Source organism: Dipodomys merriami, unplaced genomic scaffold (genome assembly GCF_024711535.1).
Source record: "Dipodomys merriami isolate MVZ:Mamm:240054 unplaced genomic scaffold, mDipMer1.0.p SCAF_286, whole genome shotgun sequence".
Lineage (NCBI taxonomy): Eukaryota > Metazoa > Chordata > Mammalia > Rodentia > Heteromyidae > Dipodomys > Dipodomys merriami.
This window is the reverse complement of record NW_027204337.1, coordinates 494292-555239: the sequence shown is the minus strand read 5'-3', so window position 1 is coordinate 555239 and position 60948 is coordinate 494292. Positions and strand designations below refer to the sequence as shown.

At 39.0% G+C, this 60948-nt stretch overlaps 1 protein-coding gene across 1 annotated transcript; it reads left to right on the top strand.

The window, feature by feature from the left end:
* The first annotated feature begins 1300 nt into the window (after nucleotides 1–1300).
* LOC138838630 (zinc finger protein 420-like) lies at nucleotides 1301–55898 on the top strand. Its single transcript, XM_070038032.1, is given in 13 exon segments — nucleotides 1301–1495; nucleotides 6522–6648; nucleotides 7847–7936; nucleotides 10135–10653; nucleotides 29807–29896; nucleotides 30534–30764; nucleotides 46427–46555; nucleotides 48497–48555; nucleotides 51632–51758; nucleotides 52956–53045; nucleotides 53682–55067; nucleotides 55149–55698; nucleotides 55700–55898. Coding segments are annotated over 13 exon segments (3792 nt in total).
* Nucleotides 55899–60948: the final 5050 nt, after the last annotated feature.

Below are 60948 nucleotides of genomic sequence, written 5' to 3'. Positions count from 1 at the left end.
GACAGGAGGCTTGGGTGGAAAAGATGTATTGAAATAGAATGAGGAAAGATGTGTGCTGTTTGCACTTTTGGGCACAGTGGGTCTAGACCAATATTACACAAGCATTTGAGAAATATAGCAGAATTGTGCCATCAGCCATCTCTCTGTCTCCTTAATTATCATCCCATTGCCTCTCAGAGCCTTGCTTGTGCTCTGATGGGATTATGGCAGGAGACAAAGATTTACTGCATATTTAATGGTTAAGGTCTGAGAAGACAAGTCTGAGGTCCCCTAGATATGTAGCCTAAAGCTACTGAGAGGAACTGTTAGGATCAGAGAAGAGGTAAGAATTCTAAAGAGATTTTCACATGCAAAATGGAAAGACAAAAGCAGACTGATTTGCAAATGATTAAGCTTCACATCAACATAGCCTAGCCTAAACTTCACTCTTCTATCTCTCCTGCATTCATCCCTGACTCCCCTAACCACTATCTTTTTGAAGGGAAATGGAGGTGATGTGCCTGGTTCATAAGAATCCCTGTTTGGGAAATTTTCACTAGTTACATGAAGAAATTATTAAAGGAAATGCAAATAGAGCATAGCAAATGCTCACAGACAGTACCCAAGCTCTGAGTTCAAGCCACAGGACCAACAACAAAACAAAACATAAACTCCTTAAATGAAATACAAAATTCAGAAAAAAACAAAAACTCATTAGATTTAATAGATAGAATTGGGGAGTTTCTGGAAAATTAATTGTTAGATTTTGTGACATCCAAATCACCGGAAGTATTATGCTGCATATTTACATAACAATCTCACTATTTTATGCCAGTGTATACATTACTGCAATGGGAAGTGACCCAGGTATAAGTTTAGTGTTTGTGAATACCTTTGTAAAGTAAGAGGGGATGTATTAAAAAAATTTAAGACAAAACAGAGATATAATTTTCATTCAGAAGAAGGCAGGCATTGAATAAACAGAAAGGTATAAGCAACACATTTACATAACCTCAATTTCATTATTAGAACTAAGAATCGAAAATCCAATGTATCCAATTCTCCCCATATATATCCATTTTCTGCGTGGCTTTAGGTATTTCAAGAGGAAACAGTGGTTTTCAAGAAGAAACTGAGCTTAACTTCCACAGTAGGCAGAGAAAAGTCCCTATGCACACAAGCACACTTGTTCCCAGGTATGTAGCAGGGTGGCACTGAGCATTGTGGGAATTGTAGTCTCCTTGGAGGATATTTTCTTTGAAAGTCCTGGGTTGTTTTTGTTTTTTGGAGGGTGGAGGTGGGGCAGAAGATGCTTTTGCGCATGCGTCTCCCCGCCCACCATGGGTGTTTTAAATCTGCATCTTCTGGATTCTTTTCCTTTGCCTTGCTGCTGGAAGTGCGCAGAAATACAGTTTTGCCTTCCATAGGTGTTAGCCAGGAGCCCTGGGCCCAGCTCTGTGCAGTGGAGCTTGGGATCTGTAACTTGAAGGAATCTCAGGCTTTGGAACTGAGGCAGGTAGGAATTGTGTCATTGCTGCAGGAGTCTCCCCTCCATGGGTTTCTGTTTGTTTTTCTGTTTCTGTTTATTTGGTGGGCGGTGAACTCTGGGCCTGAAAGCAGCATTCCTGAGCTCCTCAGCTCAGAGGGAGAGCTTGATACTTGAACCAAAGCGCCTACTTCCCTCTCCATGCTTTTCTCCAGTATGGAGTTGATAATTTGCTTGAGGTTCAAATGTCTGAGAGCAAGCTGGGTGATTGTCCAGACCAGGAGAGCCCAAAAATTGTGCACTTGTACTCCAAGACCAAGGGATTCTTCTATTAACCCATATGACTTTATTTGCTTTGCCTAGGTGTAAGAGGAGTACAGGAAGAATTCTAGTGAAATTGTGAGGTGTGTGCCTGCCTTGAGTCCTCTTACATTGAAGTTGTATTTGGGGCTTCTGTGATTTTTCTCCTAGAGATATTTTAATCTATTTGGCTTGAGTTTTTAATCTCCTGGCTTGAGTTCACACGTGTTTGTATTCGACACTGTTTCTAGAGACAGTTGTACACTGGATATTGGAGTAGTGAGTGCTGGTCCTGTACTTTTAGGAATGAAGCCTAGCAATGTTTGAAGCAGAGCACCCTATGAATAGGAATCTCCATCATAAATGGACAGACCCTGTCAATTCTGAGAATCCCTAAAGGGAAAAACAGAAAACCACAAGAAGGGGAAGATGTTGCTAGCTTCCTTTGCCTTATGCAAAAATTGTTGCTACTTCCCTGAGCACCAGATTCACGTGGTACTCTTTCCTACACCACTCTCAATCACTTTGTGTTCTTGCAAGATTAAACTAATTTCTAGGAGGCATGATGAGCTGGATTGAGGAATAAGCCAGAGCATGGTTATGAGAGGGTGCCTGAGGCTGTGGTTTGGAATGGTGGGGTAATTGTTATGACTGAAAGTATCTATTCATGTAGTAATCCCTAATCCTCTTCTTGCTAATTTATTCAGCCTGTTAACGCTGTGATTTTTAGTATGTAATCATGCAAACTTATATTAAATGTGCCATCTATGGATTTGCTAATGCTAGCTCTAATTGATTGGTTGTGCTTGGTTGTACAGAAAGTGTTGGTCTGGGACATGTGGCCTAAAAAGAAAATTCACAGAAGAAAACTTGAGGTAATATGTCTTACTCAAGGTTGTATGCTTTGTAGGTGTTACTTATTTTCAGGTGTGTCATGCCTATATCGATTATTTTATGTTGTATCTTTAGGATGGCCAAGGTTCTTCGCATGACTGTTTAGGGAAATGAACCTTAGGGACTTCTCAAACCTGGGTTACCTGATCTTTTCTAATGTCCCTTTGGCCAAAGCATTTTAAATGGCAAATTGCTAATCATTGCATATGTGTGCAATGGGTAGAGTGAAATGTGCGATTTGACACCCACTATTGAAATAGTATAACATAAGAAATATACTCTATAAACATTTTTATCTCTAACTTTGGGTGAAAATTACTGTTACATCCTACATGTTATCCACGGTGTTTAAATACGTAAATGAATGAGGTAGAACACAAAATACAATGGATGCCTAGGATACTTTTTTATTAAAAAGACAGTTCATGGGCTTGAAAGGTGGCTCAGTGGTAGAGTGCTTGCCTTGCCTGTATGATGTCCTGGGTTCGATTCCTCAGCACCACATAAGCAGAAACTGCTGGAAGTGGTGCTGTGGCTCAAGTGGTAGAGCACTAGCCTTGAGCTGAAGAGCTGAGGGACAGCGCCCAGGCCCAGAGTTGCGGCACCTTGTCTGGCAAAAAAAAAAAAAAAAGGAAAAAAAAACCAGTTCATACATCCTGAAGTATATTCAGTAATAATAACGTTTAGTAGAAATATATGTTTTTGCTTTCAATTATTCAATAATTTCAGTGGGAACATTCATTTTTTGAATTTAGTGTGTACTTAAACAAAGAAATTAGTTGCTTTAATAATATCTAACAGGAAATTGACTGGATTTGTGTTTATTGGACACTTTAATGCTCTGCCTGAGAAATTAAAGTTTCTTTGCTTATAAGAAGGCTTTATGTTTTCAGGAAAAAATAAATAAAAATTTTTTAAAAAGTTTATGGTTTTGCATCCCATGTATCATGTTTGCAAGAGGAAATTCTGGGCCCAAAATCTCACAGATTCATATCTGAATGCATCATTTCCCTTATATCCCAGCCATGTTTCCAGAATCTTCTGCTCATTGTCAGCAGCAAGACAGAATGAATGGATCTCTGGTGAGTTGTTTTATTATTTTCATTTGTTTTCCATTCCATTATATGAACCTAAAGATGTCCAAAAATTAAAAACAATACCAACCACACAGATTCAGCCTCAGGAGCATATTCATAAATCAGATAAAAAAGACTTGTAAATTAGCAGATAAAGATTGCTTGTAGGTTTCATAGATTAAATGGTTATATTCTAAGTTGAATTCAGATTGGCTTCAGAATGTCTAGGTTTCATCTTGTCAAAAAATGTAGTCATACCTGTTATGTGATGTAATGACACCAAGCAGGTTACTTCTCATGGAAGGTGAAGGATAGATTGCCACCAGATCACTTCCTCATGAGTAACATTAAACTCTCTCAAAGAAATTTTCTTGGAATTGCTGAAATAGTGTGGTCATACATACCTTCATGTGTTCTTAAGGAATGATTAACCTATATGTACTTAAATTACTCTCCATATATAGTTCTTGGACTGCTTCATGGTCTTGGTCTTACTTGAAACTTCGCCTGTATTTGTTGCTAAGCTTTATGGTCTTTCTACAAATTCCTGTTTGTTTTCTAAAGTATTTTCACGAGATTTCTTTCCTCTATTTTCTCTCTCTATTTTTGATTTTCTACTCGTAAGTGTTGGTTATTTTTCTCTTTCTCTCTCTTTGTATCTATCTTTCTATCATTTTTTTTTCTTTTTTCATTCCCTCTTTCCTCCATATGTGTCTCAGATTTTCTTAGTGATCAGCTTTAAGTTGCTGACATGGCTCTTAGGATTGACATTTTTTTTTTCCTGTAGTATAGGAATATTATTGCCTAGAGAGTTCTACAGGATTCAAGAAACAAAGAAAATTAGAGAAACACAAAAACACAAACAGATAGACTTAGGGGAAACCAGGGTTCCAAAGGCTCTCTGGCACTTTATCCCTGTGCTCCAGAAAGCTAGCATAGTTCCTTGAGTGCACACTGGGAAGATTACCATTGACAACATGCAAAAATGAATTATCTATACTAATAGTATAATCAGAGCCACAACAGGTTGTGAGGAAAACACGTTTTCTTATTCTCCTGAAACAGTAGACTGTTGCCCAGAGAAAATGCAGACATGGAGTTCACATTACCTAGCCTTCAAGGTGAACAGCAGCTCAGTTTCAGATGCTATCTTTCGAACAGTAAGGAAAAGGCCTGCACTCCAGTCTCTTGACCCTCTCCAGATTTCTCTTTTAAGGCTTCTGCAGCCAGCTCTCAGTGCTCTCAATTCTGTCAGGCTGGAATTCCAACCTCTAAAACCTTTTCCCCTTCAGCTCAACTTCAGAGTTCCGTTCAGAAAAGTACATCTTTCCCCCAATTGATAAACTACAAGGAAATTTGATTTCACCTGATTCTGTTATTTTGGTCTAACTTCATTTGTCGTGGTATTCAGTTTTGTTTTTCCATACCACTACTTTTAAATATTTCACTCACTGTCAGTATAAGATAGGTAATTTTGATAAAAAAAAATACAGTGACGAAGTTTTCTCAGTTAGAAATATCATTGGTTGCAAAATCCCACATATGTTTGCTCAGGAATTGATTTTGATCTCTGAGGAATTTCGCTATTAACTAACACAAGGGAAAATGTATCCTTAGGGCTCTACTGGAGAAATGACTGAGGAATATGTAACACATTTGAGCATTTGGTCATATTTATCATTTTTGTCATCTTGAGTGTTCCTTGAGCCTATATTAATTTGCCTCCACCTTCCATGAAGACCTATTAAAATGAAAATCTTCTGAAGGAACATTTTATTCTCCTCCCACTTATATTTTGTATTGTAGAATGTAGAGAAAGTTTACAAAACGTCATGATAGCAGTTCTTTTTTACATAGGAAGGAAATATCAGGGAATCTATGACCACACTTCAATATTTAGTATTTAAACCAATCATGGTGAACCTAGGATATTTTTATGTGGGAACTAAATCAAGTCTTATAAGGGCTCAATAAATCATTAGCTACTTTCTGGAGTACTGTTACTGTTTTTTAATATTCATGTGGACACTGCTTTTCCTTGATCTAGTAATGTTGTAGGTTCTGTATCCCATGTGATATCCTGAATGTGTTCTGCTTGCTTATGAGAGTACTTGTTAATAGAAGGTCTAAAAAGGATTTATGGTGAAGCAGTATATGTAAAGGCAGAAAAAATATTTGTTTAATTCATTTTTATGCTGATATGTACTAAAATTTTATAAAAAATAACAATATAATTTTTTAGACACCACCTTAGACTTAATGTCACTATGCCAGATTATTGTCTCCTTAGAGTTTTTATCTTGTCTCTATTGCTAGCAGCAGAAATGTGTTTGCATGCATTAGGGAATCTGTAACTTTTTATTGGTCTTGGGGTTTGAATTCTAGACCTGGTTGTTGTCCCTCAGTTCTTCAGGTCAAGTTGAGTGCTCTACCACTTGAGTCACAGTGCTACTTTCAGTTTTCTGGTGGTTTATTGGAGATAAGTGTCTCATGGACTTTCCTGCCTGGGCTGGCCATGAGCCTTGATCCTCAGACCTCAGCCTCCTCAATAGCTAGGATTACAGGCATCAGCCACCAGGTGCCCTGCAAATCTGTGTATTTTAATGGCCAGGTTTATGTATTGTCAAATATGTCTAATTTGCTATTTAATTTTCCCAGTTAAAAGATAACACAGCCAGCTGCAAACATTTTATGTAAGATAAAAGCATACCTGCAGCATAATGGAATTCCAGATTGGAATTCTCATGACTCTGGTCTAATTTCTTGATGGAAATGTGCCATTACAGAAGCTGATGTCATTTGACGATGTGGCTGTGTACTTCACCTGGAAGGAGTGGCAGAATCTGGATCCTGGACAGAGGAACCTTTATAGAGAAGTAATGCTGGAGACCTATAGCAACTTAATGTCCTTGGGTGAGCAAAGGTCACTTTTATTTGGAAGATCAAGTGCTTTCATTTTAGTAGACATTTGACTGTTTATGTTGTTTAGGTATAATATTCCAGTCCATTCCCAGGTAAAAAACTGCTAGTATAAAAGCCAACCAAAGTCAGGTCTGGGAGCTTTATATTGTTTGCCTTTCACACTACTGCTTCAGCCACAACACCATTTTGGCTTTTGTTTTGGGGTATAGTCTGAATTTCCATCCCAGGTTGGTTTCAATCCTGCCTCTTCTGATCTTACCTCCTAAATGTAGGGTTAGAAGTATAAGCCTTTGGACCATTACATTTTGTTGAAAAAAAAAAAGATTCCAGTCCATAGGAAGTGTCATTTCTTTCTAAGGGAAACTTCAACTTCATTATATGTAACTCAAGAGCTAATTTTATTCTCATTCTTTAACAAGGCAAATTAGTAGTTGGACAAAAGTTCTAAACGATGATCCACTAACAGGAAACTGACTTCCCAGACTTGGGGTGATTATTATAGGTGGATCTGCAGTCTAGAAAGAATATATATTACTAGTGTCAGTACGATTTGGAAATAAGTAGTTGAAAGTGTGAAAGTGTGTATTTGTAAGCCAAACCTGACATAGGTTGCATTGTTTCAAGCTTGGAATCCTAGATACTCTGGAGGTGGAAATCTGAAGATTTTGGTTTGAAGCCAGCAAGTGTAGAAAAATGAACATGAGACTCTTATCTCCAATTAACCATTCCAAAACTAGAAAGGTAGCCAAGACTCAAAGTAGTAGAATGCTAGATCTGAGCAAAATAGCTGAGTTCAAGCCACACAATTGGCAAAATAAATGAGTAGCTGGGGAAAAGTCCACCATGGAGCTGTTAGAATTGAGACACCATGGGTTGGGAAGGTGGCTCAGTGGTAGAGCGCTTGTCTTGCATGCTTGAGTCACTGAGTTCGATTGCTCAGCACCACATAAGCATAAAAAAATCCAGAATTGGTGTTGTGGCTCAAGTGATAGAGTGCTAGCCTTGAGCTTAAGAGCTGAGAGACAGCTCCCAGGTCCAGAGTTCAGGCCCCACAACAGAACCCACCCACCAAAAAATAAAAAAATTGAGAAACCAGATTTAGGAGCAACCTTGTGAGCAGGATGTCTGCAACCTTCTATTAATGATGACCCAGCAAGAACAATAGTTCTCCACTATTTCTTAATCACAGGCCTCTGTGTTCCTAAACCTAAATTGATTGTCAAGCTGGAGCAAGGTACAGATCCATGGATAAGAGAAGACTCAGAAGAGAATTTCACAGGTGAGTTAATTAGCATCTTGAAGGTGATGATTGGTCCAGAGCCTATTGGTCTGTTTATCTTGAGCTGTTTAGAGGGAAATATGCCTTGTACACCTGAGTCATGTGTAGCAGAAAAGTAGGTGATCTTTTGTCTCAAGGAATTGTAAATCCAGAATTCACGTGGAGACAAACTGAATTTGGTGTGCCAGTGTAGTTAATGTTAGCAATTCTCTTTTTCTGTAGAGAAGTCATTCATAAAGAGAAAAAGACAATAAAAATTGTAGAAAGGAGATCTCATTTTCTTTTAAACTAGTATTATGAAGTTAGGAGGCAAATAGGAGTATGCTAGGGCTGCTATCCTCTGCTGTGACAATTTCTCATCAGTTATGCTGTGCATAGAGTGAGATTCAGAATGGAAGCATTAAAAGTACATAGATGAATAATTTGAGTAAATATTTCCTTGACAAAAAAAGAAAAATCTGAAATACAGAAAAACATTATTTTCCATTGTAAAATGTCAGTACTACTTTCTCAATTAGTACATTGCATAGAAAATATATATTCTCAAAATTGGTTAACTACATGTAGAAAAATAAAGCTAGATCCTTATATATCACCCTGTACCAGAATCAACTCCAAATGGATCAAAGACCTTGAACTCAAAGCAGACACTCTGAAAACATTACAGGATGGAATAGGAGAAACCCTAGGTCTCCTTGGCTCAGGCCGAAATTTTCTGAATAGAGACCCGGAAACACAACAAATAAAAGAAAGGTTGGACAAATGGGATTGCATAAGGTTGCAGAGGTTCTGCAGGGCAAATGACATAGCTAGCAAGATCAATAGAAAGCCCACGGATTGGGAGAAGATCTTTACTAGCCATACAACGGACAAGGGTCTCATATCTAAAATATACTTGGAACTCAAAAAATTAAACCACCCAACAACAAATCCTCAAAGAAACAACTGCCCAATAAATAAGTGGGCGAAAGACTTAAAGAGAAGCTTCTCTGAAGAAGAAAGAAGGATGGCCAATAGACACATGAAGAAATGTTCAACATCCCTAGCCTTAAAAGAAATGCAAATCAAAACAACATTGAGATATCACCTCACTCTAGTTAGAACAGCAAAAATCAAGAACTCTAACAACAACAGATGCTGGAGGGGATGTGGACAGAAAGGAACCTTACTTCATTGTTGGTGGGAATGTAAACTTGTTCAACCACTTTGGAAAGCAGTATGGAGGTTCCTCAAAAGACTTCACATAGAACTCCCCTATGATCCAGCAATCCCACTTTTGGGCATTTACCCAAATGTTTACAAACAAGACCACACTAAAGCTACCAGCACAACTATGTTTATCGCAGCATTATTTACCATAGCTAAGATATGGAACCAACCCAGATGCCCCTCAGTAGATGAATGGATCAAGAAAATGTGGTATATATACACAATGGAATTCTATGCCTCCATCAGAAAGAATGACATTGCCCCATTAATTAGGAAATGGAAAGGCTTGGAAAAAATTATATTAAGTGAAGTATGCCAGGCCCAAAGAAACATAGGTCCCATGGTTTCCCTTATTTGCAATATCTAGTATAGGTATGAGTCAAGCGGAAAAGGTCAGATAAGGTGATGTTAGGAAGAAGAACCCTTAAATATGTATTTTAATGTTTTCGTTTCTTTCATGCATGTGTTTCTAATGCATTTATAAGATTGTCTCTTTGTTGCTTTGTATGTCCCTCCCCCACAGTGTAACCCCCGCTTTCACTATATTTGATGTCAGTATAACATGTGGAGGAGATGGGGACAAACAAGTCGTTTAAGGATTCAGGTGGACCTGTTGCAACAATGAGAAGTACAAAATGTCATGTCAAAACCAGCTTTACAATGTCGGTGTGTGGGGGGGAGGGGGGTATGATTGGGTGGGGGGGAAGGGGGAGGCTGGGAAGGGAGGTGAAGGGTAAACAAAGGAGGAGGTTGCAATGCTTGGTAAGAAATGTATGCATTATCCTGCCCATGTAATTGTAACCCCTCTGTACAGTATGTTCTCAAATAAAATAAAATAAAATAAAATAAAAAAAGAAAATATATATTCTGAATAAAGGAATGCTTTGATATTTGAAAATCTTGTAACAGAGTGTGAGAAAATACCTTTACATTAAGGAATTTATGGATCTCATTTATGTTTTTGTCTATTTTCCTGTTATTTATTTTAGATGTCCCAGAAATGGAGGATGAAATTAGTACCTGTCAGGAAAGTCACAATAAATATCTCTCTGAAGTAGCAGTCATGAATAATAACCCACGGGAGGAAAAAGTGAGACTTATAATAAGTTTTAATTTGAGCTCAAAACAGAAGTCAGAACTGATTAAGAATAATGGGAACTCCTTAGGAATGAGGACAGAAAAGGTCACTGGGTGTCAGAACATGGGTGTTTTCAGTGAACCTGGTAAAATGTGTGCTGCATATCGTCCCCATGTGCCTTCTGTAGTTGAAGAATATAAACAATGTGAAAGGTCTTTCACTGAGAAGACATACCCTATCATCCCTCAGAGAAAACAGACAGGAGAGAAACCTTATGAATGTAACATGTGTGGAAAGATTTTCACCTGTAAGGCATACCTTACTGTGCACCTGAGAATTCACACAGGAAACAAACCATATGAATGTAATGTGTGTGGAAAGTCTTTCACCCAGAAGTCACACCTTACTGTCTACCAGAAAAGATACACAGGTGAGAAACCTTTTCAATGGAACATGTGTGAAATGTCTTTCACCTGGAAGTCAAACCTTACTACCCACCGGAGAACACACACAGGAAAGCAACCTTATGAATGTAACATTTGTGGAAAGTCTTTCAACTGGAAGTCAAACCTCACTGTCCACCAGAGAACACACACAGGGGAGAAACCTTATGAATGCAATGTGTGTGGAAAGTCTTCTGTCAAGAAGGCATGCCTTACTCTCCACCAGAGAACACATACTAGAGAGAAACCTTATGAATGTAACATGTGTGGAAAGTCTTTCACCCAGAAATCAAGGCTTACTAGACATCAGAGAACACACTGGAGAGAAACCTCATGAATGTAACAGGTGTGGAAAGTCTTTCACCAAGAAGTCATACATTACTGGCCACAAGACAAAACACACAAGAGAGAAACCTTATGAATGTAACATGCATGTCATCTATCACCTGGAAGTCAAACCTCACTGTCCATCAGAAAAGACACACAGGAAAGAAACCTTATGAATGTCATATGTGTGAAAAGTCTTAGCCAGAAGCTACACCTTACTGTCCACCAGAGAGCACAAAAACAGGAGAAAAATTTTATGAATGTAAGCTATATGGAAAGTCTTTCACCCAGAACATACAACTTTCTGTCCATCAGAAAAAAACCCACCAGAGAGAAATGTTATGTATGTAGCAGGCATGGAAATTCTTTCACCTGTAAAGCACACCTTAACATCCATCACAGAACACAAGGAGAGAAACCTTATGAATGCAACCAGTGTGGAAAGACCTGGAGGTCACAGCTTAATACACATAAGTTGATTCACACAAATGAAATAACTTAGGATTGTACCAAATGGACAAAGTTTTCGATCTGTAAGAAAATTGAAATTGCAATACAGAACTAATACAGGATAGAGACCTTATGATATAGCAGATGTGGAGTCCTCCAACTAGAAAACACAGCTCAGGGTTGATCACAGAACACACAAAACACACAGACAGAGACACACCCTCTCACACAAAGAGGAGAGAAATCCTACATAGGAAAAATAAATGGAAAGGTTTTCAAGAAAAAGTCCTAACTCAGTTTGCATCAGAGAACAGACACAGATGAGAAAATACAAAGGTAACAAATGTGGAAAGTCTTTTACCAAGTATTCATGGATCCAAGTTCATAGAACACACACACTAAAGAAATCTTACAAATATTACAAATGTGGAAATCCTTTGATCAGAAAGGAATACCTCATGTTCATCAGAGAACTGACTCATGTAGGAGAAAAGAAAGTAGTGCATAGAACCTATGTGAAATGACTTTCAATCAGAACTGAATCCTGAGCATATGTGAGAGCATAGACAGGAAAGAAATTATGAGTATAGAAAACATTTTCCCAGAAGTCATATCTGTATAGGTTCCAGAGACCGGGACACATAGCAGAATTTCTGTAAATATAAACATGAGAGGAAGTGTTTCAACCAGAAGCTGTCCTTTAGCAATTAGTAAAACATTCACCCAGGAAAATAGCCCAATGTAGGAAAACATTTGTCAGAAAACCTCTATAAATTATATAGAGAAATGCTTCCTGACAGAGGTAAGCTAGGTATGATGGAAAACCATTCTTCACTCTTCAGCTTTCTTTGAGCCAACATTTCTCATCCTCTCATCGTGTTGAGTGGATATGGTGTCCTTCAATATTATTCAAAGCATGTGGAAACAACCAATCACAACAAGTAATTCAGAGATTCAAGTTATTAACTTGTGTCTTTTATACTAAGGAATGGTGTGTCAGGGTAATTTGATAAACTCTTCTTAGAAACATGAGCTCTGGCCCTTTGGGACTGGATTCAGGTCATCTCCAAAATGGTTAGGGGAACAATAGATAGGTAAAGAATGTGATGATTGGAGGCAAGAACATGAGAACAACCATTTTTCTACTGCTCCCTTAAGTCTCCCTCCGTATGTGTGATACATGTCTTATAGTACAAAGGCCTAACTTATTCCAGTTCAGTTTCTGAATGGAAGATCTAATGGAAGATATTAGTCCTTATTGCAGTACATACATAGTAGTAAAGTCTTTCTCAGAGGGGTAACAATGCTCAATAGGAAATGTATTCATGACGTAACTCATATAATGGTATAACGAATCTATATAGTATATCTACAATATATATTTTAAAAAATATGGTGGGGGGCTTGGAAGGTGGCTTAGTGGTAGAGTGCTTGCCTTGCATGCATGAGGCCCTGGGTTCAATTCCTCAGCACCACATAAGCAAAAAGAAAAAAGCTGGAAGTGGTGCTGTGGCTCAAGCTGTAGAGCACTAGGCTTGAGCTGAAGAGCTGAGGGAGAGTGCACAGGCCCAGAGTTTAGGCCCCAGGACTGGATGAAAAAAAAAAAAAAGAACAAATGAAAAAATATGGTTGATAAATAAACAAGAGTCTCTGCATTTTGCCTTGGCGCAGAACCCCAAAGTGTCTTCAGTGCTTGATGTTTTCTTTATTTAATCACTGGTGATGAGCAACTTGTGATTGATTCACTCTTAGCCCATTTAGTTGTTCTGCTGAGTAAGCTATAATGAAACACCAGTGTGGACGATGTGTCATGCCTGTGTTATCTCATAGAGGGCCAATGTAGATATGACATTAGGGAAAATAATCAGGCACAAAAAGATATTGATCAATCTCACAAAAATTGAAGTTAACAAAAAAATAAAACCATCTGCCACTTGAGTTACAGCATCACTTCTAGGCCCTGAGACAAGCGAAGGAAGGAGGGAAGTGAGAGAGGGAAAGAGGAAGGGAAGGAGTGAGGAAGAAGGAAGAAATAAACTATTCAAAAGAAGAATGTTTAATTTTTGGTGAATGTGAGAATTATTCTTTCAGAGGTGGGACTCAAGAAAAATGGCTTTTACAAAAAGCAAATTCTTTAACTGTTTACAAAACGATAAAGAGGATGTAACATTTTGTAAATTAATTTAATAATTCAGTAATATTAAGTAAGGAGGTCAGGTGTGGTAGTGCGCTATTTGCCACAGGGTGGTTGGTGGGGTCTGCCGTCTGGTATTTATGCTCGGGGAAGGAAATGACAACATACATCACTTGCCACCCAACAGATGGGTGTGTCTGGTTTCCTGGAAGCAGGGGTGAGCATTTGGCTGATATGTTACTCAATCTGTTAGTCTAGTGCCTGGGACTGGAATTTCCTGTAGACCTGCCTCCTGCTTAGGTCCTATTTAGGCTTGACCAGCAGTGGCACCAGATACAATGCCACATGTCTCTGTGATCATGTCCTGTGTCCTTTCCCCTGGCTTGTCTCTGGTCATCCTAGTGTCCCAATTCAACACTTTCTTGGTGCTGATTGGTTTCTTGGTGTTGGTTTTATTCTTTTTTTTTTCCTTTCTGTCCTATTTCCAAGCTGTCTAAGTGTATTTGTGGACTTCAAGTCTTTGTTACTACAGGCTCTGCTTGCAGACTGCTAGCTGTGTAATAAACACTGTAGTATTCCATTTTCCAAAATGTGGCTTCCAACAAATATACTGTCTTCTTTTACAGAAACACAAAGGTGGACCTAACATTAGAATTTCTAGAGCCAAGATAGATGCCACAGTATAGTGATGTAATTAAAGATATCCTGGAGGCATTTACAAAATATGTCTGTTACATCAGAAAGTGCTTAATTAGTAAACCAAGACCAAGACTCCAGATCCTATATAAGCCAGTCATTCTAGATATGTCCAGAGCTGTTTGGTTACATGAAGAGCTCTACTTTCACACTTTCTTTTTTTTAAATTTTAATTTATAATTTTATATTGTGAAAATACTCTAGAGAGGAGTTACAATTCCATGGGCGATATAATGAGTACATTTCTTATCAAGCATTGTAGCCTCTTCCTTTGTTTCCCCTTCCCATACCTTCCCTTCATCCCCCCCAGCTCCCCACCTAATCATCCCCACTTACCCACCCTGTCCCCCCCCCCACCAAAGTTGTAAATTTCATTTTTCGACATAACGACTTGTACATCTCATTGTTGCAATTGGTCCACCTGTATCCCTATTTACTTTCACACTTTCATGAAGGAATGCTTTTGTGCCAATATGAGGTGTTGAACTCAGGAACTGAGTTGAAGCCAAGCTGGCTTCAAAGGAGATTCTTTCATCTTGGCCTCCATAAAAGCTAGGAATCAAAGCATGAGCTCTGTGGGCCGTTCTGAAGAAATCTCTCTCTGGTAACAGGAGGTTTCCTTCAGTGCTTTACCTCATGCTTCCTGTGCCTTCAACAATTTCAGTATTTATTTTAATTGTTCAAAGAGAATCCTTAAATCCAGCTTATGATTCCATGTACAAGAAAAGGACAGTGGACTTCACATTGCAAGATTTAGCTAGTTGCTAGCTTAACCTCTTCCGTCACACTGTTCACCCTTTTGCTTTTTTGCGGGGGGGAAGATACGGTTGTGTGGCCTGAACTCTGGGCCTGGGTGCTGTCCCTCAGCTCTTCAGCTCAAGGTTAGCACTCTACCATTTGAGCCACAGCACCACTTCCAGCTTTTTTTTTCTTTTTGCTTATGTGGTGCTGGGGATTCGACAGGACCTCATGCATGCAAGGCAAGCACTGTACCACTGAGCCACCTTCCCAGCCCAACACTTCTGCTTATCTACAGAGGAATAGTGAAAAAAATTGGGGGATTGGGAGGCACCTGTGCCCTTGCTCATCCTACTTGTACCACCCCCCCCGCACACCATCCATTTGGAAATAGCTCATTCTCCCATGTTTATAAACTGGATGCTTTCTGAGAAGGGATGGTTCACAGACTGGAGTCCTACCTTGGCCTGTTTTATAGCTCAATTTATGAACCAACATACCACATTCATTTAAAGTATGCCTGATGATAACATTTTATTAATGTTTTCTATTATTTTGTTATTATCATGTGGCCAACTCTTTGCTTGAACTCACAATTTAAGGGACTTAATGCTCATTGAATTGGTAATGTACCCTATCCTTCTTTTAATTTAAGACCAGCAATTAAAAATGAGCAATTACACTCCCTCATGTGTGGAATCTTAGCAACTCAGGAATCCGAAATTAGATACAATTTGTAGGGTATCCCATGGAAAAGCTTAATGAAAATGGTATCTTAGCCAATAAAAGTGTGGCTCTGGTTATATGTGACTATCTTGTTTGCTACTTGTGATATGTAATTATAAAATTAGTGTGTCGAAAGGCCAAGGCAGAGAAGCAAGACCCTAATGTGAAAAATCAGTGATACAAAAGGGCATCTGGTATAGAAGGTAAAGGAAGCCTCACAAATTTTTGCCCCTGAATTCACTTTGAGGACCAATAATAGGATCTGTGCAAACAATACATTCTTCCAAATATTTAGTGGAACCATTTGAATGTAGTTTACAGAATGATAGGTAAACAGTCCTTTACCAAGTAATTGCAAAAGGAACTTTGCATATGTCTATATGATGTTATGAATTTTATATCCTGTTATGTGGACACCATGAGTCCTGCTTGGATCAAGAAATTAAGATCTCCTGATCTAACAGGGCACTGATGCTTCACATGTGAATAATTAGTTGCTCAATAGGATGAGCTTTAAGGATCACAATTGAAAGGCAAACTAGGTAGGAATTGCTGTAAGAGTGTTCTGGCCAATTATCACCATATTTCCCACAAGTAGTGCTGTGAATAAAATTGATAGATTGTCAACAGGGACAGTACCCGGGTCCTAGGTAGAAGGCACTCCAAGGCTAGGGAAGATATTTTGTAAAATGGGTTCTTTGGCCCTCATGCAGAAAAGTTACCATTCCTGAGAAAGCCTAAAGTCCTCCATATTGTATAGTCATTGACCTCAATTGAAGTTGATATTGAAATGTCTGATAGATTGTCATGAATAGTTTGGTATCTTTTTTCATGTGAACCCACATGCGCATACCTTTATGTTTCTGACTAGTTCATAGGTCCTTGCAGAGGTTCAAGTTACTATGTAGGACAATGTGGTCCACGTGTGTAAAGTGCAGAATGAGACCTTCAAAGAGAGATCTCAACAGAAAATATGGCCAAATATTTCAGTATCCTTGAAACAGTATCATAAAAAAGCCATTTGAAGAAAAGTAAAATTAAGAGAAAAATGGAGGAAAGAGAAGCAGAGAGAATGAAAGAGAAAAAGAGACAGAGAGAGAAATAGACAATGAGAGAAGAAAGAGAGAAATAAAACTAGTGAAGCCACATGGTGGTGGCTCATGCCTGCAATCCTAGCTAGTCAGGAGGCTGAGATCTGAGCATAGAAGTTCAAAGCCAGCCCAGGCAGGACCATCTGTGAGACTCTTATCTCCAATTAACCACTAGAAAATTGGATGTGGTGATGTGGCACCAGTGGTAGAGTACTAGCCTTGAGCTGCAGAGTTTAAGTATAGCGCCTAGGCCCAGAGTTCCAGAACTATGACTGAAAAGAAAAAAAAAAAAAAAGAAAGAAGGGATGGTAAATGGAAACAAAGGAGGAGGCAACAATGTGTGATAAGAAATGTACTCACTATCTAGACCATGTAATCGTAACCTCCCTTTATGGTATTTTCACAATAAATAAATGTAATGCAAAAGAAAGAAAGCTAATAAAGAGGAAAAATAGAATGAATTGGGAAAATAGGTAAGAGAACTCCTATGAGAGCACCATAGAGAAAAACAGAGATTTCTATAAATACCATCAAGCTCAGCCTAAGTTTCAAATAAAACAAAGACCACAAAGCAGTCCAAGAGTATTTACAGAGATTAATTGAAGTACTTTTAGCTCACTCAGTCCTGTAGAATATTTGAAGTTATGTTTTACCACACTATTTTAGCAAATCCAGTAAAATTTCATTAGGATAGTTTAATATTACATATGAGGATGTGATGTCTGAGCAGTTGCTAGCCATCCTTCACCTTCAATGAGAAGTCATCTCCTGGGTGTCACTGAATCACATAACTAGTGGGACAACTTTCTCTCACACTAGAAAATGTAGAAACAAACAAGCATATCTTCACTTAACTTGGAATGTCAGATTTTATAATCTTCTAAATCTCCAAGCCATCTTTAGTTTTTTGTTTTATTTTTGTCCATCGTGGGGCTTGAACTCTGGGCTTGGGTGCTGTCCCTGTACTCTTCAGCTCAAGGTGAGTGCTCTACAGCTTGACCCACAGCGCCACTTCCCTTTTTCTAGTGGTTTATTGGATAAAAGAATCTCACAGACTTTCCTGCTCGGGTTGGCTCTGAACCCTGATCCTCAGCTCTCACCTCCTGAGTAGCTTGGATTACAGGTGTGAGCCACCCGCGCCTGGCTACATCTTTAGCATTTTTAGAAACATGTTCCTGAAGCTGAATCTTTTTTTCTCTCTTCATCCATCTTGGACATCCTTAGGTTCATAATGGAATGTCAAACAAAGTGAAAAATAAAAGAATCTCACTAGAGATCCTTTCATGCTTTCTTGCTGGTGACAATGAATAACGATTCTGGAACCATGGCTAGGAGTGAAGGCAAATAAGGGAGTCAGAAAAGAACCTGTGTGATTTTACCCTAGATGTTCCTGTTCAAAACATGATATGTGGCCTGGAAGAGCCTTCCTATGGGAGAAGAATCATTCCTGTCTTAAGAAGAGCATTAAATTGTCCACTAAAAACATATGCATGGGGGCTGGGAAGATGGCTCAGTGGTAGAGCACTTGCCTTGCATGCCTGAAGCCCTGGGTTCGATTCCTCAGCACCACATAAGCAAAAAGAAAAAAGCTGCAAGTGGCACTGTGGCTCAAGTAGTAGAGTGCTAGGCTTCAGCTGAAGAGCTAAGGTACAGGGCCCAGGCCCAGAGTTCAGGCCCCAAGACCAGACCCTCCCCCCAAAAAAAGAACAGAAAAAAAAACTAAAGCTCCTACAAAAGATTGTTGAAAAATTGAACCCAAAAAAGGAAAACATGCCACCTGTTCACTAAAAGTAATTATCACTGAAATACACCTAGGGATATATAAACTATTTTTCTATTAATGTAAAGATATCTTAGGACTCCATTGATTATTTGTACTCTACCTCATTTATTTACATATTCAAACACATGTAGGTTATGAACAGTATTTTCACACAAAGTTATAGAGATAAAATATATACAACACATATTTTTGTTTTAGAATATTTCAGTAATGGTTGTCATATGGCACATTACCCTTTATGCAAATAATTAGCATACCTTGGTACAATGACTTGCAATTTGAGTTTGAACCTGCTTTGGCCCAAGGTACATCAGTACTGATGATATAAACACAGATTGAGAAGTCCCTCACTTTCCTAAGTAGTCATATTAAGAATCATGTCCATTCTGCTGGAGTTACAGGGCTTAATAAAGATGCAACATAAAATGTTGGTCAGAGGAGTGACAAAATCCCAGTCAACCATCCCCAGCCAAGGCACCAGTAGATTGAAGTCTTATGTGTTACTAAACAATCTTAACAGAAAATACACCCCAAAATGTACATCCATCAAAATTAAAACCAACAAATTATATCACAATGTGCTTTTGCTTGTACTTATTGGTTGATTACACAGGATATTCTGTTATCGAGTAGTGATGTAGTTTCTACAATTACATAGAATGGTAATTGTTAATATAAAATACATGACCTTTACAGTGACATATACAGAAAGTGAAAATCTATTCTGTATACATCATTGAGGTTGTTTTTGCTGAGAAAGACACTATGAATCCTTTAAAAGCAATACTTGCACATTACTACTGGGTTTTTCAGTCACAAGAATGTTTTCTCACTTTGAAAGACTTAAGAATTTATTATAGACTAAGTGTTCACATTCACAATACTTGAGATCAGGAGTGTTACAGATTTCAAGGTGGGGGCATTTTCTGTGTGTTTTGGGATTTGGAATGTCCTCATACACATTAGTGACTGAACATTGTGCCTTAAAACTTTCAAGTTTTCTATTTCATATTATTTCATTAGAATATAATCTGAATTTTAAAAAGAGCATTGTAACTGGGCTATCATGTGTAATAGCTGTAATCTTAGTTACTCAGAAGGCTGAGATCTGAGGAAAGTTAGTATTATCCTCACCTTTACTTCTCAGCTCCACCAAGACCTGAGCTCTTCCCAGACCTAGAGTTCCCTCAGTACAGCTGGCCACTCCCTCTCTCATCTCAGACTCACCTGAGCATGTATTTAATTCACATCCTGCCCCCCAGATCCTGTTGCAACCAGAAGAGGGACAAATGCTTGTGCTCCCTGTCCTGGGAAATATGGTCCTTCTAATAAACCTTATAATAATTTTTCTCCTGTGCCTGCTTGTGGTTCCCTGGGATGGACATGAAGGAACGATAAAAGGATCACAGATTGAAGCCAGGGCATATGAAAGTCTGAGAGACTTATCTCCAATACACTACCAAAGTAGTGGGAAGTGCGAATGTGGCTTAAGTGGTGAACATTAGCATGGAACCAAATAATTTCAAGGTCATTTTCAGACCCTGAGTTCAAGAATCAGGACAGGCACACACATATCAAGTGCATTATATTGTATTCAAATTATGTTTTAACAATTGTTTTTGGTGTACATATATAGGAAATCTCTCTGATATTTTTTTTGTCGGTGTGGGGCCTGAACTCTGAGCCTGGGCACTGTCCCTCTGACCTTCAGCTCAAATCTAGCACTCTACTACTTGAGCCACAGTACACTGCTGGCTTTTTCTGCTTATGTGGTTCTGAGGAATAAAACCCAGGACTTCATTCACGCAAGGCAAGCAGTCTACGACTGAACCACCTGCCCAGCTACTCTCTCTCATTTTAAGTGATGTAATATAGGCTAATTAAATTAGTGGAGAAATTGTAATTTGTCAAGAACAGACACATTAATTGGAGTATATTGGTGCCAGCAGCATTTTGAAAGTTTCAAAAGCCCTAGAAAGTGCAGAGGATGAAAAGAGGATCAATATGTTTATATAAGACATTTTCAAGGAATGTTTACCATTCATTGACTTCAATTCAAAAAACCAAGTTCATAAAGTCATATGTGTGCATACCAGAATCTCTAGGTTCAGGAGTATAAACGCACACACAACTCCTGACTCTCCTTGTCTCAAAAATCAGAGTTTTGTGAGCCACTTTCTGGCACCTGGAGGAACAAGTGCTAATGGCAGCACAAACCTATGAGCTCATAAAATATCATCCACCCCAGACTGGGGAAAGATGGGAAGGGCAGACTCTGGCTAGGAGCCTCAGATCGCTTCCAGTTAAAGCTCCAAAGATCCCCTGAAAAAGAGAAGCTGGGCTTCTACCTCTTGGCTCTGACTATGGAGTGCAAAGCTCTACTTCAGAGCACTTCCAGCAGCAAGGGAAAAGCAAAGTAACCCGGATTTGCAAACTAAAAACACCAACAGTGGGCAAGGAGGGACTGGTGCCTCTTCCCCCCACCCCTGCCTCCCTGATTTCCCCCCACCCCCGACCGCTCCCGCCCCCTCCCCCCCCAACACTTTCAAAGGATCTATACCCCCATAGAAACTACAATTCCCAGAATGCATGCACAATTCACCTAGAGGAAGTGGTCTTGTTACAGGGTTTTGATTGGCACAAGGCACTTGGTCCTAAGTGTGCAAGGATGCCTGGAGACCTTTCTCTTCCAGCTGCGGAATCTTAGGTGAGTTTCTTCTTGAAAATTCAGTTTACCAACATAAATATTGTGAGACCAATTAAAAACACAAATGTATTAGGAGCACTGCATAATTTGGCTTTTTAATTCTTAGTTCTTTTAATATAATTGAGGTTATGAAACTACGTAGTTTTTGTTTTTGTTTTTGTTCAAAAAGTACGTTCTGCAGAACGTAAATTATGTCTCTGTTTTTCCTTAAAGTTTTGAATATCTCCCCTCTCATTTTACAACAGTATTTGCAGTTGGGTGCCAATGGCTCATGCCTGTAATCTTAGGTCTCAGGAACCTGAGATATGAGGATCCCAGTTCAAAGCCAGCCTGGAAAGTTCATAAGTCCTATCTCCAGCTAACTACCAAAAAAAAAAAAAAAAATGGAAGTGGCCTTGTGGCTCAAGTGGTAGAGAGCTCACTTTGAGCTAAAAATGCAGGGACAGCACTCAGGCTGGGTTCAAGCCACAAGATCGACCAAAAAAAAAAAAAAAAAAAAAAAAGGGTACTTGCGGACAGTAAACTGATTGATTCTGGTACCATCATCCCCTGCTCTAATATATATACTGGAATAAAATAACAGAATTTAAAGACAGATATACTTTATTATCTTCGAATTAAATTGATTTCTCAAATTCTACTCATTACTTTCCAAGAAACTCCCAAATTCCATCTATGAAATTTTAAGGAGTTTTTGGTTATTTGTGTCTGAAATTTGTCTTTCCTTATAAAGTTTTTCCCCCCTTTTGTTGTTGGTCCTGTGGCTTGACCTCAGAGCTTGGGCACTGTCTGTGAGCATTTGCTGTGCTGTACTTGCTTTTCTTTTATTAATTGCTTCAGGGGACTAGTGAAAAGTTTCCTCCCAAGGCTTTCTTAAAAAATGGTACTCCTCCTCCAAGACTCTTCAAAAAAAATGGTTGTCTACGTAGATCAGGATGAATGTGGGAGGAGGTAGAGTTCAGGGCAGGTCCATGTTCATGTGAATCTTGATTACTTGCTCCAAACCAGTCTGTTTTTACTTTTCTGTTTTGCATATCCTATTTTGTTTTGATTTTCTACCTCTTCTCAAAACCTAGAAGCTCCTGTCAGCAACTCTAGGCCGCATATCTAGGGGTCTTCAGACTTGTCTTCCCAGACTGTATCCATTACACTATGGAATAAATCTTTTGCCTCCTTTCCTCATATCAGACATTCTAAGCTTGTCTCTTAAGGGTTTGTTGTGATTGTTGATGATCCTTTCCCACATCATGATTTGGAAGGACTGTGTAGGAAATTTTCATGCTTGATATTCATTCCTCCAGTGTAAGGGTTTTCCATCCCTCTTTTAGTGGACCTGAGCTTTTCCTCATGAAAATGGAGATCGTGAGGCACTTTTGGATGTGTAGAGGGCAACATTGGAGCACCTATAAAATATGAAGGAAAAGTTAAAAGTAAGTTCCTGAGAAGCAAGACATAAGGATCAGGTAAAAATGGCTGCTTCCTGGACTAGCTGTGTCCCATAGTTGTTATTGTTCTTGGTTACATTTTTCAAACATTTATTTCTAAGTATTATGTTTATTATACTAGTTTAAATAGAATTTACTTTGTACATTATTTTTGAATTGTTCATTGCTCACAGACGTAAGTGTCATTATTATACAAATATTATATCCTCTTACTTCATTGATCACAGTTATTGACTATTGCAGATCCTGAGGTAGAAGGTACAAGTATGGTAAGGTGTTCAGGGATAGATTATGGTTCTGACTTCCTCTGGAGGAAAAGGTGAACCAATGCAAAAAGATGGATTTATGCATAACACTTGTAGAATTCCTTAGGCAGGAGATGTGGTGCATCCCTCTTGGGTTCCACTATGCCCAGTGATTCCCATGGTTATGATGATCCATCGCCCTGGAGGGCCTGTGAATTTGACACCTTGTCCACAGTTCTGGTGGTAGGAGTCTCCCAGTATGTAAGGCAGGGCTGGTCTCAGAGGAGTGATGTGATAAGTGGTAGCTTGCTTGCTCCGATTTTTTTCAGTTTTTGTGGACAAGCTCACCCTGACATCTTGAGCCTGGCTGCTGCCATGAGGCCTATTAGTTCATAACGCCTCTCACCATCCCATACCTCTGTTTCAGAGACCTGTCCTGTTTCATGGTTTTGTATCATTTACTGTGCAAGCTTGTGTTATGTATCCATACATGCTAGTAGTTGGGCTGGGTATGGTTTTCAAAGGTGGGGTGGTGTTTCCTGCCTCTTGCAGGAACAATTGTGTTCTCACTAACTGCGTGAGTAATCCTAGCTTACTATGCAATCCCCATAACTTACATTGTATGTTCAGTTGATAGAACAATGCTATAATAAGTTTGAGTCTCTGTTTTCTATTGAGGTTCAGAGGACTCTTAGCCATTGCTGCAGATTTTGGGGAATATGGGTTGCCCTCATTATTGCTACCGTGACACTCCTTGCTACTTCCCTCTCCACACTTTACTCCAGTCTGGGGTTTGATAATTTGCTTGAGGTTCAGGAGTTTGTGCTGTCATTAGCCTCTGGGCCTTCAGATGCAAGAACCTGGTCCCAAATATCTGAGAGCAAGCTGGGTGATTGTCCAGACCAGGAGAGCCCAAGAGCCCTGCATTTGTACTCCAAGACCAAGGGATTCTTCTATTAACCCATGTGACTTTATTTGCTTTGCCCAGGTATAAGAGGAGTACAGGAAGAATTCTATTGAAATTGTGACAAATATGCCTGCCTTGAGTCCTCTTACATTGCACTTGTATTTGGGGCTTCTGTGTTGTTTCTCCTAGGGATAAGTTAATCTGTTTGGCTTGAGTTTTTAATCTCTTGGCTTGAGTTCACAAGCGTTTGTACATGACTCTGTTTCTAGAGACAGTTGTACATGGGATATTGGAGTAGTGAGTGCTGGTCCTGTATTTTTAGGAATGAAGCCTAGCAATGTTTGAAGCAGAGCACCCTATGAATAGGAATCTCCATCCTAAATGGACAGACCTTGTCAATTCTGAGAAGCCCTAAAGGCAAGAAGCAGAAAAGCACAGGAAGAGAAAGATGTTACTAGCTTCCCTTGCCTTATGCAAAAATTGTTGCTACTTCCCTGAGCACCAGATTCACGTGGTACTCTTTCCTACACCACTCTCAATCACTTTGTGTTGTTTGAAGATTTAAACTAATTTCCAGGAATTGTGATGCGCTGGATTGAGGAATAAGCCAGTGCATAGTTATCAGAGGGTACCTGAGGCTGTGGTTTGGGATGGTGGGGTAATTGTTATGACTGAAAGTATATATTCATGTAGTAATCCCTAATCTTCTTCTTGATAATTTATTCAGCCTGTTACCACTATGATTTTTAGTATGTCATCATGCAAACTCATGTTAAATGTCCCATCTAAGGATTTGCTAATGCTAGCTCTTATCGCTTGGTTGTGCCTGGTAGTACAGAAAGTATTGGTCAGGGACATTTGGCCTTAAAAGAAAAATCACAGAAGAAAACTTGAGGTTATATGTCTTACTCAAGGTTGTATGCTTTGTAGGTGTTGCTTATGTTCAGGTATGTCACTCCTATATGCAGTATTTTATGTTGTATCTTTAGGATGGCCAAGGTTCTTCCCAAGACTGTTTAGGGAAATGAACATTAAGGACTTCTCAAACCTGGATTTACCTCATCTTTACTCATGTCCCTTTGGCCAAATCATGTTAAATGGAAATTGCAAGACATTGCATAGGTGTGCAATGGGTACAGTGTAATGTGCCATTTGACAACCGTTGTTGAAATATTATAACACAAGAAATCTATTCTGTATACAATTTTTCTCTAACTTTGTATGAAAACTACTGAGTTACATCATACATGCTTTCCCTGGTGTTTAAATATGTAAGTGAATGAGGTAGAAAACAAATTCCAATGGATTCCTAGGATACCTTTGCATAAAAAAAAGCAGTTCCTACATCCCCAAGTATATTCAGTAATCAATACTTTTTGTGGAAATGTGATATGTTTTTGCTTTAAAGTATTCAATAATATTTGTGGGAACATTCATTTTTTCCAATTTAATGTGTACATAAACACAGAAATTAGTTGGTTTAATAATATCTATCTACCAGGAAATGGACTGGATTTGTGTTTCTTGTAGACTTTAATGCTTTGTCTGAGATATGAAAGATTCTTTTAAGACAGCTTTATGGTTTTGCAGTCCATGTACTATGTTTGCAAGAGAAAATTCTGGACCCAAAATCTCACGCATTCATTTCTGAATACGTCATTTGCCTTATATCCCAGCCATGCTTCCAGAGTCTTCTGTTTATTGTCAGCAGCAAGACAGAATGAATGGATCTCTGGTGAGTGTTTTTTTTATTTCTCATTTGTTTTCCATTCCATTATATGAACCTAAAGATGTCCAAGAATTAAAAATACTACAAACCACACAGATTTAGCCTCAAGAACATATTCATAAATCAGATAAAGACAGCTTGTAGATTAGGAGATAAAGATTACTTGTAGGTTTAGCAGATTAAATGGTTATATTCTTTCTAAGTTGAATTCAGATTGGCTTCAGAATGTCTAGGTTTCATCTTGTCATAACATGTAGTCATATCTGTTATGTGATGTAGTGACACCGAGCAGGATACATCTCATGGAAGGTGAAGGGTAGATTGCAACCAGATCTCATCCTCATGAGTAACATTAAACTATCTCAATGAAATTTTGCTGGAATTGCTGAAATAGTGTGGTCATACGTACCATCGTGTGTTCTTAAGGAATGATTAACCTATATGTATTTAAATTACTCTCCATATATACTTCTTGGACTACTTCATGGTCCTGGTCTTACTTGAAGCTGAGGCTATATTTGTTGCTAAACTTTATGGTCTTTTTACAAAATCTTGTTTGTTTTCTAAAGTATCCTCACAAGGTTTCTTTCCTCTATAATCTCTCTCTACTTTTGGTTTTCTACTCACTTGTGTTGGTTATTTTTCTGTTTCTCTCTCTTTGTATCTATCTTTGAATCATTTTTTCTTACTTTTCTCATTCTCTCTTTCCTCCATATGTCTCTCAGTTTTTTCATTTCTTCAATGATCTATCTGGAAACTAGTTTTTCTTAGTGATTATTTTTAGTTTGCTGACATGGCTCTTAGGATTGACATTTTTCTTACACACTGTATAGGAAAATTGTTGCCTAGAGAGTTCTACAGGAATCCAGAAACAAAGAAAATTAGAGAAACACAAAAACATAAACAGATAGACTTAGGGGAAACCAGGGTTCTGAAGGCTCTCTGGCACTTGGTCTCTGGTTGCCAGCAAGCTAGCATAGTACCTTGAGTTCACACAGGGAAGATTCCCATTGATAACATGCAAAATCGAAGTATCTATATTAATATTACAATGTGAGCCACAACAGGTTGTTAGGCACACATGTTTCCTTATTCTCCTGAGACAGAAGCCTGGTGCCCAGAGAAAATGCAGACATGAAGTTCACCTTACCTAGCCTTCAAGGTGAACAGCAACTCAGTTTCAGATGCTATCTTTCCAACAGTAAGGAAAAGGCCTGCACTCCAGTCTCTTAACCCTCTCCAGAATTCTCTTTTAAGCCTTCTGCAGCCAGCTCTCAGTGCTCTCAATGCTGTCAGGCTGGACATCCAACCTCGCAAACCTTTTTTCCCCTTCAGCTCAACTTCAGAGTTCCATACAGAAAAGGACGTCCTTCCTCCAATTGATAAACTATTAGAAAATTTGATTTCACCTGATTCTGTTATCTTTGCTCTAACTTCATTTGTCATGGTACTCAGTTTTTTTTTCCATACCACTACTTTTAAATATTTTCATTCACTGCCTGTATAAGATACGTAGTTTTGATTTAAAAAAATTAATCCAGTGATGAGGATTTCTCTATTAGAAATATCATTTGTTGCAAAATATCACAGAAGTTTGCTCAGGAATTGATTTTGATCTCTGAGGAATTTCGCTATTAACTAATAAAAGTGGAAATATATCTTTAGAGATCTACTGGAGAAATGACTCAGGAATATTTAACACATTTGAGCATTTGGTCATATTTATCATTTTTGTCATTTTGAGTGTTCCCTGAGTCTCTATCAATTTGCCTCCACCTTCCATGAAGGCCTATTAAAATGAAAATCTTCTCAAGGAACATTTTATTCCCCTCCCACCTATATTTTGTATTGTAGAATGTAGAGAAAGTTCACAAAACTTCATGGTAGCAGTTCTTATTTACATAGGAAGGAAATATCAGGTTGTCTATGACCACATTTCAATATTTAGTATTTAAACCAAACATGGTTAACCTAGCATATTTTTATGTGGGAACTAAATCAAATCTTATAAGGGCCCAATAAATCATTAGCTACGTTCTGGAGTACTGTTACTGTTTTTTGAGCGTTCATGTGGACACTGCTTTTCTTTGATCTAGTAATGTTCTATGTTCTGTATCCCATGTGATATCCTGAATGTGTTCTGCTTGCTTATGAGAGTACTTGCTAATAGAAGGTCTAAATAGAATTTATGGTGAAGCAGTAAATGTAAATGCAGAGAAAATATTTGTTTAATTCATTGTTACCCTTATATGTACTAAAATTTTATCAAAAATAATAATACAATTTTTAGACACCACCTTAGACTTAATGTCATCATGCCACATTATTATCCCCTTAGAATTTTTATCTTGTCTTTATTGCTAGCAGCAGAAATGTGTTTGCATTCATTAGGGAATCTGTAACTTTTTATTGGTCTTGGGGCTTGAATTCTGGGCCTGGTTATTGTCCCTCAGCTCTTCAGGTCAAGGTGAGTGCTCTACTACCACTTGAGTCACAGTGCTACTTTCAGTTTTCTGGTGGTTTACTGGAGATAAGTGTCTCATGGACTTTACTGCCTGGGGTGGCCTTGAACCTTGATCCTCAGACATCAGCCTCCTCAATAGCTAGGATTACAGGCATAAGCTACCAGTGCCCTGCAAATCTGTGTATTTTAATGACCAGGTTTATGTATTGTCAAATATTTCTAATTTGCTATTTAATTTTCCCTGTGAAAAAATAACATAGCCAGCTGCAAACATTTTATGTAAGACAAAAGCATACCTGCAGCATAATGAAATTCCAGATTGGAATTCTCATGACCCAGGCCTAATTTCTTGATGCAAATGTGCCATTACAGAAGCTGATGTCATTTGATGATGTGGCTGTGAACTTCACCTGGAAGGAGTGGCAGTATCTGGATCCTGGTCAGAGGACCCTTCATAGAGAAGTGATGCTGGAGACCTATAGCAACCTAATATCCTTGGGTGAGCAAACGTCACTTTTATTTGGAAGGTCAAGTGCTTTTATTTTTGTAGACATTTGACTATGTTATTTAGGTTTAAGATTCCTGTCCATTCCCAGGTAAAGAACTGCTAGTATAAAATGCAGGCAAATTCAGGTCTGGGAGCTTGATGTTGTTTGCCTTTCACACTACTGCTTGAGCCACAACTCCATTTTGGATTTTGTTTTGGGGTATATTCTGTGTTTCTGTGCCCAGGTTGGTTTCAAGCCTGCCTCTTCTGATCTTACCTCCTAAACGTACTGTTACAAGTGTAAGCCTTTGGACCATTACATTTTGTTAAAAAAAAAAAAAAAGATTCCAGTCCATAGGAAGTGTCATTTCTTTCTAAGGGAAACTTCAACTCATTATATGTAACTCAAGAGCTAATTTTATTCTCATTCATTAAGAAGGCAAATTAGTAGTTGGACAAAAGTTCTAAACTATGATCCACTAACAGGAAACTGACTTCCCAGTCTTGGGGGTGATTATTATAGGTGGATCTACAGTCTAGATAGAATATACATTACTACTGTCAGTATTATCTGAAAATCAGTAGTTGAAAGTGTCAAAGTGTGTATTTGTAAGCCAAACCTGACATAGGTTGCATTGCTTCAAGCTTGCAATCCTAGTTACTCTGTAGGCTGAAATCTGAAGATTTTGGTTTGAAGCCAGCAACTGTAGAAAAATGAACATGAGACTCTTATCTCCAATTAACCATTCAAAAACTAGAAATGTAGCCAAGACACAAACTAGTAGAATGCTAGATTTGAGCAAAAGAGCTGAGTCCAAGCCACACATTGGCAAAATAAACCCAAAGCTGCGGGAAAGTACACCATGGAGATGTTAAGAATTGAGAAACCATGGACTGGGAAGGTGCGTCAGTGGTAGAGCGCTTTCCTTGCATGCTTGTGGCCCTGTGCTCGATTCCTCAGTCTGAAAAAAGCAGAAAAAAAAAGCCAGAATTGCGGTTGTGGCTCAAGTGGTAGAATGCTAGCCTTGAGTTTAGGAGGTTTGATACAGCTCCCAGGCTCAGAGTTCAGGCCCCACAACCGATCCCTCCACCCAAAAATAAAACAATTGAGAAACCAGATTTAGGAGCAACCCAGTGAACAGAATGTGTGCAACATTACATTAATGATGACCCAGCAAGATCAGTAGTTCTCCACTATTTCTTATTCACAGGGCACTGTGTTCCTAAACCTATATTGATTGTGAAGCTGGAGCAAGGTGCAGAACCATGGATGAGAGAAGACTCAGAAGAGAATTTCACAGGTGAGTTAAGCATCTTGAATAGTGATGTTGGGTCCAGAGCCCAGTGGGTGTGTTTATCTTGAGCTGTACAGAGCAATATTATTCCTAGTGCCCTGAGTCATGTATGGCAGAGAATTAGGTGATCCTTTGTCTCAAGGAATTGTCAATCCAGAATTCTCGTGGAGACAAACTGAATTTGATGTTCCAGTGTAGTTAATGTTAGCAATTCTTTTTGTCTGTAGAGAAGTCATTCATAAAGAGAAAAAGACAATAATAAATGTAGTGAGATCTCATTTTATTTTAAACTAGTATTTTGCAGGTAGGAGGAAAATAGGATCAGGACAATTTTGTATCAGTGGTGCTGGGCATAGAGGGAGATTCAGAATGGAAGCATTAAGAGTACGGAGATGAATAATTTGAGTAAATATTTCCTTGAGAAAAAGATAAAAATCTGAAATACAGAAAAACATTATTTTCCATTGTAAAATGTCAGTACTACTTTCTTAATTACTACATTGCAGAGAAATATATATATTCTGCATAAAGCAATGCTTTGAAATTTGAAAATATTGTAACAGAATGTGAGGAAATATCTTTACATTAAGGAATTTATGGATCTCATTTATGCTTTTGTCTATTTTTCTATTATTCATTTTAGATGTCCCAGAAATGGATGATGTGATTAGCAGCTGCCAGGAAAGTCCCAAGTATCTCTCTGAAGTAGCAGTCATGAATAGTAACCAAGGGGAGGAAAAAGTGAGACTTATAAGAAGTTTTCATTTGAGCTCCATACAGAAGTCAGAACTGATTAAGAATAATGCGAACTCCTTAGGAATGATGATAGAAAAGGTCACTGGCTGTCAGAGCATGGATATTTTCAGTGAACCTGGTAAGATGTGTGCAGCATATAGTCCTCATGTGTCTTCTGTAGTTGACGAATGTAAACAGTGTGAAAAGTCTTTCACTGAGAAGAAACACCCTGTGGTCCCTCAGAGGACACACACAGGAGAGAAACCTTATGAAAGTAACATGTGTCAAAAGTCTTTCACCCAGAAATCAAAGCTTACTGTCCACCAGAGAACACACACAAAAGAGAAACCTTTTGAATGTAACATTTGTGGGAAATCTTTCATATGCAAAGCATATCTTACTAGACACCAGAGAACACACACAGGAGAGAAACCTTATGAATGTAACATCTGTGGAAAGTCTTTCATCCAGAAATCAAAGCTTACTGTTCATCAGAGAACACACACAAAAAAGAAACCTTTTGAATGTAACATTTGTGGAAAATCTTTCATATGCAAGGCATATCTTACTAGACACCAGAGAACACACACAACAGAGAAACCTTTTGAATGTAACATTTGTGGAAGTCTTTCTCCTGGAAGGCAAATCTTACTAGACACCAGAGAACACACACAGGAGAGAAACCTTATGAATGTAACAAGTGTGGAAAGTCTTTCACCCAGAAATCAAAGCTTACTCTCCACCAGAGAACACACACAAGAGAGAAACTTTATGAATGTAACATGTGTTGAAAGTCTTTCACCGAGAAACCAAAGCTTACTGTCCACCAGAGAACACACACAAAAGAGAAACCTTTTGAATGTAACATTTGTGGAAAGTCTTTCTCCTGGAAGGCATATCTTACTCTGCACCAGAGAACACACACAGGAGAGAAACCTTATGAATGTAACAAGTGTGGAAAGTCTTTCACCCAGAAATCAATACTTACTCGCCACCAGAGAACACATACTAGAGAGAAACCTTATGAATGTAACGTGTGTGGAAAGTGTTTCACCTGGAAGTCAAACCTTAATGTCCATCAGAATACACACAGGAAAGATACCTTATGAATGTTATATGTATGGAAAGTCTTTCAGCCAGAAGCAGACCTTACTGTCCACCAGAGAGCACACACAGGAGAGAAATTTTTATGAATGTAAGATGTGTGGAAAATCTTTCACCAAGAAATCAAATCTTAATCTCCACCAGAGAACACATAATAGAGAGAAACCTTATGAATGTAACTTGTGTCGAAAGTTTTTCACCCATAAAAGAAACCTTACTGTGCACCAGAAAACACACACATTAGAGAGACCTTATGAATATAATATGTGTGGAAAGTCCTTCTCTTGGAAGTCAAGCGTCAATGTCCATCAGATAAGAGACACAGGAAAGAAACATTATGAATGTAACATATGTGGAATGACTTTCACCTGGAAGTCAAACCTCACTGTCCATCAGAAAACACACAGGAAAGAAACCTTATAAATGTCGTATTTGTGGAAATATTTCAGCCAGAAGCTACAACTTACTATCCACCAGAGAGCACACACAGGAGAGAAATTTTATGAATGTAACCTATGTGGAAAGTCTTTCATCCAGAACATACCCCTTTCTGTCCATCAGAAAAAAAGCCCACCAGAGAGAAATGTTATGTATGTAGCAGGCATGGAAATTCTTTCACCTGGAAGGCACAGCTTAACATCCATCACAGACACAAGGAGAGAAACTTTATAAGTGTGACCAATGTGGAAAGACCTGGAGGTCACAGCTTAACACACATAAGTTGATTCACACAAATGAAATAACTTAGGATTGTACCAAATGGGAATGTCTTTGATCTGTAAGAAAATTGAAATTGCAATACAGAACAAATACAGGATAGAGACCTTATGATATAGCAGATGTGGAGTCCTCGAACTACAAGACACAGCTCAGGGTTCATCACAGGACACACAAAACACACACACACACACACACACACACACACACACACACACAAACACCCTCACACAAAAAGAGGAGAAAAATCATATGTAGGAAAAATGGAAAAGTTTTCTAGAAAAAGTCATAAAAATAGTAAAGTCTTTCTTGGAGGTGTAACAATGCTCAATAGAAAATGTATTAATGACCTAACTCATATAGTGGTATAACCAATCGATACAGTATCTTTACAATAAAATATATATTTAAAAATATGATGGATTAATAAAGACTAGAATCTCTGCATTTTTTCTTGGGGGAGAACCCCAAAGTGTCTTCAGTGCTTGCACTTTTCTTTAATTAATCACTGGTGATGAACAACTTGTGATTGATTCACTCTTAGCCCATTTAGTTGTTCTGCTGAGTGAGCTATAATAAAACACCAGTGTGGAAGATGTGTCGCACCTGTGTTATCTCATAGAAGGCCAAAGTAGATATGACATTAGGGGAAATAATCAAGAACACAAAGATATTGATCAATCTCTCACAAAAATTGAAGTTAACAAAAAATAAAACCATCTGCCATTTGAGCTACAGCATCACTTCTAGGCCCTGAGAGGAAGGAAGGAAGGAGGAGGGAAGTGAGAGAGGGAAAGAGGAAGGGAAGGAGTGAGGAAGAAGGAAGAAATAAACTATTCAAGAGAAGAATATTAGGAAATGGAAAAACTTGGAAAAAATTATATTAAGTGAAGTAAGCCAGGCCCAAAGAAACATAGGTCCCATGGTTTCCCTTATTTGCAATATCTAGTATATGTATGAGTCAAGCAGAAAAGGTCAGATAATGTGATGTCAGGAAAATGAACCCTTAGATATGTATTTTAATGTTTTTTTCTTTCATGCATGTGTTTCTAACGCATTTATAAGATTATCTCCTTGTTGCTTTGTATGTCCCTCCCCCACAGTATAACCCCTGCTTTCACTATATTTGATGTCAGTATAACTTGTGCAGGAGATGGGGAAAAACGAGTTGTTTAAGGATACAGGTGGACCTGTTGCAACGATGAGAAGTACAAGTTGTCATGTCCAAAATGAGCTTTACAACGTAGGTGTGTGGGGGGGGGAGGGAAGGAGAAGGATTGGGATTGCGGTGGGGGGGGGCGGCGGGAGGCTGGGAAGTGATGTGAAGGGTAAACAAAGGAGGAGGCTGCAATGCTTGGTAAGAAATATACGATTATCCTGCCCATGCAATTGTAACCCCTTTGTACAGTATGTTCACAAATAAAATTAAATTAAATTTAAAAAAATAAAATAAAAATAAAAAAAGAGAAGAATGTTTAATTTTTGGTGAATGTGAGAATTATTCTTTCAGAGGTGGGCCTCAAGAAAAATGGCTTTTAAAAAAGCAAATGTTTGAATGTTTACAAAATGATAAAGAGGATGTAACATTTTATAAATTGATTTAATAATACAGTAATATTAAGTAAGGAGGTCAGGTGTGGCTGGTGCCCTATTGGCCACATGGTAGATTGTGGGTTCTGGCATCTTGTTTTCATGCAGGGGGAAGGAAATGCCCCATCCATCACTTACCACCCAACTGATGTGTGTGGCTGGATCCCTGCAAGCAGGCATGGGCATTTGGCTGATATGTTACTCAAACTGATAGTCCAGTGCCTGGACTGGGAATTTCCTGTAGACCTGCCTCCTGCTTAGGCCCTATTTAGGCTGGCCCAGCAGTGGCACCAGATGCCATGCCACATGTCTGAGTAATCATGTCCTGTGTGCTGTCTCCTGGCTTGCCTCTGGTCATCATAGTGTCCCAATTCAGCACTCTCTTGGTGCTGATTGGTTTCTCATTGCTGTTTTTATTCTCCCCCCCCCCTTTGTGTCCTGTTTCCAAGCTGTCTAAGTGTATTTTGGACTGCAAGTCTTTGTTACAACAGGCTGCTTGCAGACTGCTAGCTGTGTAATAGATTCCATTATTCCATCTACCATAATTTGGCTTCCAACAAATATACTGTCTTCTTTTACAGAAACACGAAGTTTGACCTAACATTAGAATTTCTAGAGCCAAGATATATGCCACTGTATCGTTATGTAATTAAAGATATCCTGGAGGCATTTAGAAACAATTTCTGTTACATCAGGAAGAGCTTAATTAATAAACCAAGACCAAGGCTCCTGATCCTATATAAGCCAGTCTTCTAGATATGTCCAGAGCTGTTTGGTTACATGTAGAGCACTACTTTCACACATTCATGAAGGAACGTTTTTGTGCCAATATGAGGTTTTGAACTCAGGAACTGAGTTGAAGCCAGCCAGAGCTGTGAACCATCCCTTCTCAGAAAGCATACAGTTTGTAAACATGGGAGAATGAGCGATTTCCAAATGGATAGTGTGTGTGTGTGTGTGTGTGTGTGTGTGTGTGTGTGTGTGTGTGTGTGTGTGTGTGTGTGTGTGTGTGTGTGTGTGTGTGTGTGTCTTTGAAGCCAGCTCTGGCTGGCTTCAAAGGAGATTCTCTCATCTTGGCCTCCATAAAATCTAGGAATCAAAGCATGAGCTTAGTAGGCTGTTCTGATGAAATCTCTCTCTGTGAACAGGTTTCCTTCAGTGCTTCAGCTCAGGCTTCCTGTGGCTTCAACAATTTCCGTATTTATTTCAATTGTTCAAAAATAATAACTCTTCTTTACAGTATTTTCACAATAAAAAAAGGAATCCTTAAATCCTGCCTATGATTCCATTTACAAGATAAGGACAGTGGAGTTCACATTGCAAGATTTAGCTAGTTGCTCGCTTAACCCCTTCCATCACACTGTTCACCTTTCTTCTTTTTTGGGGTGGGAGGTCTGGTCTTGTGCCCTGAACTCTGGGCCTGGGTGCTGTCCCTCAGCTCTTCAGCTCAAGGCTTGCACTCTACCACTTGAGCCACAGTGCCACTTCCAGCTTTTTTTTCTTTTTGCTTATGTGGTGCTGGGGAATCGAACCCAGGACCTCATGCTTGCATGGCAAGTGCTCTAATGCTGACGAACCATCCAAGCCCAACCCTTCTGCTTATCTGCAGAGGCCTAGTAGGAAAGAATGGCATTGGAAGGCACCTGTGCCCTTTGCCTTCCTATTTGTACCACACAGACACACACACACACACACACACACACACACACACACACACACACACACACACACACACACACTATCCATTTGGAAATCGCTCATTCTCCCATGTTTACAAACTGTACGCTTCCTGTGAAGGGATAGTTCACAGACTGGAGTCCTACCTAGGCCTGTTATATACCTCAAATTATGAACCAACATACCACATTCATTAAAAGTATGCCTGATGATCACATATTTTATTAATGCTTTGAATTATTTTTGTTATTATCATTTGGCCAACACTTTGCTTGAATTCAGAATTAATGGGACTTAATGCTCACTGAATTGATAAAGTACCCTTTTCTCTTTTAATTTCAGATCAGCAATTAAAAATGAGCAATTACACTCCCTCATGTGTGGAATCCTAACTACTCAGGAAGCTGAAATTTGATAGTTTTGTAGGCCCTCCCATGGAAAAGCTCCATGAAAATGGTATCTTAGCTAATAAAAGCATGGCTCTGGGTATATGTGCCTATCTTTTTTGCTACTTGTCATATGTAATTATAAAATTAGTGTGTTGAAAGGCCCAGACACAGAAGCAAGACCCTAAGGTGAAAAATCAGTGATAAAAAAGGGCATCTTGTATAGAAGGTAAAGGAAGCCTCACAAATTTTTGCCCCTGAATTCAACCTGAGGACCAATAATAAGATACGTGTAACCAATACATTCTTCCAAATATTTAGTGGAAGAATATGGGTGTGGTTTACCCAATGATAGGTAAACAGTCCTTTACCAAGTGATTGCAAAAAGACCTTTGCATAGGGCTATATGATGTTATGAATTTCATATCCTGTTATGTGGACACCATGAGTCCTGTTTGGATCAAGTAATTAAGATCTCCTGATCTAACAGGGCACTGGTGCTTCACATCGGGATTCTTACTTGCTCAAGAGTATGAGGGTTAAAGATCACAATTGAAAGGCAAACTAGGTAGGAATTGCTGTAAAAGTGTTATGGCCAATTATCACCAAATTTCCCACAAGTGGTGGGGTGAATGAAGTTGATAGACTGTCAACACTTTTGTTCCTTTATTACCAAAGCTCAGGGACAGTACCCGGGCCCTGAGTAGAAAGAACTCCAGGGCCAGGGAAGGTATTTTGGAAAATGGGTTTTTGGCCCTCGTGCAGAAAAGTTACCATTCTTGTTTAAGCCTAAAGTCCTCAATAGGGTATAGTCATTGTCCTCAATTGAGGTTGATATTGAACTGTCTTATATGCCAGGGTAATGATAGATTGTACGAATATTTTGGTTTCTTTTGTCAAGTGAATCCACATGCACATATATTTATGTTTCTGACCAGTTCATAAGTCCTTGTAGAGGTTCAAGATACTATGCAGGACAAAGTGGTCCACGTCTGTAAAGTGGGGATTGAGACCTTCAAAGAGAGATCTCAACATATAAAATCTGGCCAAATATTTCAGTATACTTGAAACAGCATCATAAGAAAAGAAGTATCAAGTAGTGATGATTTAAGGTCCCAGAATACCAATATATTTGAACGAGAATACTGTGATCTTGTGCTGTGTGCACATAGATGTAGGAGAAAACCTCTTTTCAATCTGAGCTCTTCAGATGTGTTTAAGCATTTTTGTTGTTTTTCCCTTTCTGATTGCACTTTATTTCAAGGCCACTCCCAGGGGTGAATGACAGGATATTTAGTTTCAGCTCATTCTAAAAGCTATGTCCTCAGAAGAGAAGTGGTGAACCATGACTTAGGTACATATTCACCCTAGTCGCAATCACAAAGAGTGGGTTAAGTTACATAAGTTTTCAGAATGTCAAAGGTCCTACCACATGGTTCATCCTGTAGCCCTTTTCAAAATTAGGCTTTAGAAGAGTTCTGCCTTTGTATGAAGATTTCAGCTCTAAATTAGATTATTTTCAAGAGTCATTCAGTGAATGTTACTGGATAAAGTACACAAATGAAATCGTATTTATTTTAGAGAAAATTCTGATATCATCAGCAGGGGCAGGTAATATGACTCAAAGTCAGGACCCTGAAGAGTTTGCTCTCCAGAGATCTCAGTATTTAACCAAGAACCTCCAATTCCCAATCCATCTTGATCCCAATGAGAGAACAAGATGTTAGGAGAGCCCTTGTTTCTTCCTCAGGTTAACCTGGAATGATGCACCTCAGAGTGACTGGAAGGGACAGAAGCTGGGATACAGAACACACTGGGTACTGAACAAGGCTATCATAGGATATTCACTAGACCCTCAGGGACCACCCAAGGCACTCTTGCATTCCCTTGAGCACTTATATCTTTATGTTTGTCCAGCTCTAGGTCATTTTTCCTCCCATAATTAGCTTAGTATTAAGTGTACATTTTTTTCTGTTCCCTCAATGAATTGAGAAGTTCTTTTAAATTTTTCTCTTTCATTTTTCTGGATCACTTACACCCTTGTATGAAGTCCCTGTTGTACAGGTCTCAGTACTTTGAGTAGATGACTTCCTGGAGCATCCACAGCCAACCATTTTTGCCACACTTGTATATGGGATCTGAGTAAAACCCAGCCAAAACTTTATATGTGCATTTTAACTTAAATGTTTGTTACAAAAAGTTTGATGTGGAGACTTCATCTGATGTGGTGGAAGTTGGTTGGGCTCATGGTCTATGCCAGAACTCAAAATGGAATGTACAGGAAAGAAAAGTTTGGTAATGAGCCAGCTGAGGAGAGGAGGGCAGTGCCAAAGTCTTCATGCAATAGGCAAACCTGGCAAGCCCCTTGGGACAGGAGTGAGAAGCCCAGAGCAGGGTATGTGCTCCCCATCAGTCCACCCCCAGCTCAGCATGGCACCTGCAGCATGGGCCAAGGCGTACATGTGTTTCCTGCAGGGCTGACTGTTGGCACAGGGACCTGTCAGAGAAGTCAGTGGCCTAATGTAATAGTCTTGTCCTATGTAGATGATACAATTACTTGTGGACTAGAAGAATTAGTAGTAAAACATTGTTAGATGAACTAGTAAAAATTCTTCAGGATGTGTGTGAATGTGTATGTCCTAAGAAGAAAAGGAATTGAAAAGTAGTTCAGAGAGAACTTCAATGACAAGTGTGGGACTTGAGTGCACAGCAAAATAGATCCATTATTATCACAATGAAAAGGTGAAAAGGAAGGGTTTCTTTCACTTATTTTTATCTAACGTTACAAATCCCATTGTGTTCAAAATAGTAAGAACAGAAATGTATGTGTTGATGCTTACTGTTGTACAATAGCTAGTTTATACATGACAGCAGAGGCCTAAGGTCTCTTCTGTGTGTGGTCCCTGAACTCTCTGGACAGAAGGACAATACTATTGAAAGTGAACTTATGTCACTTGTAAGTTTGTGGGTTAAATTCCAGAGGAATCATTGATTAATGTAAATGAGCGGACTTTTTGTTTTGCTGGTCTTTAGGCTTGAACTCAAGGGTCAGGTGCTGTCCCTGAGCTGCTTTTGCTCAAGGGTAGCACTTGAGCCACAGCACCACTTCTGGCTTTTTCTGTGTATGAGAACCTGAGGAATAGAACCCAGCTCCTCATTCCTGCGATGCAAGCACTGTACCACTTAGCTACCTTCCCTGTCCTATAAGCACACTTTTTATGTTAAAAGAAGAAAGAATAGGTTGGTATGTAGTATCCACTTTCCATGTGCAAGTCCAAAGGTTCAAACCCTCAAAGTGAAAGGAAGAAAGTAGAAAATGGAGTGACAGGAAGTATTCAGTTACAACTACAAAGAAAAATAAAAGAACAAAAGCAATGAGCAAGTAATTAGGTTTTTGTTTGTTTGGGATTGTTTCTTTTTTCTTTCAATTGTTAGTTGTGGGGTTTAAACTCAGGGAGGGCCTGGCATATTCCCTAGGCTTTTCACTAAAGGCTGGCATGCTACCACTTCCAGCCAGAATGTCACTTCTAGTTTTCTGGCATTTCACTGGTGATAAGTCACAATGAATTTTCTGCTGATGTGCTGGGGAATGGAACTCAGTGCTTCATGTATGCAAGGCAAGCACTCTACCCCTGAGCCACAGTCCCAGCCCTGCCTCCTTTCTTAAAACAGTGTAGTTAGGGCTGGCAATGTGGGTTAGTGATAAAGTACTTGCATAGCAGGCATGGAACATTAAGTTTGATATCTCAGTACCTAATAAACAACAACAGCCCCCAAACACCCCTAGAAGCAATGGTGCTGTAGCTCAAATAGTAGAGTGGTTGCCTTCAGCATAATGAAATTCAGGAACAGTTTTCAAGCCCTGAGTTCTAGCCCCAAGAATCTCAAACAAAAACAAAAAAAAAAGTTGAAATGAACAAATGAAAAGGAGAAACCCACTATCAGCAAGTTTCATTGATAAACACAACACACAAACACACAAACACACATATAGACACACCCACAAATATAGTTTTATCAAACCATATTCCTCTCCTTTACTATGTCTGCTCACCCTCCCTGATCCAACTGCTGCCTACATGCACTAGAAAACTCTCGTTTCTGCATTTAAAAAAATTTATTGTGAAGATTAAAATATAAAAGTAGTATCAATAGTCATGAGAAAATGCCAATCAAAAGTACAATAGAATAAACATTTTATACATGTTAGTGTGGACATAGTTTTAAACAAAACAACAGAAATCCTTCCAAAGTCTAACAAAACCTAGGAAAGATGTGACAATAATGTGAACTTGGTGCATTTCTCTCAGGTATCTAAAACTATCATAGATGGGACAAAAAGTCCTAAAAAGAACTGAATATAGAATTACATACAAATATGGTCCAGCACTTCTACACTTGTACGTACCTTAGAGAAAAACAAAGATTTCTATAAATACCATCAAATAAGGACTAAGTTTCAAGAAAGACAAATACCACAAAGAAGTCCAAGAGTATTTTCAGAGAGTAATTGAAGTACTTATAACACACTCAGTCCTGTACAATAGTCAAAATTATGTTTGACCACACTTTTTCAGCAAATCCATTAAAACTTCATTAGGATAGTCTAATGTGTGTATGTGGATGTGATGTCTGACCAGATTCTAGCCAACCTTTACTTCCATGAGAAGTTACCTCCTAGATGTCATTGAATCACAAAAAGAGTGAGGCAACTTTGTCCTCACATTAAAAATCTAGAAACAAACTAAAGCACATCTGCATTTAACTTAGAAGGCAAGATTTGATCATCTGCTAAATCTACAAGCCACCTTTAGCTTTTTGAGAAACATGTTCCTAAAGCTGAATCTGCCATGCCTACTCCGATGGAGTCTGCTTAGCATGGGAAACCTGCTTTTAGACCTGAGAATGGAGCTTCACAGAAGCCTATCTCTGAGAATGGGACTTCACCGAAGTCTACCTCAGAGATTGAGGCTTCAAAGAGCCCTATCTCAGAGAATGGGACTTCACCTAAGTCTACCTCAGAGAATGGGGCTTCAAAGAGGCCTACCTCCTGGAAAGGCTGGCAAGCCCCTGGGAAAGATGTGTTTCTGTTCCTGTTTTTCTTTTCTTCACTGTATAGGAGTGCCTATTAATCTTTTACTGTTCCTGCTGCTCATTGTACTTACTCATGCTCAACGTTCCCTTATTCAAGGCTCTTTCTTAGAAGTATTGATGACTCCAACATCCGATGAGTGTCCTGAGAATATGACTAACTCACCTCTTGTGGAGGCTAGTAGACAAGTCATAAGTAAATATAAAAGTATTGGTGGTTTCATGACCTCACTTGCGCAGAAGGAATTGTTTGTAAGAGATTTATAAGAAGCTGTGGGCACAGAGCAGAAACAGTGTATGGCTACTGGAGACTTTCCTTTAATCCTAAAGCATATACAATAGACTCATATAGATATCCTGTAGATAAGAAAGATGTAGAGGGATATTTAGACCAAAAGCTAAATAAAATTCCTAAAAAGTTGGTAGATGGAAGGTGGCAATGGCTTATCAGAAGAAAATGGTGGGATCCTCCATTATCTAGAGGACCCCAAAGACTTCCCCCAGATCCATAGCCTTTAACAGATGTGTATGATAAGGATGGCAACCGTTGGAAAAACTACTTAGCAGAAAGAACTTCCTATTAGTCTCTTTCATTTACTGAGAGACTTGCTAGATCTAGGTCTCCTTGGTGCTTACTATTAAAGAAGGAACAAGAAAGATCTTATGAGACAGTTAAGGCCTCTATGGAGAAGAGTAAACGATTATGTGGAAGGGTTACAAAAAAGACACTATGAGCTTAAATTTGATATATGGCCAGATTTAACTAAGTATACTGAATATCATGATTTTTGGCCACAAATTGGGAACCCTCTAAGTACAATTGCTTAGAAAAGATTTGAAACGTATAAAGTACAAAACTAAACCAAAGTAACCATGAAGTACTAGAGTTCATGCCTTTCTGTTCAGCACCTTGCCCATATGCTCTGGTTAATAGTTAATTGGTGATAAACATCGAAAACCATTGTATTTCTTAAAAATAGAGGGGGGAGGGGGGAGGCTGGGAAGGGAGGTGAAGGGTAAATAAAGGAGGAGGCTGCAATGCTTGGTAAGAAATGTATGGATTATCCTGCCCATGTAATTGTAGCCCCTCTGTACAGTAAGTTCTCAAATAAAATAAAATAATATTAAAAAAAATAGAGGTAAACCCCAAAAGAAGTGCCTATCATCATAGCTCGTCATCCAAAAAAAAAAGATCAGGCGACCAGCTGGTGACCACCCAAGAACAAAGCCTTGCAGCAAGATTGTGTAACCTTTTGCCCTTTCTCATCGACACTTTTGCTATAAAAGCTTGTTATCCTCTGCAATAAATCGCACTCAGCACTCACTCCTCTTGTGTGTGAGTTGTCTGTTTGCCATCTCCCCACCTATGCCAGTTCCTCCACTAGGTGTCCTCCGTCTTCCCGACAGAGCTGGTCTGAGACATGAATCTATTTTTATTTTTTTCTGTTTTTCAACCTGGGACACAGTTAGGTTCATAACCTGGTATGTCAAACAGAGTGAGAAATAAAAGAATCTCATCAGAGATCCTTTCATTTTTCTTGCTGTTGACAATGAATAAAGATTCTGGAACCATGGCCTGGAGAGAAGCCAAATGAGAGAGTCAGAAAAAAACCTGTGTGATTTTACCCTAGAAGTTCCTGCTCAGAACATGATAGGTGGACTGGTAAAGCATAAAGCCTTCTTATGGGAGAAGAAACCTTCCTGAATCAAGTCTCCACTGAAGACAAATCCACAGAAGAGTCAAGTCTTATGTGTTACTAAACAATATTAACAGAAAATACAGTGAGAAATGTAGATCCATAAAATGTAAAAGAAACAACTTATATAGGTATGTGCTTTTGCTTATACTTGTTGGTTGATTACACAGGAAATTCTTTTATCCAGCATTCTGGTTTTTCTTACACTTACCCACAATGGTAATTGGTAACATAAACTACATGAACTTTGCAGTGACATTTACAAAAACAGAAAATCTACTCTGTTTACTTCAGTGAAGTAGTTTTTGATAGGAAAGACCATATGAATCCTTTAAAAGCAGTGTTTGCACATTACTACTGGGCTTTCCCACATCACAAGAATGTTTTCTTACTTTGAATAACTTAAAGTGAATTTATTATAGGCTAAGTGTTCACATTCATAATACTTAAGATGAGGACTGTTACAAATTTCATGGTGGGGTATTTTCTGTTTGTTTTAGGATTTGGACTGTCCATATCCACATTAGTGACTGAATATCTTGCCTTAAAATTGTCAACTTTTCTATTTCATAATATTTTATTTGGATATAATCTGAATTTCAAAGAGGACATTGTAACTGGGCTGTCCTGTCTAATGACTGTAATCTTAGCTACTCAGAAGGCTGCCATCTGAGGAAAGTTAGTATTATCCCCACTTTTTCTTCTCAGCTCAACCCAGACCTGAGCTCCTCCCAGACCTAGAGTTCCCTCCCTACAGCTGGCCACTCCCTCTCTCATCTCAGACTCACCTGAGCATGTACTTAACTCACTTCCTGCCCCCCAGATTCTGTTGCAACCAGAAGAGAGACAAATGCTGGTGCTCCCTCTCCTGGGAAATAAGGTCCTTCTAATAAACCTTATAATAATCTTTCTCATGTGCCTCCCACAAGTCCCCTGGGATGGACATGAAGAAACCCTACAAGGATCACTGATTTAAGCCAGGGTGATAGGAAAGTCTGAGAGACTTATGTCCAATAAACTACAAAGTAGTGGGAAGTGCAAATGCGGCTTTCAAGGTCAGTTTCCTGACCTTGAGTTCAAGAATCAGGACAGGCAGACACATATCAAGGGCATTGTATTGTATTCAAATTTTCACATATTTTAACATTTGTTATATTTAACAAATATATTTTAACAATTGTTTTTGGTGTACATGTATAGGAAACCTCTCTCATTTTTCTCTCATTTTTTTGTCCCTGTGGGGCCTGAACTCTGAGCCTAGGCACTGTCCCTCTGACCTGCAGCTCAAAACTAGCACTCTATTACTTGAGCCACAGTACACTGCTGCCTTTTTCTGCTTATGTGGTTCTGAGGAATCAAACCCAGGGCTTCATTCACCCAAGGCAAGCACTCTACCAGTGAACCACCTGCCCAGCCAGTCTCTCTCATTTTAAGTGATGTAAATTAGGCTAAATATATTAGTGGAGAAATTGTAATTTGTCAGAACAGACACATCAATTGGAGTATATCTGTGCCAGCAGCATTTAGAAAGTTTCAAAAGCCATAGGAAGTGCAGAGGATGAAAAGAGGATCAATATGTTTATACAAGACATTTTCAAGGAATGTTTACCATTCATTGGCTTCAATTCACAACAAGCAAGTTTATAAAATCACATGGGTGAGTATCAGAATCTCTAGGGTCAGGAGTATAAACGCACAACCCCTGACTCTCCTTGTCTCAAAAATCAGAGGTTTGTAGCCACTTTCTGGCACCTGGAGGTACAAGTGCTATTGGCAGCACAAACCCATGAGCCTTAAAATATCATCCACCCCAGACTGGGGAAAGATGGGAAGGGCAGACTCTGGCTAGGAACCTCAGATTGCTTCATGTTTCAGTTCCCAAGTTCCCCAGAAAAAGAGAAGCTGTGCTTCTACCTCTTGGCTCTGACTATGGAGTGACAAGCTGTACTTCAGAGCACTTCCAGCAGCTAGACAGAGGGAAAGAAACCCGAATTTGCAAACTAAAAACACCAACAGTGGGCAAGGTGGCATTGGCGCCTTTCCCCCCTCCTCACCCGATTACCCCTCCCCTTTGTCCCCCACCCACACACACTTTCAAAGGATCTATGCTCCGATAGAAACTACAATTCCCAGAATGCAATGCACAATTCACCTGGAGGAAGTGGGCTTGTTACAGGGATTTGACTAACACAAGACTCTTGGTCCTAAGTGTTCAAGGATGCATGGGAACCTTTCTCTCCCAGCTGCGGGAACTTAGGTGAGTTTCTTCTTGAAAATTCAGTTTACCAACATAAATATTGTGAGACCAATTGAAAACACAAATGTATTAGGAGCATTGCATAATTTGGCTTTTTAATTCTTAGTTCTTTTAATATAATTGAGGTTATAAATCTACGTAGTTTTGATTTTTGTTTTTGTTCAAAAAGTACGTTCTGCTGAATGTAAATTATGTCTCTGATTTTCCTTAAAGTTTTGAATATCTCCCCTGTCACTTTACAAAAGTATTTGCAGCTGGGTGCCAATGGCTCATGCCTGTAATCCTAGGTACTCAGGAAGCTGCGATATGAGGATCCCCGTTCAAAGCCAGCCTGGGCAGGAAAGTTCATAAGTCTTATCTCCAACCAACTACCAAAAAAATGGAAGTGGCCTTGTGGCTCAAGTGGTAGAGAGCTCGCTTTGAGCTGAAAAACGCAGGGACAGTGCTCAGGCTGGTTTCAAGCCACAAGATCGACCAAAAAAAAAAAAAAAAAGTACTTGCAGACAGTAAACTGATTAATTCTGGCATCATCTTCCCCTGCTCTAATATATATACTGGAATAAAATAACAGAATTTAAAGAGCCTGGGCGCTTGTCCCTGAGCTCTTCAGCTCAAGGAGAGCACACTACCACTTGAGCTACAGCACCACTTCCGGTTTTCTAGTGGTTTATTGGAGACAGGAGTCTCACAGTCTCTCCTGGGCGGGCTTGCTTTGAACCTTGATCCTCAGATCTCAGCCTCCTGAGTAGCTAGGATTACAGGCTTGAGGAACCGGCGCCCGGCAATATCTTTGTAAAGTAGGAGGGGATATATTAAACAAATTTAAGACAAAACAGAGATATAATTTACATTCAGCAGAAGGCAGGCATTTAATAAACAGAAAGGTATAAGCAACACAGTCTCATAACCTCAATTTCATTATTAGAACTAAGAATCAAAAAGCCAATGTATCCAATTCTCCCCATATATATCTATTTTCTGGTTGGTCTTATGTATTTCAAGAGGGAACAGGGCTTTCAAGAAGAAACTGAGCTTAACTTCCACAGAAGGCAAAGAAAAGTCCCAATGCACAAGAGCACACTTGTTCCCAGATATGTAGCACGGTGGCACCGAGCATTGTGGGAATTGTAGTCACCAAGGAGGATATTTTCTTTGAAAGTCCTGGGTTGTTTTTGATTTTTGGAGGGTGGAGGTGGGGCAGAAGATGCTTTTGCGCATGCGTCTCCCCGCCCAACATGGGCGTTTTAATTCCGCGTCTTCCTGATTCTTTTCCTTTGCCTAGCTGCTGGAAGTGCCCTGAAGTACAGTTTGGCTTTCCATAGGTGGGAGCCAGGAGGGTGGCGCCCAGTCTGTGCAGTGGAGCTTGGGATCTATAACTTGAAGGAATCTCAGGCTTTGGAAATAATGTCAGGTAGGAACTGTGTGATTGCCGCGGGAGTCTACCCTCCACTGGTTTCTGTTTGTTTTTCTGTTTCTGTTTGTTTGGTGGGGCCTGAACTCTGGGCCTGCAAGCAGCATTCCTGAGCTCCTCAGCTCAGAGGGAGAGCTTTATACTTGAGCCAAAGTGCCTACTTCCCTTTCCACGCTTTTCTCCAGTCTGGGGTTGATAATTTGCTTGAAGTTCAGGAGTTTTTGCTGCCATTAGCCTCTGGGCCTTCAGATGCAAGAACCTGGTTTCCAAATATCTGAGAGCAAGCTAGGTCATTGTCCAGATGAGGAGAGCCCAAGAGCTGTGCATTTGTACTCCAAGACCAAGGGATTCTTCTATTAACCCATGTGACTTTATTTGCTTTGCCCAGGTATAAGAGGAGTACAGGAAGTATTCTAGTGAAATTGTGACAAATATGCCTGCCTTGAGTCCTCTTACATTGCAGTTGTATTTGGGGCTTCTGAGTTTTTATTCTCCTGGCTTGAGCTCACAAGTATTTGTACATGACCCTGTTTCTAGAGACAGTTGTACATGGGATATTGGAGTAGTGAGTGCTGGTCCTGTATTTTTAGGAATGAAGCCTAGCAATGTTTGAAGCAGAGCACCCTATGAATAGGAATCTCCATCGTAAATGGACAGACCATGTGAATTCTGAGAGGCCCTAAAGGGAAGAAGCAGAAAAGCACAGGAAGGGGAAGATGTTGCTAGCTTCCCTTGCCTACTACAAAAATTGTTGCTACTTCCCTTAGCACCAGATTCACGTGGTACTCTTTCCTATACCACTGTCAATCACTTTGTGTTGTTGCAAGCTTTAAGCTAATTTCCAGGAATTGTGATGCGCTGGACTGAGGAATAAGCCAGAGCCAAGTTATGAGAGGGTACCTGAGGCTGTGGTTTGGGAAGGTGGGGTAATTGTTATGACAAAGTATCTATTAATGTAGTAATCCCTAATCCTCTTCTTGCTAATTTATTCAGCCTGTTACCACTATGACTTTTAGTATTTAATCATGCAAACTTATGTTAAATGTCCCATGTAACGATTTGCTAAGGCTAGCTCTTATTGGTTGGTTTTGCTTGGTAGTACAGAAAGTATTGGTCAGGGAAATTTGGCCTTAAAAGAAAAATCACAGAAGAAAATGTGAGGTAATATGTTTTACTCAAGGTTGTATGCTTTGTAGGTGTTGCTTATCTTCAGGTGTGTCACTCCTATATGCAGTATTTTATGTTGTATCTTTAGGATGGCCAAGGTTCTTTCCAAGACTGTTTAGGGAAATGAACATTAGGGACTAATCAAACCTGGGTTTACCTCATCTTTACTCATGTCCCTTTGGCCAAAGCATGTTAAATGGAAATTGCAAGACATTGCATAGGTGTGCTATGGGTACAGTGAAATGTGCCATTTGACAACCATTGTTGAAATATTATAACACAAGAGATATATTCTGTAGACATTTTTTCTCTAAATTGGGTGAAAACTACTGTGCTACATCATACATGCTTTCCCTGGTGTTAAAATATGTAAATGAATGAGGTAGAACACAAATTCCAATGGATTGCTAGGATACCTTTACATTAAAAAAAGCAGTTCCTACATACCGAAGTATATTCAGTAATAAATACTTTTAGTGGAAATGTGATATGTTTTTGCTTTCAAGTATTCAATAATATTTGTGGGAACATTCAGTTTTTCAAATTGAATGTGTACATAAACATAGAATTTATTTGGTTTAATAATATCTATCTGTCAGGAAATGGACTGCATTTGTGTTTCTTGGACACTTTAATGCTCTGCCTGGGACATTAAAAATTCTTTTAAGACAGCTTTATGGTATGGCAGTCCATGTATCATGTTTGCAAGAGAAAATTCTGGACCCCAAATCTCACAGATTCATTTCTGAATATGTCATTTGCCTTATATCCCAGCCGTGCTTCTAGAGTCTTCTGTTCATTGTCAGCAGCAAGACAGAATGAATGGATCTCTGGTGAGTGTTTTTTTTTTTAAATTTTCATTTGTTTTCCATTCCATTATATGAACCTAAAGATTTCCAAGAATAAGAAGCAATACCAACCACACAGATTCAGCTTCAGGAATGTATTCATAAATCAGAAAAAGATGGAATGTAGATTAGGAGATAAAGATTACTTGTAGGTTTAGCAGATTAAATGGATGTATTCTTTCTAAGTTGAATTCAGAGTGGCTTCAGAATGTATAGGCTTCATCTTGTCATAACATGTAGTGAAACCTGTTATGTGATTAGTGACACAGAGCAGGTTCCATCTCATGGAAGATGAAGGGTAGATTGCAACCAGATCTCATCCTCATGAGTAACATTAAACTATTTCAATGAAATTTTCCTGGAATTGCTGAAATAGTGTGGTCATACGCACTTTCGTGTGTTCTAAAGGAATGATTAACCTATATGTACTTAAATTACTCTCCCTATATACTTCTTGGACTACTTCATGGTCTTGGTCTTACTTGAAGCTGAGGCTATATTTGTTGCTAAACTTTATGGCCGTTTTTTCAAAATCTTGTTTGTTTTCTAAAGTGTCCTCACAAGATTTCTTTCCTCTATAATCTCTCTCTACTTTTGGTTTTCCACACACTTGTGTTGGTTATTTTTCTCTCTCTTTGTATCTATTTATGAATCATTTTTTCTTACTTTTCTCATTCTCTCTTTCCTCCATATGTCTCTCAGTTTTTTCTTTTCTTCAATGATCTCTCTGGGAACTAGTTTTTCTTAGTGATCAGCTTTATGTTGCTGACATGGCTCTTAAGATTGACGTTTTTCATACCCACTGTATAGGAAAATTGTTGTCTAGAGAGTTCTACAGGATTCCAGAAACAAAGAAAATTAGAGAAACACAAAAACATAAACAGATAGTCTTAGGGGAAACCAGGGTTCTGAAGCCTCTCTGGCACTTGGTCTCTGGTTGCAGGCAAGCAAGCAAAGTTCCTTGAGTTCACACAGGGAAGATTACCATTGATAACATGGAAAACTGAAGTATCTATATTAATATTACAATCTGAGCCACAACACATTGCGAAGAAAACATGTTTCCTTATTCTCCTGAGACAGAAGACTGGCGCCCAGAGAAAATGCAGAGATGAAGTTCACCTTACCTAATCTTCAAGGTGAACAGCAGCTCAGTTTCAGATGCTATCTTTCCAACAGTAAGGAAATGGCCTGCACTCTACTCTGTTAACCATCTCCACAATTCTCTTTTAACCCTTCTGCGGCCAGCTCTCAGTTCTCTCAGTCCTGTCAGGCTGGAATTCCAAACTCTCAAAACTTTTTCCCTTTCAGCTCAACTTCAGAGTTCAATACAGAAAAGTACGTCCTTCCTCCAACTGATAAACTACAAGAAAATTTGATTTCACCTGATTCTTTTATCTTTGGTCTAACTTCATTTGTTGTGGTATTCAGTTTTGTTTTTCCATACCACTACTTTTTTTTTTTTTTTTTTTTGGTCGGCCGTGGGGCTTGAACTCTGGGCCTGGGCGCTGTCCCTCAGCTCTTCAGCTCAAGGCGAGCACTCTACCACTTGAGCTACAGCGCCACTTCCGGTTTTCTGGTGGTTTATTGGAGATAGGAGTCTCACGGTCTCTCCTGCCCGGGCTGGCTTTGAACCGCGATCCTCAGATCTCAGCCCCCTGAGTAGCTAGGATTACAGGCGTGAGCCACCAGCGCCCGGCTGATACCACTACTTTTAAATATTTTCATTCACTGCCAGTATAAGATAGGTAGTTTTGATTAAAAAAATAATACAGTGATGAGGTTTTCTCTATTAGAAATATCATTTGTTGCAAAATCTCACAGATATTTGCTAGGAATTGATTTTGATCTCTGAGGAATTTCACTATTAACTAACAAAAGTGGAAATATATCCTTAGGGATCTACTGGAGAAATGACTCAGGAATATTTAACACATTTGAGCATTTGGTCATATTTATCATTTTTGTCATCCTGAGTGTTCCTTGAGTATCAATTTGCCTCCAACTTCCATGAAGGCCAATTAAAATGAAAATCTTCTCAAGTAATATTTTATTCCCCTCCCACATATATTTTGTGTTGTAGAATGTAGGCAAAGTTTACAAAACTTCATGGTACCAGTTCTTTTTTACATAAGAAGGAAATATCAGGGTATCTAAAACCTCATTTCAATATGTAGTATTTAAACCAAACATGGTTAACCTAGGATATTTTTATGTGGGAACTAAATCAAATCTGATAAGGGCCCAATAAATCATAAGCTACTTTCTGGAGTACTGTTACTGTTTTTTAACATTCATGTGGGCACTGCTTTTCTTTAATCTAGTAATGTTCTATGTTCTGTATCCCATGTGATATCCTGAATGTGTTCTGCTTGCTTATGAGAGTACTTGTTAATAGAAGGTCTAAATAGGATTTATGGTAAAGCAATAAATGTAAATGCAGAGAAAATATTTGTTTAATTCATTGTTACCTACTGATATATACTAAAATTTTACCAAAAATAATAATATAATTTTTTGACACCACCTTAGACTTAATGTCATCATGCCAGATTATTGTCTCCTTAGAATTTTTATCTTGTCTCTTGCTAGCAGCAGAAATGTGTTTGCATGCATTAGGGAATCTGTAACTTTTTATTGGTCTTCGGGCCTGAATTCTCGGCCTGGTTATTGTCCATCAGCTCTTCAGGGCAAAGTGAGTGCCCTACCACTTGAGTCACAGTGTTACTTTCAGTTTTCTGGTGGTTCATTGGAGATAAGTGTCTCATGGACTTTCCTGCCTGGGCTGGCCACGAACCTTGATCCTCAGAGCTCATCCTCCTCAATAGCTAGGATTACAGGCATAAGCCACCAGTTCTCTGAAAATCTGTGTATTTTAGTGGCCAGGTTTATGTATTGTCAAATATTTCTAATTTGCTATTTAATTTTCGCAGTGAAAAGATAACATAGCCAGCTGCAAACATTTTATGTAAGACAAAAGCATACCTGCAGCATAATGAAATTCCAGATTGGAATTCTCATGAACCAGGTCTAATTTCTTGATGGAAATGTGCCATTACAGAAGCTGATATCATTTGATGATGTGGCTGTGAACTTTACCTGGAAGGAGTGGCAGGATCTGGATCCTGGTCAGAAGACCCTTCATAGAGAAGTAATGCTGGAAACTTATTACAACCTAATGTCCTTGGGTGAGCAAAGGTCACTTTTATTTGGAAGATCAAGTGCTTTTATTTTAGTAGACATTTGACTATGTTATTTAGGTATAAGATTCCAGTCCATTCCCTTGTAAAAAAAACTGCTAGTATAAAAGCCAGCCAAATTCAGGTTTGGGAGCTTGATGTTGTTTGCCTTTCACACTACTGCTTGAGCCACAACTCTATTTTGGCTTTTGTGTTGGGGTATATTCTGAATTTCCATGCCCAGGTTGGTTTCAAGCCTGCCTCTTCTGATCTTACCTCCTAAATATAGGGTTAGAAATGTAAGCCTTTGGACCATTACATTTTGTTTAAAAAAAAAAAAGATTCCAGTCCATGGGAAGTGTCATTTCTTCCTAAGTGAAACTTCAACTTCATTATGTGTATCTCAAGAGCTAATTTTATTCTCAGTCTTTAAGATTTCTAATCAGTTGTTGGACAAATGTTCTAAACTATGATCCACTAATAGGAGACTGACTTTCCAGACTTGGGGTGATTATTATAGGTGGATCTACACTCTAGATAGAATATACATTACTACTGTCAGTATTATCTGGAAATCAGTAGGTGAAAGTGTAAAAGTGTGTATTTGTAAGCCAAACCTGACATAGGTTGCATTGCTTCAAGATTGGAATCCTAGATACTCTGTAGGGTGAAATCTGAAGATTTTGTTTTAAAGCCAGCAACTGTAGAAAAATGAACATGATACTCTTATCTCCAATTAACCATTCAAAAACTAGAAAGGTAGCCAAGACACAAACTAGTAGAATGCTAGATTTGAGCAAAAGAGCTGAGTCCAAGCCACACTTTGGCAAAATAAACCCAAAGCTGGTGGAAAGTACACCATGGAGATGTTAAGAATTGAGACACCATGGGCTGGGAAGGTGCCTCAGTGATAGAGCCCTTTCCTTGCATGCTTGTGGCCCTGTGCTCGATTCCTCAGCATGAAAAAAGCAGAACAAAAGTCAGAATTGGCGTTGTGGCTCAAGTGGTAGAGTGCTAGCCTTGAGCTTAGGAGGTGTGATACACCTCCCAGGCTCATAGTTCAGGCCCCAAAAACGATCCCACCCCCCAAAAATAAAACAATTGAGAAACCAGATTTAGGAGCAATCCAGTGAACAGGATGTCTGCAACATTGCATTAATGATGACCCAGCAAGAGCAATAGTTCTCCACTATTTCTTACTCACAGGGCACTGTATTCCTAAACCTATTTTGATTGTGAAGCTGGAGCAAGGTGCAGAACCATGGATGAGAGAAGACTCAGAAGAGAATTTCACAAGTGAGTTAAAGCATCTTGAATAGTGATGTTGGGTCCAGAGCCCAGTGGGTCTGTTTATCTTGAGCTGTACAGAGCAATAGTATTCCTAGTGCCCTGAGTCATGTATGAAAGAGAACTAGGTGATCCTTTGTCTCAAGGAATTGTCAATCCAGAATTCTTGTGGAGAGAAACTGAATTTGATGTTCCAGTGTAGTTAATGTTAGCAATTCTCTTTGTCTGTAGAGAAGTCATTCATAAAGAGAAAAAGACAATAAGAAATGTAGTAAGGAGATCTCATTTTAAACTAGTATTTTGCAAGAGGGAGGAAAATAGGATCAGGACAATTTTGTATCAGTGGTGCTGGGCATAGAGGTAGATTCAGAATGGAAGCATTAAGAGTACGGAGATGAATAATTTGAGAAAATATATCCTTGATAAAAATATAAAAATCTGAATTAGAGAAAAACATTATTTTCCATTGTAAAATGTCAGTGCTACTTTCTTAATTACTACATTGCAGAGAAATATATATATTCTGCATAAAGCAATGCTTTGATATTTGAAAATATTGTAACAGAATGTGAGGAAATATCTTTACATTAAGGAATTTATGGATCTCATTTATGTTTTTCTCTATTTTTCTATTATTCATTTTAGATGTCCCAGAAATGGAGGATGTGATTAGCACCTGCCAGGAAAGTCACAATAAGTATCTCTCTGAAGTAGCAATCATGAATAGTAATCAAGGGGAGGGAAAAGTGAGACTTATAAGAAGTTTTCATTTGAGCTCCATACCGAAGTCAGAACTGATTGAGAACAATGGGAACTCCTTAGGGATGAGGATAGAAAAGGTCACTGGCTGTCAGAGCATGGGTATTTTCAGTGAACCTGGTAAGATGTGTGCTGCATATAGTAATCATGTGTCTTCTGTAGTTGACGAATGTAAACAGTGTGAAAAGTCTTTCACTGAGAAGGAACACCCTGTTGTTTCTCAGAGAAAACACACAGGAGAGAATCCTCATGAATGTAACCTGTGTCAAAAGTCTTTCACCCAGAAATCAAAGCTTACTGTCCACCAGAGAACACACACAAAAGAGAAACCTTTTCAATGTAACATTTGTGGAAAATCTTTCATATGCAAGGCATATCTTACTCTCCACCAGAGAACACACACAGGAGAGAAACCTTATGAATGTAACAAGTGTGGAAAGTCTTTCACCGTGAAATCAAAGCTTACTCGCCACCAGAGAACACACACAAGAGAGAAACCTTATGAATGTAACATGTGTCAAAAGTTTTTCACTGAGAAATCAAAGCTTACTTGCCACCAGAGAACACACACAAAAGAAAAACCTTTTGAATGTAACATTTGTGGAAAATCTTTCTCCTGGAAGGCAAATATTACTAGACACCAGAGAACACACACAGGAGAGAAACCTTATGAATGTAACATGTGTGGAAAGTCTTTCACCTGGAAGACATACCTTACTGTCCACCAGAGAACACACACAAAAGAGAAACCTTTTGAATGTAACATTTGTGGAAAGTCTTTCTCCTGGAAGGCATATCTTAATCTGCACCAGAGAACACACACAGGAGAGAAACCTTATGAATGTAAGATGTGTGGAAAGTCTTTCACCTGGAAGACATACTTTACTGTCCATCAGAGAACACACACAAAAGAGAAACCTTTTGAATGTAACATTTGTGGAAATTCTTTCTCCTGGAAGGCATATCTTAATCTGCACCAGAGAACACACACAGGAGAGAAACCTTATGAATGTAAGATGTGTGGAAAATCTTTCACCAAGAAATCAAATCTTAATCTCCATCAGAGAACACATACTAGAGAGAAACCTTTTGAATGTAACATTTGTGGAAAGTCTTTCTCCTGCAAGGAATATCTTACTCTGCACCAGAGAACACACACAGGAGAGAAACCTTATGAATGTAAGATGTGTGGAAAATCTTTCACCAGGAAATCAAGTCTTAATCTCCATCAGAGAACACATACTAGAAAGAAACCTTTTGAATATAACATTTGTGGAAAGTATCTCCTGCAAGGCATATCTTACTCTGCACCAGAGAACACACACAGGAGAGAAACCTTATGAATGTAACAAGTGGGAAAGTCTTTCACCCCGAAATCGATGCTTACTCGCCACCAGAGAACACATAATACAGAGAAACCTTATGAATGTAACGCGTGTCGAAAGTCTTTCACTGAGAAATCAAAGCTTACTCGCCACCAGAGAACACACACAAAAGAGAAACCTTTTGAATGTAACATTTGTGGAAAGTCTTTCTCCTGCAAGGAATATCTTCCTCTGCACCAGAGAACACACACAGGAGAGAAACCTTATAAATGTAAGATGTGTGGAAAATCTTTCACCAGGAAATCAAGTCTTACTCTCCATCAGAGAACACATACTAGAGAGAAAACTTATTAATGTAACTTGTGTCGAAAGTCTTTCACCCATAAAGGAAACCTTACTATGCACCAGAAAACACACACATTAGAGAGACCTTATGAATGTAACATGTGTGGAAAGTCCTTGTCTTGGAAGTCAAGCATCAATGTCCATCAGATAATACACACAGGAAAGAAACCTTATGAATGTAACATGTGTGGAATGACTTTCACCTGGAAGTCAAACCTCACTGTCCATCAGCAAACACACAGGAAAGAAACCTTATGAATGTCATATTTGCAGAAAGATTTTCAGCCAGAAGCTACAACCTACTATCCACCAGAGATCACACACAGGAGAGAAATTTTATGAATGTGACCTATGTGGAAAATCTTTCATGCAGAACATACACCTTTCTGTCCATCAGAAAAAAACCCACCAGAGAGAAATGTTATGTATGTAGCAGGCATGGAAATTCTTTCACCTGGATGGCACAACTTAACATCCATCACAGACACAAGGAGAGAAACCTTATGAATGTGACCAATGTGGAAAGACAGCTTAACACACATAAGTTGATTCACACAAATGAAATAACTGTAAGAAAATTGAAATCGCAATACAGAACCAATACAGGATAGAGACCTTATGATATAGCAGATGTGGAGTCCTCGAACTACAATACACAGCTCAGGGTTCATCACAGAACATACAAAACACACAGACACACACACACCCTCACACACAAAGAGGAGAAAAATCATATGTAAAAAAAACGGAAAGGTTTTCTAGAAAAAGTCATAACAGTAGTTAAGTCTTTCTTGGAGGGGTAACAATGCTCGATAGAAAATGTATTAATGACCTAACTCATATAATGGTATAAACAATCTATACAGTATCTTTACAATAAAATATATATTTAAAAAATATGATGGATTAATAAAGACTAGAATCTCTGCATTTTGTTTGTTTGTTTGTTTGTTTTTGGGTCCGGTCGTGGGTCCTGAACTCTGGGCCTGGGCGCTGTCCCTCAGCTCTTTAGCTCAAGGCTAGCGCTCTACCACTTGAGCCAGAGCACCACTTCCCGCTTTTTTTTTCTTTTTGCTTATGTGGAGCTGAGGAATCGAACCCAGGGCCTCAAGCATGCAAGGCAAGCGCTCTACCACTGAGCCACCTTCACAGCCCTGCATTTTGTCTTGGGGGAGAACCCCAAAGTGTCTTCAGTGCTTGCACTTTTCTTTAATTAATCACTGGTGATGAAAAACTTGTGATTGATTCACTCTTAGCCCATTTAGTTGTTCTGCTGAGTGAGCTATAATAAAAGACCATGTGGACGATGTGTCGCACCTGTGTTATCTCATAGAATGCCAAAGTGGATATGACATTAGGGGAAATAATCAAGTACACAAAGATATTGATCAATCTCTCACAAAAATTGAAATTAACAAAGAAATAAAACCATGTGCCACTTGAGCTACAGCATCACTTCTAGACCCTGAGAGGAAGGAATGAAAGAGTAGGGAAGTGAGAGATGGAAAGAGGAATTGAAGGAATGAGGAAGAAGGAAGAAATAAACTATTCAAAAGGCGAATGTTTAATTTTTGGTGAATGTGAGAATTATTGTTTCAGAGGTGGAGCTCAAGAAATATGGCTTTTACAAAAAGCAAATTTTTGAATGTTTACAAAATGATAAAGAAGATGTAACATTTTATAAATTGATTTAATAATACAGTAATATTAAGTAAGGAGGTCAGGTGTGGCTGGTGCCCTTTGGCCACATGGTAGATGGTGGGTTCTGGCATCTTTTTTTCATGCAGGGGGAAGGAAATGCCCCATCCATCACTTACCTCCCAACTGATGGGTGTGGCTGGATCCCTGCAAGCAGGCATGGGCATTTGGCTGATATGTTACTCAATCTGATAGTCCAGTGCCTGGGACTGGGAATTTCCTGTAGACCTGCCTCCTGCTTAGACCCTATTTAGGCTGACCTCCAGTGGCACCAGATGCCATGCCACATGTCTCTGTAATCATGTCCTGTGTGCTTTCTCCTGGCTTGTCTCTGGTCATCCAGTGTCCCAATTCATCACTTTCTTGGTGCTGATTGGTTTCTCGGTGCTGTTTTTATTCTCTCCACCCCCCTTTCTGTCCTATTTCCAAGCTGTCTAAGTGTATTTGTGGACTGCATGTCTTTGTTAGAACAGGCTGCTTGCAGACTGCTAGCTGTGAAATAGACTCCAGTATTCCATCTACCATAATGTGGCTTCGAACAAATAGAGTGTCTTCTTTTACAGAAACAGAAAGATTGACCTAAATTTAGAATTTCTAGAGCCAAGATAGATGCCACTGTATAGTTATGTAATTAAAGATATCCTGGAGGCATTTAGAAACAATTTCTGTTACATCAGAAAGAGCTTAATTAATAAACCAAGACCAAGGCTCCAGATCCTATATAAGGCAGTCATTCTAGATATGTATAGGGCTGTTTGGTTACATGAAGAGCAATACTTTCACACATTCATGAAGGAATGTTATTGTGCCAATATGAGGTGTTGAACTCAGGAACTGAGTTGAACCCAGCCAGAGTTGGCTTCAAAGGAGATTCTCTCATCTTGGCCTCCATAAAACTAGGAATCAAAGCATGAGCCCTGTGAGCTGTTCTGAAGAAATCTCTCTCTGGGAACATGAGGTTTTCTTCAGTGCTTCAGCTCAGGCTTCCTGTGGCTTCAACAATTTCAGTATTTATTTCAATTGTTCAAAAATAATAACTCTTCTTTACAGTATTTTCACAATAAAAAAGGAATCCTTTAATCCTGCCTATGATTCCATTTACAAGATAAGGACAGTGGACTTCACATTGCAAGATTTAGCTAGGTGCTCTCTTAACCCCTTCCATTACACTGTTCACCATTCTACTTTTTTGGGGTGGGGGGTCCGGACTGGTGGCCTGAACTCTGCGCCTAGGTGCTGTCCCTCAGCTCTTCAGTTCAAGGCTTGCACTGTACCACTTGAGCCACAGTGCCACTTCCAGGTCTTTTTTTTTTCTTATGTGATGCTGGGGAATTGAACCCAGGACCTCATGCATGCATGGCAAGTGCTCTGACACTGAGCCACCTTCCCAGGCAAACCCTTCTGCTTATCTACAGAGGCCTAGTAAAAAAAATGGGATTGGGGGCACCTGTGCCCTTGACCTTCCTATTTGTACCACACACACACACACACACACACACTCTCTCTCTCTCTCTCTCTCTCTCTCTCTCTCTCTCTCTCTCTCTCTCTCTCTCTCTCTCTCTCTCTCTCTCTCTCTATCCATTTGGAAATCGCTCATTCTCCCATGTTTACAAACTGTATGCTTTCTGAGAAGGGATGGTTCACAGACTGGAGTCCTACCTAGGCCTGTTATATACCTCAAATTATGAATCAAAATACCACATTCATTAAAAGTATGCCTGTTGATAACATATTTTATTAATGTTTTGTATTATTTTTGTTATTATCATTTGGCCAACACTTTGCTTGAATTCAGAATTAAAGGGAGTTAATGCTCACTGAATTCTTAAAGTACCCTTTCCACTTTTAATTTCATTAAAAATGAGCAATTACACTCCCTCATGTGTGGAATCCTAACTACTCAGGAAGCTGAAATTAGATAGTTTTGTAGGCCATCCCATTCAAAAGCTCCATGAAAATGGTATCTTAGCCAATAAAAGCATGGCTCTGGTAATCTGTGCCTATCTTTTTACTACATCTGATATGTAATTATAAAATTAGTGTATTGAAAGGTCCAGGCAGAGAAGGAAGACCCAAAGGTGAAAAAATCAGTGATACAAAAGGTCATCTTGTATAGAAGGTAAAGGAAGCCTCACAAATTTTTGCCCCTGAATTCAACCTTTGGACCAATAATGAGGTACGTGTAACCAATACATTCTTCCAAATATTTAGTGGAAGAATTTGGGTGTGGTTTACCCAATAATAGGTAGAGATAGTAATACTTCCAAAACTAATATTCAAATTCAATGCAATTCCTATTAAAATACCAATGATGTACATCACTGAAATACAGAAAACAGTCCAAAAATTCATATGGAACAACAGAAGATCTAGAATAGCCAAAACAATTCTAGGGGATAAAGACAATATGGGAGGGCTATCCATGCCGAACTTCAATCTCTACTACAGAGCTATAATAACAAAGACAGCATGGTACTGGCACAAAAACAGACCCGAAGACCAATGGAACAGAATAGAAGACCCAGAAATGAATCCACAAGCCTACAGCCAGCTGATATTGGATAAAGGAGCCAAAGACATACAATGGAAGAAACACAGCCTCTTCAACCGCTGGTGCTGGGAAAACTGGGCAGCCACATGCAGAAAACTAAAAGTGGACCTCAGCCTATCACCATGCACCAACATCAACTCAAAATGGATTAAAGACCTTAACATTAAACCTGAATCTCTGAAACTACTGCAGGACAGAATAGGAGAGACACTTGAACTAATAGGCACAGGAAGGAACTTCCTAAACAAAGTCCCAGGGTCACAACAAGTTGGAGAGAGACTCGACAAATGGGACTACCTTAAAATAAAAAGCTTCTGCACAGCTAAATCTATCGCAACTAAGCTAGAAAGACAACCAACTAATTGGGAAAAAATATTTACCAGCAATATATCAGACAAGGGGTTAACATCCTGTATATACAGGGAGCTCAAGAAACTAATCCCTCCCAAACCTAACAAACCAATTACTAAATCGGCAAGGGAACTAAAGAGGGACTTCTCAAATAAAGAAATAAAAATGGCAAAAAAACACATGAGGAAATGTTCATGATCCCTGGTGGTGAAGGAAATGCAAATAAAGACAACCCTGAGATACCACCTTACCCCCGTCAGAATGTCCCACATCCACAAATCAGCCAACGACAAATGCTGGAGGGGATGTGGAGAAAGAGGAACGCTATTACACTGCTGGTGGGAATGTACACTTATACAACCACTTTGGAAAGCAGTCTGGAGGGTCCTTAGAAAGCTAAAGATTGACCTCCCTTACGACCCAGTCATACCACTTCTGGGCATTTACCCTGAAAAACAGGAACCAATATACAAGGACACGTGCACCTCCATGTTTATTGCAGCACTGTTCGCAATAGCTAGGATATGGAAACAACCTAGATGCCCCACCACAGATGAATGGATCCAAAAATTGTGGTATCTATACACAATGGAATATTATGCAGCCATTAGAAATGACAAAATAATGGAACTTGCAGGGAAATGGATGGAGCTAGAAGGAATCATGTTGAGCGAGGTAAGCCAAGAAAGAAGAGACAAACGGTACATGGTCTCCCTGATAAGCGGATGCTAAATCCAAAATGTTAGGCGATATGACAAAACTAACAGAGCTTAAGAAACAAAGAACTCCGACTCATCTGGTTGAACCACTACTAAATATCCCCATGCTGCTGATCACATATATGGTATATAACATGTGAACACCGTTATATGTTACAGACTGT